This window comes from Impatiens glandulifera, chromosome 8 (genome assembly GCF_907164915.1).
Source record: "Impatiens glandulifera chromosome 8, dImpGla2.1, whole genome shotgun sequence".
NCBI lineage: Eukaryota > Viridiplantae > Streptophyta > Magnoliopsida > Ericales > Balsaminaceae > Impatiens > Impatiens glandulifera.
This window is the reverse complement of record NC_061869.1, coordinates 11790900-11853679: the sequence shown is the minus strand read 5'-3', so window position 1 is coordinate 11853679 and position 62780 is coordinate 11790900. Positions and strand designations below refer to the sequence as shown.

At 28.8% G+C, this 62780-nt stretch overlaps 4 protein-coding genes across 7 annotated transcripts; 3 read left to right on the top strand and 1 right to left on the bottom strand.

Moving 5' to 3' along the window:
• Positions 1–13175: 13175 nt before the first annotated feature.
• Positions 13176–15215, top strand: LOC124912256 (myosin-binding protein 7-like). Its single transcript, XM_047452823.1, has 4 exons — positions 13176–13334; positions 13501–14746; positions 14822–14868; positions 14950–15215. The coding sequence occupies exons 2-4, from the start codon at positions 13514–13516 to the stop codon at positions 15053–15055; spliced, it is 1386 nt and encodes a 461-aa protein (XP_047308779.1). The 5' UTR covers positions 13176–13334; positions 13501–13513; the 3' UTR covers positions 15056–15215.
• Positions 15216–17934: 2719 nt separating this feature from the next.
• On the top strand, positions 17935–22340 carry LOC124913424 (calcium-dependent protein kinase 20-like). 2 transcript variants are annotated; one of them, XM_047454006.1, is made up of 9 exons: positions 17935–18850; positions 19990–20133; positions 20232–20384; positions 20675–20790; positions 21276–21443; positions 21509–21733; positions 21807–21904; positions 21978–22054; positions 22139–22340. In XM_047454006.1, the coding sequence occupies exons 1-8, from the start codon at positions 18190–18192 to the stop codon at positions 22045–22047; spliced, it is 1635 nt and encodes a 544-aa protein (XP_047309962.1). In that variant the 5' UTR covers positions 17935–18189; the 3' UTR covers positions 22048–22054; positions 22139–22340. The 2 variants fall into 2 exon arrangements, with proteins under 2 accessions (XP_047309962.1, XP_047309961.1); XM_047454005.1 differs by having other exon boundaries at positions 22133–22340.
• A 1491-nt stretch (positions 22341–23831) lies between these two features.
• LOC124913425 (sucrose-phosphatase 2-like) lies at positions 23832–29053 on the top strand. Of its 3 annotated transcripts, none has more exons than XM_047454007.1 (9): positions 23832–23966; positions 25033–25121; positions 25206–25505; positions 26384–26485; positions 26647–26841; positions 26932–27219; positions 28178–28364; positions 28578–28624; positions 28750–29053. In XM_047454007.1, the coding sequence occupies exons 2-9, from the start codon at positions 25062–25064 to the stop codon at positions 28843–28845; spliced, it is 1275 nt and encodes a 424-aa protein (XP_047309963.1). In that variant the 5' UTR covers positions 23832–23966; positions 25033–25061; the 3' UTR covers positions 28846–29053. The 3 variants fall into 3 exon arrangements, with proteins under 3 accessions (XP_047309963.1, XP_047309964.1, XP_047309965.1); XM_047454008.1 differs by lacking the exon at positions 23832–23966 and adding an exon at positions 23968–24001; XM_047454009.1 differs by lacking the exon at positions 23832–23966 and having other exon boundaries at positions 25195–25505.
• Positions 29054–32114: 3061 nt separating this feature from the next.
• LOC124912999 lies at positions 32115–32576 on the bottom strand. The gene has a single exon (XM_047453624.1). The coding sequence runs from the start codon at positions 32574–32576 to the stop codon at positions 32115–32117; it is 462 nt and encodes a 153-aa protein (XP_047309580.1).
• Between the last annotated feature and the right edge of the window lie 30204 nt (positions 32577–62780).

Genomic DNA, 62780 nt, shown 5'->3' with positions numbered 1-62780 from the left:
ATTTTTGAAAGAAAGCAAAATGTTAGTTGGCTTTGCTGTTTATTTCAGATTTAATTTAATTTAATATTGTTCGTAATTGTTATGAAAATAAACAAATTTGGGTAGAGACACTGTTCATTAGAGGCACGATAAATTTTTCGGATTATGATTGTGTTTTATTTGCTAAAAGTATATTGATTTTGTTATGAAAATAAGCAAATTTATGAACCGTTATTATAACTTTTCTTCTATATTTTAATCATTTTAAATTTAATATTTATATTAATAATTAATGATATATTTTAAAAAATATTTATACAATGATATATTTATTCTCTAATAATGAAGTTTTAATAATTAAATATATTTTTTAATAATTTAAATTTTGTAACTTTAGATTTGGAGATTTTTATTAAAATTGTAAAAAAAAAATGTTATTTTAATGTTGTAGAAAAAACATATTTTTAAAAACCTCAAAATAATAGTTGACTAAGGTTATTTCTTGAATATTCCAATGAGGTTTTGTTACATCAAGTTTGTTCTTGTTTTAGTTTTTTTTTCTACATTATCTATTACTGTCATTATACAAACTATCAATTCTATTAAAGTTCAAACTTAAAATGAAAAAAATGAGAATATTATATTTCTGAAATTATTAGACAATGTTCAACATCTTTTTTCAATTTAAAGTAAAACATCGTATAATAGTACACATTTCATCATTTTTAAGAGTAACGAATTTTTTTTATTAATAATAATAATAACAACAATAGCGTAGAATATTTTATTTCTGAATTTTTTTTTTTCGTAATTGTAAACTTGTGTCGTGTCATAATCTTTATACACTAATAAACATATTTTACATTTAATCAAATTAAACATAAATAACTAATTAAATTAAGATAGTTATTGTTGTAGAGAGAAAATTATGGTTATTATATTACTTATTTTTTATTTAATATTTATAATTACAATTATTATAAATAACTTATTCTTTTTTTAATAAGTATTTTAATTTTAAACTTAATAAAATATATTTCATTATACATATGAATTATATTATTTACAACTTATGTTATAATATTATAAAAATAATTAAATTATTGTAAACAAGTTATTGAATTTTTAAAATATAATAATTAAATAATTATATATTAATATTACTGGTGGCACATCATTTGGGAAATTTGAGGAAATGACCCCAAAATAGTGCCTAATAGCGGATGGTGCGGGCCCAAGATTTTTATAGCGCTGGTGACCCCCAAATTTTTTAATGACCATTTTACCCATGCGTCACGCACCCTCCAGGTGCGTGACGCACCCTGAACCCTATAAAGGCTTAATTTTTTTTCATTTTCGTTTCAGTTTCTCTCTCATCCAGCCCCTTTCTTCCCGTCTTCTCCGCCGTGAAACCCTAATGGTGGCGGAGAAGATTTTCTCTTCTTTCTCAGCGATGAAGAACGAATCGAAGAGGCACCGTCGACCATGGCACCATATTCAACGGCCTATAGCTTCGAACAACATCCAATGGAGACGAGTTTGCACAGCGCTGAGGATTTCGAACAAATTGACATTTCATTCGGCCATTCCACTATATTTTGTGTTTATTTCGTTATTGTTTGTTTCGTGTTTGTTTGTTCCTCATTGATTCGCTGATTTCTTTACTGATTCGTTGAATGCAGATTGATTGTTTGTTTGGTAGGATGCGTCACGTTGGATGCGTCAAGATGGATGCGTCAAGATGGATGCGTCAAGATGGATGCGTCAAGATGGATGCGTCAACATGGATGCGTCAACTCGGATGCGTCAAGATGGATGCGTCAACTCGGATGCGTCAAGTAGGATGCGTCAACTCGGATGCGTCAACTCGGATGCGTCAACTCGGATGCGTCAACTCCGATGCGTCAACTCGGATGCGTCAAGTAGGTGACGATGCGTCACATTTATTTTTATTTTATATAAAAACCCAAATAAGCCTCGACCACTATTCATGCTCTCTCTCTCTCTCTCGCACCCGACGACGCACCTGCCTCGACGACGCACCTGCCTCGACGTCTCTTCCTGCTCGTCTTCGTCTTCATCTTCTCGTTCATTCATTGACTTCTTGAGGTTAGTTTTAGTTATGTTTGTTTATGTTCATGTTAGGTTTTAGGGTTGGTTGCTTCTTGTTTGCAAATGGTTCATTCATGGTTAATGTTAGGGTTTAGGGTTGCTACATGCTTGCAAATGCTTCATGCATGTTTTATGTTATGTTTTTAGGGTTGCTTCTTGCTTTCAAAATGTTCATGCATGTTTTATGTTAGGGTTTTAGGGTAGGTTGCTTCCTGCTTTCAAACGGTTCATGCATCTTTTATGTTAGGAAGTAGGGTAGGATGCTTTTTGATTTCAAATGGTTCATGCACGGTTTATGGGTTGGCTTGCGTCAAACAGCTGCGTCAAGCAGCTGCGTCAAGCAGCTGCGTCAAGCAGCTGCGTCAAGCAGCTGCGTCAAGCAGCTGCTTGACGCATCTGACAGTTGTTTCTAGCTATTTTGACGGTTGCTTTTCTTCTCGTTTGTTTATATTTGTTGTGAAATGTTTTCTCAAACATTGTTGTTTTTCTTTTCCCTTTTGTAGATGGCAGACTTCACGGTTCATGATTTTCCTGGTAGGATTTCATTGAAATCTGTCCTAGCCTTGAAAAAAGTATCTGATAGGTTTGAAGCGCTGGGTCTTATGGAGAGGGCTCTAAATTCTCAATTTCAGTATTTATTGAGAGGAGTCCCAGACTTGTTGTTCTCAGGGACCATTTTACATCAGTTGCTGGTTCGGAAGGTGAAGGCCAATTTGAATAGGATGATTTTCAACTTCAATGGGGAGGAATATACCTTTGGTCTGAAAGAGTACGCATTGATTACAGGCCTCAACTTCGACAGATTGCCTGAATACAAAGATGAATGCCGAGGTTGTCCACCCTTGCTGATAAAATATTTCAAAAGGAATACGTCAATTCGAATGATGGATTTGGAATCTATATTCATGAAATGCACCGATAAGGAAGACGCATGGAAGATCGGGTTGATCTGCTTGATTAACCAGTACCTCTTCTCATATGACCCAAAACGCCTTTTAAATCTCAAAATCATCCATATGGTTGAAGATGTTGAAGACTTCCTCCGATTTCCATGGGGGAAGGTGTCCTTTAGATTCACCATGAGGGGTCTTGACCAGGACATGAAACACCACAGGTCCGTATATATGTCCAGGAAAGGGAGTGGAGTTACTAATTCCTTTGCTTATAACGTGTATGGGTTTGTACTAGCACTACAAGTGTGGAGCTATGAGATCATTCAAAACTTGGTCCCTAAATTCGCCACAAGGAAAGACGTTGATGGCCCTTTTCGCCCAAGGATACTGTTGTATCAATCGAAAAGGAAGAATACATTTCAGGAGATGCAATCTGCCTTTAACAGCGCTGTGTTTTCTAAGATGCAAGAGTCCTCTGAGGAGACGAGTTTGTACAGTGGAGAGGATTTTGAACACATTAACAATTCATACGATGATTTGTTTGAGGGAGTTACTGATGGGGGAAAAAAGAGAAAGGCTGATGAAGATGTTGCTGAAGATGATGATGATGAAGATGTTGATGAAGAACCTAATACTGTCCAACCTTCCAAGAGGAAGAGGAATGTTGAATATGATGATATATCCCCCCCCAGCAAAGCAGCCATCAAGCGTCGTAGCCTGCGTAACATGACTCCCCCATCCGCAACTTCAACACCTCCATCATCACCTCCACGTGAACCTGCACCGGCATCTCATGTTCAGATAAAGGATGCCGAAGTGATAAAGAAGGATGTCGAAGAGATAAAGAAAGATGTTGAAGAAATCAAGAGAGACATAAGAGACATCAAATTGAATCAACAACACTACTTTACGAGGATTGAAAAGATGATTCTCAGTTTAAGCAACCAGTTCGCCAGCCATGTCTCCAACCAGGTAATTCAGCTTTCTGTGTTTTACTACTTTATGTCTTTGACGCGGCTGCTTGACGCAGCTGCTTGCTTGACGCAGCTGCTTGCTTGACGCAGCTGCTTGACGCAGCTGCTTGACGCAGCTGCTTGACGCAGCTGCTTGACGCAGCTGCTTGACGCAGCTGCTTGACGCAGCTGCTTGACGCAGCTGCTTGACGCAGCTGCTTGACGCAGCTGCTTGACGCATCCTTAATTTAAATTCTTTTCACTTTTGTAGCAGGAGCAGAATGACATCGGTCTCAATGACAATCGTGACAATGCAGAGGAAGAAAAGCAGAATCATATTCGTGTTGAAGAAGAGGGAGAAAAGCAGATTGACGAAGAAGATGAGAATGCCATTGGTCTGAATGACATTCTCGATGAAGAAGAGGAGCAAAAGGAGAAAGAGAAGGTTAATAATGTTGAATTGGAGCAAGACAATGTTGAATTACCAGGGGAGAAAGAGGATGTTGAGGCTGTTCAACCAATGTCGAATGTTGAGGCTGTTGTCGAGAAAGAGGCCGTTGTCGAGAAAGAGGTCGTTGTTGAAGAAGGGGAGAAGAAAGAAGAAGGGGAGATTGAAGAAGAAGGGGAGAAGAAAGAAGAAGTGGAGAAGAAAGAAGAAGGGGAGATTGAAGAAGAAGGGGAGAAGAAAGAAGAAGTGGAGAAGAAAGAAGAAGGGGAGAAGAAAGAAGAAGTGGAGAAGAAAGTAGAAGGGGAGAAGAAAGAAGAAGGGGAGATTGAAGAAGAAGTGGAGAAGAAAGAAGAAGTGAAGAAAAAACCGATTCAAAAGACTTTTAAGAAGAAGGTTGGGAAGAAGAAAGACGAAAATGACGAAGATGAACTGGAAATAGTGAATACTCCTCCTCCTCTTCCTAAGAAAGTCATACTGGTCACGCGAAGGAATAGGAGGCCGAAGAATGATCCAGATTTCACCGACCCCAATCTGAAACAGCCCAAGTTGAAAGATCCTATCACCGTCAATCCACTTCTAAAATACGACGATCAACTTCTTCATCAATTGCAAACATGGCTTAAAGATCCAAAGACTGACAACAACAGAATTGAGCTCCATACTATAGAAGGTGATAAGGCATTATTTCGCAGAATGCTAAAAAGGTTCACCTGGCTGACTGATAAAGTAAGAAGAACTTGGGTATATCCAAAGACATATAAGAAGAACTTCTTTATTGGAGATTGTTGGCTCCACACCAGGTTCACTGCTGATTACGCTGCGTTTAACAAAAGTCGTATTGAGTTTGACATTGAAAACTTTTTCGAATACTTCTTCGGCGATGACAGCAACTATAGGAATAGTTGGAAAGTATGCGATGATATATATATTCCTTTGAACATCAAAGACGTCCACTGGGTACTTTGTGTTGTCCGTCTACAGCAATGGCGCGTAGACGTATATGACTGCGATCCTGGATGTTATGCTAATCTTGATGAGTTTGTGCTGCCGATGTGCCAAATGATTCCGGTTATATTTGACAAGGCATTGCCTCTTGAAGATAAACAACGATTTCCAATGCTCAACCCTGATTCCGTTTTGCCATACACTAGACGTCCAGAGTCCGAAGTTCCCAAAGCAACAAAGAGTGGAGATTGTGGTGTATTTGTACTTATGTATATTGAGTACTTGACTGCAGGTCTGAATCTATCAGAAGTGACCTCAACTGAGATGAAAGCTTGGAGAGAAAAGTGGGCAGTGAGGTTATTTCATGGTATTGTAGATCCATAGGTTATTTATGAAACTTTTGTTCTGTACTGATATCAAATTTTTGTAATGTTAATCTCAAACCTTTGTAATATAGTTGATTTAATGATATCAAATGTTGTTTATGATATATATGTTATTCTAATTAATTAAACCATGCACTAATGTAAACCATGCACTAATGTAAACCTTTGTAATTTTTGTAATGTTAATCTCAAACCTTTGTAATAGGTTCTGCACTAATGTAAACCATGTTTCGTCAAGCAGCTGCGTCAAGCAGTTTCGTCAAGCAGCTGCGTCAAGCAGCTGCGTCAAGCAGCTGCGTCAAGCAGCTGCGTCAAGCAGTTGCGTCAAGCAGCTGCGTCAAGCAGCGGCGTCTAGAAAAACACTTGGTACAAAAACCCTGTCCCTGTATTACATTCACCAGAAAACTACAAAAACACCATAAAACAACATTAACACCATTAACAATACAATACACTTTACTGAATCCTTGAATCTTGAATCCTTGATGCAAACACAACATTAACACCTCCACACAAGACATTTGGTAATAAGTCTACAAAAACAACATTAACACCACAACACAACACTAACAAGTTCATTCTAAGCTAATGGCTCGTAAGATTGAGATGATGGCTCGTAGAGCTGAGATGAGGGCTCGTACAGTTGAGATGATGATGGCTCATTCTGCTGAGATGATGAGGGCACATGCTGCTGAGATGATGAGGGCTCATGCTGCTGAGATGATGAGGGCTCATGCTGCTGAGATGATGCTCTTGCTCTTGCGGTAGACGGTGCAGGCATCACTGCTTTGCATGTTGCTCTATTATGTCCTAGACCTGCACATGAACTGCATCGTCTCGGGACCTTACGGACCTCACCTTGGGATGTCCTACGTTTAGTTTGTGGCCGACCTTTCTTAACCTTCACAGGTGGTTTTAGACACACGCGTTGTTTGATAATATCGGGAAGATCCCAATTCTCTTCATCACCAACCGGATAACATGTCTCCGCATATGCATTCAACCAAGATACAGTTGTATAATACCTATGAGAAGGATAATAAAACAATTAAAAATAGGTTAAATAAATAAGTTCAAAACGATTAAATACCTTGAGCATAAGTCGTAAGGAACCACATTCCTGTGACGGGCAGCAGCCAGTGCATGTGTACAAGGAAGACCGGAGACTTCAAATACCCTACAAGTGCAGTCCTTGTCCTTCAAATTGACTTTATAATGTGCCTCATTATCATGCACATACAACTCAAATCGGTTAAGGGATGATACGGTATAGAATCTTGCTTTCTCAAAACCATCACATAATAACTTTTCATACGTTGGAGATAAAAATTCTTGGTGGTTGGACGCTTTTTCTCTTCTATCATTAAACCACCCTTGTAATGTTGTTCTTAAAAACTCAAGCATTGCTGAAATTGGATACTTTCTGGCTTCCCTGCACTGACTATTCAAACTCTCTGCATAATTGCTTGTGAGTTGATTGTATCGTTTACCGGGGAAATATGCTCTACTCCATCTTTGAAACCCAATCTCTTCCAAATAGGCAGCAATCCTATGATCTTTAACCCTGATCTTGTCAAAAAACCGATTAAATTGGGGGATAGTGTACGCACGAGAAGCCAAATCAAACTCGACATGGCAATTATCAGTTTTGAATTTGGCATTAATATTCATCTTTATGTGATATGTGCACGCACCGTGGTCTGCTTCTGGAAAAACAGCACACAAGGCATTGGCTATACTTGGGTGTCTATCGGATACGAAGACGAGATCATCAACTAATCCAATTGCTTCTCTAAGTTTTTGCATGAAATAAGTCCACGAGTTATTATTCTCTGAATCAACAACGCCGAATGCAACAGGATACAGTTGCTCATTGGCATCCAATGCAACAGCCACCAATAGTTGACCTCCCACCTTGTGCTTGAGAAAACTTGCATCAACACACAATACGGGACGACAGAAGGCTTTGAAACCCCTAATTGAGAGGCCTAGAGACATGAACATATATTTGAAATGCCCGTGCTCGTCTGTCTGAATATCTGTTATGGTACCCGGATTATTCTTCTCCAACATGTATAGGTATGAAGGCAATTTTCCATAGGAATCCTCTACCGTTCCTCGCACCGCCGTTAAAGCCGTTTCCCTTGCCCTCCAAGCCTTATTATAAGTCAAAAACATCCCATAATCTGACTGCATGTCTTCAATTATTTTTTTAGGCAAGTGGTTATGGTGATGATCCATGTACTTACCCTTCATGCACTGCCCAATAACCCATGCCGGTGTTTGCATTTTTTTTTCCGGCCTCGTCAAAACTGAGCATGAGTGTTGTCGATTGAATTTCCGAATCTCAAACATCTCGGAAAACTTACCTTTCACAGCACGTAAGCTCCACTTGCATGTCTCATCCATACATTTCACATACCAAAGATGTTTTCGAGACTTTTTCACTTTGAATTCAAAATGATAAGTCATCGCATATTTATATAGCGTCAGTTGAAGTTCTTTTTTAGTATCAAATAACGTACCGACTTCCAATACGGTTTCACTAGTTAACGCCAATGCAAATGAAGGGTCTGTCGGTGATACGTCTGTAGGGTCTGTCGATGGTGTGCCCATTGACGCTCTTGCACTAGATGGTGTACCCATTGCTCTTGCACTAGATGGTGTACCCATTGGTGTAGGTATTGACCGGTGCGGCGTGCGTGCAACTACTGATGCAGGACTAGTAGTAGCTTGGAAATCACTAACCCGTTCATAATTAAAGTCAATAACGCGTTCATGATTAATCAGTTCATGATGAGCTCGTTCATCTTCTTCTCCTCCTCCTTCATTATCACTTTCAAATAAAATCTGTTGAGAAACAACTCGAGAAACAACGCCGGGTATACTTTTTTGAGTAATGATTGGTAGTGTAGTATCTTGACTTGGGTACTTCTCTACTAATGAGACACAAAGTGGTGACGAAGATGACGAACTTCGACCCGATATCAACCGTGATAAATACATGCCCACATCTTTATCTCCCTCAATAACAACAGGGGGAAGTTTTGCAGAAGGATCATACATGACTTTAATCACTAAATCATATGCAGACTTTTGCACGTTAATCGTCTCATAGATTGTATCAACTAATTGAGCAAATGTAGTACATTGAGGTATATCCATGGTTTTGCATGATTGTGCAGAGAAAGACCTGGTACCATTGGCTGCAATTTGCCACTCTCCATTGTACACAACAAATACGTCAGCAAATACTTCAGCTGCAATTGAAAAAATTATAGTATCAATCGAGAGACACCGTAATAATGAAATCAAGTAATAGTTATAAAGGGTCTGGGGTGCGTTACGCATCTGCGTTACGCAACTACGTGACGCAACTGCGTTACGCAACTACGTGACGCAACTGCGTTACGCACCCGGTTTCCGCCGCGACGGTGGCATTCCACCTACTCATTCACTAATCACTACACCCTAACCTAACAAACAAAGCAATCCAAGAGATAAATGAAGAAGGAGAAGAATACCTGTAGCAGCAGAAAGAGACATGGTGAAGGAAGAGAGGATTCCGCCGTCGTCTTCGTCGATCGGTGGTTCGGTTTTTTAGAGAGAAGGAGGAGAAGGGAAGTGAAGAGGGAGAAGAAGAAAGAAAGAATGAAAAGAACTGATCTTTTTTTTCTTATATAGTAAGGGCATTGTGGACTTTTCACAATGCCCTCAGGTGCGTCACGCAACGGGAGGGTGCGTGACGCAACGGGGGTATTTTCGGCAGAAAAATGTTTGGGGGTCACCAGCGCTATAAAAATCTTGGGCCCGCACCATCGGCTATTAGGCCCTATTTTGGGGTCATTTCCTCAAATTTCCCCATCATTTTCATTTCCATCATTCTCACTTCCAAAAGATCAACTGTTACGTGTAAAATTCAATTTTAAGAATGCAAAACTCCCTTCAAATTTTGCAATACTTGTGAAAAATGTTTAACAATTATAGGTATATTCAATATACTTTTAGGAAAATGAGTTCAAGTTTTGTTTTATATACTGTGTCCATTTCAAATAAAAAAAAAGTATTATATTCAATTTCGGTGTTTGGTGATGGTGTTTTAATTGCTAAATTGGATAATTGTTATGAAAATAAGAAAGCTAAATTAGATAATTGTTATGAAAATAAGAAAATTTATGAGAGTTATTATATATATATATATATATATAGCACTTTTTATATTTTTTAATAATATTTATATTAATTATTTTATATTAATAATTAATAATATATATTTTATAATATTTATACAATAATATATTTATTCTCTAACAATGAAATTTTAATAATTAAATATATTTTTTTATAAATTAAATTTTCTAATTTTAGATTTTAAGATTTGTATTAAAATTGTAAAACAAGTTATTTTAATATTGTAGAAAAATAGTTTTGTTAAGTAATAGTTGATGTAAGGTTATTTATTTTCATTTTATTTAAAAGAAATAAACGGAAAAGTATAATTAGGTAAGATACACCGTGCTTAATTAAATCCACTTTTCAAAAAGTAAACATTGAAACATATTTCCTTCCTTACAACTTAAGAGATCATTAATGGTGAGGAGAAAAAACAACCAACAAATCTCTATATAAGAGTGATTTGTTTTTTTAAATTTAAGATAATTAAATTTACGAAATTGGCTGAACACAATTACTTTTCTCAAAAAAAATTTAAGATGCTATTACAAATCTTATTTATTTTTTGTAATTATTTTATAATAAAACACGATATGTACACCGTTCAAATTAGACTTATTCGTGTCGTGACTTTATTTTTATTTTTCCAATTTTACATTATGGTTATAAACTAATAAATTAATTTAATCAAATATAATATACATATAACCAAATTAATCATAAATAACTAATTAAATTAAGATAGTTATTGGTGAACAGTGAAGATTAGAGTGATTACATTTGTTATTTTATTGAATATTTATATATGCCATTATTATTATAATAATTTATTATTTTTTGTAAAAAGTATTTTAATTTTAAACTTAATCAAATATATTTCAGTATTGGCATAACTCCCAAGTCTCAATATTTGAAGAAAAAAAGCAACAACTTGCATCTTCTTAATAAAATATGATTTAGATATGTTTAGGCATAAAAATTTCTTTAGAGTCACCGTAATTTTTTGATGATTGGTATGATTGTGTTTTAATTGATAAAAATATATAAATATGTTTAGGTAATTATTATGAAAATAAGCAAATTTATGAACAGTTGTTATAACAGTTTTTTTTATATTTTAATAATTTAAACTTTAATACTTATATTAATAATTAATAATATTTCTTTAAAAATATTAATAAAATAATATATTTATTCTCTAATAATTAAATATAATTTTTATAAATTAAATTTTGTAATTTTATATTTGGAGATTTTTATTAAAATTATAAAAAAAAAATTAATATTATAGAAAAATAACTTTGTTAAAAGTAATAGATGAGTTAAAGCTATTTCTTTTTATTTTATTTTAAGAAAAATTAAGCGAAAAATAATAACTAGATAGGTTAAAAATATATTTTCTCCTTAAGTAGGTTTGGAGAGATTATTAATTTATCTACTAAAGAAGAGGTGAATCATTTGTGGTTTGAGAAGAATAGTCCACAAATCTTTATTTATATAAGAGTATCTTATTTATTTTTAATAAATACATAATTATTTTAATGTGATCATCTCCTTCAACGGAGTTTGACTTTCTGCTTCTCAGCTCAATTTCGCGAAGAGATAATTCACAATTTTTTTTTTGTTAAACATTTCAATCGCATATAATAGATTGCTAAAATTCAAAATAACAAAAAAATGAGATACTATCTTTATGAAGTTTACTGGACTGCATTTCTCAACATCCTTTTCAAGCTTAAAATAAAACAACCTCCATTTCATATATAAGAGTACACATTTTATCATTTATTAGACATCGATCAATAACAACAAAAATAATGTAGAATCTGTTATTACTGAACTTGTTTATTTTTTGTAATTGTTTGATAATAAAACACAACACGAGCACGGTTCAAGTTAGACTAACTCGTGTTGTGTAGCCGAATTGTCTAACTCTACGGGATGGTTATAGACCAATAAACAAATTTAATCGAACATAATATTGCACATCTAATCAAATTAAACCTTATAACTAATTAAATTAAGATAATTATTAATGTAGAGAGAATATTATGGTTACTGCATTAATTTTATTTTTACTGATTAGATACAATTATATTATTTATAAGTTATGTTATATTATTAATAAAAGCAATTAAATTAAGGTAAATGTGTTAGTTGAGTTTCTAAAAATTTAATTACTTTGAATAAGAATATAATATTAATGATTAAATAAGAGATTAGAGAGATTGAGTTTTTTTTTTAAATTATTAAGATAATTATTTAAGGGGTTAAATTATTATTTTTCAATAATTGTTTTTTTTCACATAATAATTTAACTTTGACAACACATATTTCTCTTAGGCCTTTCTAATTATGCTCATAACAAAAATTAGTTAAATTATTAGAATGAGAATAATGAGTTTTAATTGATTCTAGAGGTTACTTCAATTATACTTATAAATAAATGATGTATATATTTGAAAATAACTCTTCAAATATTAATTGCAAATTAGATGAACCATAATTAGAGTTAGCCAAACAAAGAGAAAATACTAAATAATTTAGTATGAAGTTAAGGAAACTCAAAGAAGAGAAAATAGATTATCATCTTAATCCTTGTTTGGTAAAGGTTATTTAAATAACATATAATCTAAAAATATAATATCACTCTTCATTTTTTTTATCAAATTATTTAATTAATTACTTAAAATATTAAAATATTATTTATTTTAAATAATTATTTTTTATTTTATCATTATATATTAATACTTTCTAAATTCTTTTATCAAAAATATATATTCATCTAACAATCATTATCAATCAATTAAATAACCAGGTTACTTAAATAACTTAAATTCTAACAATTCTTGTCACAATAAATACCAAAATAATTATACTTTAAATGATGGAATCTTGTCTAAATTACAAAAATTAAAATACTTCTTGCTATGAAAAATATTTCGTACAATGGTAGAAAGAAAATAAATAAATAAAAGATAAGAACGATGATAAAGATAAATTAATTAGAATATAATATTCTAATTTATAGAAAATTATGAAAGATTAAAAAAAATAAAGAATTGAGATAGATAAAAGTTAAAACAATCTTAGTATCCTGATTTTGATATTGAGTTATTTGAACAATGAAATGATTATTTTTAATATTTTTTATTTGGTATAAAATTATTTAAATAAAGAAAAATCATTCTTAATAATCCGCATCAAATTAGACCTAAGTTTAGTGGTTGATAGTACCAAGGCAAAGTGATAACAGAAACCGAGAAAAGGACATGTAAGAGAAGAATGAATGAATAAAGGAAATGGTCAAGTCATAAATCTCTGATAAATCTCATCTTCATTGAAGATCAAGAGAAGACGCTTCCAAAAATAGGATTCTCTCTCTGCATTCTCGTCGTTTAGCAGGAGAAGAAGGAAGAGAGGTCCGCCTGCAATCTTTCATCAGGTAATATCTCTCCTTCATGAATCAATCAATGAATCAATCAAGAATGCCTTGATAATTAATACAGATTGTTCGAGCAATCAATGTATTGATTGATATGTGTACAATAGAAGGAGACCTTTCAATTTAGGATGATGATGATGATGTATTGATGTCGATTCAATATTAGGTTAGGGTTACAGATGGATTCAGAACGTTTACCTCCACGTCCTGCGTCTTCTACAGTTAGATGTTACGACGGTGGCGGTAATGGTGGTGGAGGTGTAGCTGATGGTAGTTGTTCTTTATTAATGCATAGATCTTATTCAGGAACCTGGCTTCGATCAGTAGAACGAAAACACTACGAATTTAACGAAGGAAACGATGCTACTATTTCGATTGGGGATCTCACATTTCAGAATGTCCCTCGCATTGAAATTGAAAATGAATGCATTGCATTACGCGATATGATTACAACTCAACAACAATCCATGCGAAACCTTTCTGTTGAATTGGAAGCAGAACGAAACGCTTCATCATCCGCAGCAAACGAAGCAATGTCGATGATTCTCAGGCTACAGAGGGAGAAAGCAGAGGTTATGATGGAAAATCGTCAATTCAAACGTTATGCTGATGAAAAGATTGCTCATGATCAGCAAAAGATTTCTGCTATAGAGGAATTGCTTTACAAGAAAGATCAGGCTATTCAATCTTTAAGCAATGAGGTGCAGTTTTACAAACATAGAATGTTGAGTTACGGACTTATTGAATCTGAATCAGATGGAGATTCTGTTCCTCCTCAATTCGAATTCCCTCCTATTTACGATTATCCACCTCTCAAATGCAATAAAGTTAATCAACATCACGTTTATCCAGAGATTGATTACGATATACTCGATTTGGAATACAGGATTAATCAATTGGAAAAGAGTCCAAGAACAATTCATCCAGATGGATCTCCTAGAAACCCTAGGCATTTCAGAAGAATCTCGACAGGTAGTCCAAGTTCAGTTATCGCTTCTTCCGAATCTCCAAGGTTAATGACTCACATGAGAAAGATGGAGAATGCATCAGATCTTGGAGACGACTTCACTAGCGATAGGATTTATACTATTGACAATGGATATTCGGAAACAAAGCATGTTCATAATAATGATAATGATAACGATTTCGATGATGAGTGTACGAATACTAGTATCGATGATCAAGAGATCAAGAAACTTTACATGAGACTTTATGCTCTTGAGGCTGATAGAGAATCAATGAGGCAAGCAATCATTTCTATGAGAGCTGATGATGAACAATTTGTATTATTGAAGGAGATTGCTGAAAATCTCTATAAAGACAAGTTACCTGTTACAAGGAATATGATCATTCCTGTAAAGAAGAAACAATCTCTTCTTAAGAGATTTTCCTTCATCTCCATATTCTTCAAGGTAAATCAATTAACCTCAATTACTATCAAAATCGATTTTCATACTTTTCTAGTTCTAATTTATTCTATTTTATAGTGGATTTTTTCGTTCATATTCGGGAGAAAGCTAGAACTTCGCTGCAAGTGAGTAATTGTTTGCATTTCAATGTTTGTTGCGATATTAGTTTTTTGTTATAACGATTATTGTGAAACTTTCGTTTCTAGGTACTTTTTTGGAATATCGGCTAGTAGTGTGGGACTATTGATGCTTCTTGAGAAGGGTTGTCGGGTTGGACGACGAAGATATTTACCGTCGAATACGAATCCTTGAAGATTATTTCATTCATTTTTGTGTCGAATTGGATATTTTTTAGTTCATTGTTAATACTCTAGATTGATTCATTTGTTTTGTAAAAGAAATTAGAGTATTTTTTAAAAGGATATATATAGTTTGTTTTGGTTATTCTGCCAGAGATAGAGCAAGACTTTCTTAAAAAAATTTAAATGATTCAAATTATATTTTGTGGTTGTATTTTACTTTTTGTTAACAGATTGTAGGTGATGACTTAAAATGAAACGTGCTTGATGTTTATTTTTTTAATAAAAAGAATTAAAGTATGGATAAAATAAAGTACATACTAATTCTTTTTTCTTTTTTTTGGTATGGTCAGCAATTAAAAACGAGGTAAGAGAATTAAATCACTATTTGTTCGGTTATAGAAGTATACATCCTTCAGTTGATAAAGAAGACAAATTGTACAATTCTTCGAGAATATGTTACGTTTTAAATTGTCTTAAATTACTGACAATTTCACTAAAACTTTGCTGATAACAATATTAAAATCGTTGAATTCTCTCTAATTCTAAATTGACTTTAAATTACCGACATTTTCAAATAACTCTGTCGATGATCATATTTGAAGACTTGTGTACCAAATTCAGGATTATTATCTATATCTCCCAATTTAAGGGCGATAAATATTATTATATTATTAATAATGAGGTAGTAAGTAATAAAACTTAATCTTTTATTCTTGGTTTATATATTAGATGTGAATTGTATTATTACACATTTTTAATGAAACATATTAGTGTATGTTTTCAAACTTACAAATCTTGAATATGTCGTGATTGAACAAGTTGTACTAATGACTTGGACAAGAATAATGAAATTTAACAATTTTGTAAAATCATTTGAAGAATTTTTTTTTTTTTTTTTACGAAACTTATCAAAAAAGATATAATACAAATAAGCTTTAGACTAATAAAACTATAAGCATGTATTCCGTGTATTTGCACGAGTAATAATTTAAAAAACTGTGAAAAAAATATTATGGTAAAATTTTTATGGGCGGGTAAACCCACAATCCGACCCAAGTATCCATTTACTCTCACATATATCCAAATTAACCACAGCTCTCGACCCGACAATCCGAACACTTTAAAAATTAAACATCATTATATATACATAGATTAGTTAGTTAAAAAATTGAACTTATATTGTTAAAATGTCACGCGTTTATCAAATTTTGGGTTGAATTTAAAAAATAAAGTGTTATTAGCCTAGTTGGTTAAAAGATTGTACTTGTTTTGTTAGGTTGCAAACTCGAACCATACCTATAACATTTTTAATTTTATTTTTAACCGTTTTAAGTTTATGGGCGAGTCAACCCATAATCCGACCCAAGTATCCTTTTACTCTCACATATATCCAAATTAACCACAGCTCTCGACCCGGCAATCCGGACACTTTAAAAATTAAGCATCATTATATATACTAGCATTTAGCCCGTGCATTTGCACGAGTAATAATATAAAAAACCGCGAAAAAAATTACGGATAACATTTTTAATTTTATTTTTAACCGTTTTAAGTTTATGGGTGGGTCAACACATAATCCGACCCAAGTATCCATTTACTCAACATCATTATATATTAGTTAATTAAAAAGTTGAACTTATATTAATATTAAAACGTCCCGCGTTTATCAAATTTGGTGTTGAATTTAAAATATAAAGTCTTTGTAGTCTAGTTGGTTAAAGAGTTGTACTTGTTTTGTTAGGTTGCAAGTTTGAAACATACCTCTAGCATTTTTAATTTTATTTTTAACCGTTTTAAATTTAAGAACGGGTCAACCCACAATCCGACCCAAGTATCCAAATTAACCACAGCTCTCGACCCGGCAATCCGGACACTTTAAAAATTAAGCATCATTATATATATATAGATTAGTTAGTTAAAAAGTTGAACTTACATTAATGTTAAAACGTCCCGCGTTTATCAAATTTGGTGTTGAATTTAAAATATAAAGTCTTTGTAGCCTAGTTGGTTAAAGAGTTGTATTTGTTTTGTTAGGTTGCAAGTTCGAAACATACCTCTAGCATTTTTAATTTTATTTTTAACCGTTTTAAATTTAAAAACGGGTCAACCCACAATCCGACCCAAGTATCCAAATTAACCACAGCTCTCGACCCGGCAATCCGGACACTTTAAAAATTAAGCATCATTATATATATATATAGATATATATATATATATATAGATTTTAATTTTATTTTTAACCGTTTTAAATTTATGAGCGGGTCAACCCACAATCCGACCCAAGTATCCATTTACTCTCACATATATCCAAATTAACCACAGCTCTCGACCCGGCAATCCGGACACTTTAAAAATTAAGTATCATTATATATATATATATAGATTAATTAGTTAAAAAGTTGAACTTATATTGTTAAAATGTCACGCGTTTATCAAATTTTGGGTTGAATTTAAAATATAAAGTGTTATTAGTCTAGTTGGTTAAAAGTTGTACTTGTTTTTGTTAGGTTGCAAGTTCGAACCATACCTATAACATTTTTATTTTTATTTTTAACCGTTTTAAGTTTATGGGCGGGTAAACCCACAATCCGACCCAAGTATCCATTTACTCTCACATATATCTAAATTAACCACAGCTTTCGACCCGACAATCCAAACACTTTAAAAATTAAGCATATTTGTGTTGCCCATCTTTTATTCTAAGTTTTTGATATTTTCTTTGTATAAGGCTAATTTAATAATACTTTTGAAACAAAAATAATAAATTAATAATAGTGCTAAGGGTAGGCCCCACTAGCAATAACAGAAATAACCGTCATCGTGTTTAATTTCCAATCACTCTCTTCTCTCTCTCTCCATCCAATCTGAGTTATCTAATACACTATCTATGGCTTCTGTGAGTCGACTCGTCTACTCGGTCATAATCACCTCTCTCATTTCTGCAACAACTTTTCTCTCTCCTTGATCTCTTTCTCCCAATCAAACCAAAGCGAATTTTCCTCCCCATCTTTTCTCATTCCATCTTCATTTTGAATCATTTCATTATTACCTGAGTTAGGGTTTGTACATGTCTGTAACTCTGAGCTACGATTCTCTACGAGATTCGATTCATTTATGAAATCCATACAGAAGATTGCTTAGTATATGATGGGGAACTCACAACCCCGTATAGGTGGTGGTAAGAATAATGGGTTCTTGGAATCAGTTACAGCTGCAATCTGGAAAACTCAGCCTCAAGATGCGCCTTGTCCTAATGAATCCAATATGAAGCGAGTACCAAGCATGGGACTAAAAATCGAATCCGTTCTACAGAGGAAAACGGAAAATATGAAGGAACTTTATACATTAGGAAGAAAACTTGGACAAGGTCAATTCGGGACGACATTTCTTTGTGTTGAGAAAGCTAGTGGTAATGAATGTGCTTGTAAGACAATATCTAAACGAAAGCTAACTACAGAAGAGGATGTGGAAGATGTTAGAAGGGAGATTCAAATAATGCATCATTTGGCTGGTCATTCAAATATTATATCGATTGTAGGTGCTTATGAAGACGCGGTTTCTGTTAATCTTGTTATGGAGCTATGTGCTGGTGGAGAACTTTTCGATAGGATTATACAGAGAGGACATTATACGGAGAGGAAGGCGTCTGAGTTAGCTAAGATAATTGTTGGTGTTGTTGAGACTTGTCACTCTTTAGGGGTTATACACAGGGATTTGAAGCCTGAGAACTTTCTTTTTGTTAATCAACAAGAGGAGTCTCCACTTAAAACCATTGATTTTGGACTCTCAATATTTTTTAGACCAGGTACCTACCTACCTATACACTTCAAATTTCTAGTTTTCTAGATTTTTGATCATGTTTAAGATGAAAAACATGTAGATTTTCATCAGGGTACTTTGAATTGGTACCATATAATGGTTTCTTCTTTGGTTTCTACTGCATTTGATGAGGTCCTTGAGGCTTGGGGACTCGAGCTTCATCTTCAATAGTTTTGCTTAGACATGTAATGATGTAATGCTAACTTAGTTCATAACAGCATTGAGCCGTGTTATGATTTTTCATTTTGATCATCGTACAAAAAATCTACATTTGTTATGTGTTTCAAAAATCACAATCACATATAAATAATTTAGATAATTTGATTATTTGGAACTAGTATTTTGTCTTAATCTATGTTATAATCATTATCTCATTTGGAAAATCGTCAAAATTAGAATTGAAAGTGATTTTTTATTTTCGTTTGATATAAGATTGTTTTTTAGTTCATAATCTAAATTAGATTATTGATTCTAGATTATATAGTGTGATGGTTGATGCTTCATTTGGTATAGATTTAGATCATGATTCAAATTATAGTATATTTTTGTTTCAATTTGGTATAGATTTGTGTTATCATGATGAAGCAATTTTTTAGTTTATTGTAATTTTTGACAAACATAACAGCTATAATTCTTTTCAGATCATGATCTAACATGAAAAAAAATTGATACCAAAACATCAATCTATATCATGGTTTCTATACCAAATGAAACCGCTGTAATCTCGATTTGATGTAAAAATTATGTATCATAATCCAAAAAATTATCTTATAAGAAACGGAAAAAAAATCACTTTCATCCACACCTTAACAATTTTCCAGTGAGACCGTGATTGTGACAAAATAATAGTTTTCTACTATGTTCTTACTTAGTAGACTGTGGCAACAATAACTTATTCTTCAATATGTATAATTTTACTTCATGAGCATCTAATGTTTCTATTTGGCTGGGGTTATGCTGGCAGAAAGGACACTTCTATGATCCCTTACACGGCTTGTTTCTTTATGCCTGATCTAAATGACATTGACATATTATTCCCTGGTTGTCCGGTTTCAAAATTTGTTCAACTCTCTATTAAGCTCATTTCAAAATGTTATTCAGAGCTAAGATTTCATTATAATACAGGTGAAACCTACAAGGATGTGGTTGGAAGCCCTTACTATGTGGCTCCGGAAGTTCTTCTCAAAAACTATGGTCAGGAATGTGATGTTTGGAGTGCCGGAGTTATGATTTATATCTTATTGAGTGGGGTCCCCCCATTTTGGGACGGTAAGTATTCAAGCTTCTTCTTTTTCATCATTCCCCTATTATGTTCTAGATGATGTATTTCTGTTTGTGGAATTTGAGGAGGTATATTCTTTGAACAGAAACGGAGCAAGGAATTTTTGAGCAGGTTATAAAAGGTGAACTTGACTTCGTATCAGATCCTTGGCCTAGTATATCTGATGGTGCCAAAGATCTAGTTAGAAAAATGCTTGTGAGAGACCCCAAAAAGAGATTGACTGCCCACGAAGTTCTTTGTGAGTATGCTGCATATTTATTATGAGAAATGTTTTGAGATTCTGATCAGACTATTGATTTAGTGTTGTTTGTTAATGTTGTTTTATTCTATTAATCATGGTGCCAAGCAATTAGTCTCTGAAGGAAACATGATGAATTGCATAGGATGATTCCTAAACCTTGCTGATGATGATAAAGTGTACTTTTGTTTTTCCAAGTGCTTCAAACCAAGAACTACTTCCAGTTGACAACTTAAGATTTTGAGCTAAGTTTTCTTTCAAATTCATTAACAATGGTTATTTATTTCCAGGCCACCCTTGGATTCAGGTTGATGGGTTAGCTCCTGACAAACCTCTAGATTCAGCAGTATTATCTCGCCTGAAGCAATTCTCTGCCATGAACAAACTGAAGAAGATAGCCATCAGAGTACGAACTTTCAATCATCTATTTATATGGTGATAGCCAAAAACAATTCATGTATTATTCACCAAAGTCTTGACTCAATACATGAAAAGTGACATTCAATAGAGTTATTGCGAATAATACAAACAATGTCTAGACAAAAACGCTGTTTATTGAATAACTTAACAATGAAGCCATGCTGAATAGGTAAAAGAATAGGACGAATATAATGGCCACTTTTTTATATCAGATATCTGATCTGGATGTGGATCAAGATGAGATTACAGGAAACATGACTTAGATCAGACACAAATTTAGAAAATTATTGGTGGTTTCTCATCTGAATCCGGACTTAGAAACAGATTGTTTCAAATAGGACATATAAAGAGTTGCAAAATAGCATCATACTAAGAATCAAAAAAGTGCTTCCTTTCCAATACATTAATTAGAACATGCATGTACTTGTGGTTTACATAAACTAATTATCTATTTTGTTTATCTGGGGGCAGGTTATTGCTGAGAGTCTGTCTGAGGAGGAAATTGCAGGATTAAGACAGATGTTCAAGATGATAGATTCAGATAACAGTGGACAAATTTCGCTTGAAGAATTGAAAAAAGGATTAGAGAGAGTTGGGGCCAATATTAAGGATTCAGAAATCCACAATCTAATGGAAGCGGTAATAATTTCAACTGGATTCAACTATTTTTATCAAGAAATAACATGCTTCATTGACATTTGCAGGCTGATGTTGATAACAGTGGCACTATAGACTATGGAGAATTCATTGCTGCAATGATTCATCTGAACAAGATTGAGAGGGAAGATCATTTATTTGCAGCATTTTCATACTTTGATAAAGATGGAAGTGGATACATCACACAAGATGAACTCCAACAGGCCTGCGATCAATATGGTCTCAAAGATATTCGCATCGAAGATATTATCCATGAAGTTGATCAGGACAATGTAAATAAACCAATTTGCATTCTTCTAGAACTCTTTTTATTTCCAAAAAAGAATTACCCGGTTCCTTTTTCAGGATGGTCGGATTGATTATAACGAATTCGTCGCCATGATGCAAGACTCTAGTTTTGGCATGATGAAGCCTTCACATGAAAAAGACATTACAGAATTGAGGTAAGAAAATTACATAGACAAAAGTTTTGATTCATAACACTGATAAATGATAAACTTTAATTCTAATTCTTAGCCTTGATGATGATGATGATGAAAAATTCACTGATGAGACTTTAGGATCAATGAAGAAGAAAGAAACATGAGTTTTAGGTAAGCTTTTCAAGCATACAACAAAAAGACTGACATTTTTTTCTAACAAAATCATCAATTTCTCTATTTTTGGCCAAGTTCTAGTCAAATTCGCTCGCGATCGGAAGATCAAACTGGAAGAGACGGAATAAGTGGTTCGACACATTTTGGCGATTGCATGTTTACTTATCTAGTTAAAATATTAGAATGTTCTTAAGCTATTTTCTTTGTAAAATGGTACTATTTTTTCTTAACATACAATTTGTGAATGAAATTTTGTGATAATATTTACATATTATTTTCTTTTGTTATCAGCTTAAAAACAACAAAATTCTCTTTTACATAGATTTTTTTAAAAAACTTTTTACATATTCTTATTTATTTTGAGATCATTATATTTTTTTTTAGAGAGATGAGTACAAGATTATTTGAGAGAAATTCTTATTTTTTGAATTGATATTATCAAGATTGAAACAAGTAGTTCAATAACAATATGTTTTTTTCTTGAAATAAATATTACTATTGTGATTAATTGAAAATTGTTTGTTAAAATTTATTAATTAAATATTTTAATGATGTTATTATATGTGACCAACTTGAACAAATAGTTTACTATAATGAAGTAATAAAACACAACAAATATGAGAAAAATATATATATTTCCATCTAAGTTTATTTTTTTTATCACTTGCATTTCTAAACTTATTCATCACTATGATTTATGTCTTCACAATCATGAAGTAATCATCTCTAATTTCTAACAGTGCACCTTTAAATCAATTTTCTTGGGGCATAACCAATTTTGCATATTTCACCCCTAGTGATTTGTTAACTTCTCATGCTACACTCTTTTCATTTATTAGGATTAAAACTTGCATATTCTTTTTTGTAAATTTTCTAATAAGGGAGAGATCAGGCACTAGAATTAAGTTTGAAAAAAGATTGTATTCTAATTTTTTTTTTTGATAAACATAAAAAAGAAAATTACAAAAATTAATGAGTAAGGATATAAGGGAGAAATTTAGTGTTATTATTGATATGGTAGCCTTTGATACAACTTGAAATATAATAGGAGAGAATTTTTTTATTTTTTACGTCCACCCACACTCACTTATTATGACATCATTCTTAACATTATTTATGTTACTAAATTTTTAGTTTATGTTATTAAACAAAATTAATATGTAGCTCGAAAAAGTATGTATATAAAAATGATCATACTAAAACATTAGAAACTAATATAAATCTTATTATTTTTTTAGGTTGAGAGATTTAGATCCATATATGCTATTTTGATGTTATAATTATTTAAAAAAATTAATTATTTATTGTAAAATATTATTTGAATATAAAAAAATAAACACATCTTAAGAGATAAAAAAAAATATATCATAAATTATAAAAACACTTTAATAATAGTATAAAAGCTTTTTAAAAAAAAATCAAAACATTTTTTTTTATATATATATAAAAGACTATGACAAGGAATAAGGTTAGAGTTAAAGTTAGGATTATGGTTAAAGTTAGAGCTAGGCTATGACTAGAAATAATGTTGGGTGGATTGAATTTTTTTTTTGTTTGTTTTTTTAGCCTACAATTTCTATTGGGATTTTGTATGAATTCGTTTGTTAATTATACGAGTTAAGAGGGTAAATCTATTATTATTCTTGGTTTAGTCGTAAAAGTTAACTTGGGAGCACATTTTGAATAGCTTTACAAGTTCAACAGTCTAAGTCGAAATAAGGAGGTTTGGCCAAAATAAAAGAGAAAAAAATAGACACGATGTTGTCATATCTGCAAAATATAGTACTAACTTATTCTCTGCGTTTGGTGGAGCTTTCAGTTCTCGAAAAAGCGCCAAAGAATTTGGATCCAGTACTCCATTATCTCTCTATCTCTTTCACTTTCTCTCTCGCTTGAACAATCTTTGAAGGTATTCGCTTCTCTCTCTCCATTGTAGTGTTACAGGTACTCAATTTTATACGTGTCTATATTATTGTAGAGATGCACGCAAATAATCGGTGTTTTGTGGTTCTGTTTATCTTTTTTTTGGACGAATATTGGTCAGTTTAATTTCAGTTTCCTTTCGATTTTTGTCAAGTTTAAGAGATCGTTCCGTGATGCTTGCGCTCTGTCTGAATCGCGATTGTGGACTGAAACACGAATTGCTCTTCAGTCGGAACTGTACAGCAACATGCAGAATGATAAAACCTATCGGAAAAACCTTGAACGAACTGATAGTACTTTTGCGATTGCGCTAAGGATCGCAATTTAACTTTTACGCATTTGTCAGCGCACAGAGAATTCTTATAAATCTCAGATTTAAAAATTGATAGAGAAGCGAAACCTGATTCTCGAATGTAGGAGTTGCGATGATCGGATTCGTACTTCTGTTCTCTTTAGGTTCTTGATTCCTTTCCCGATTCAACTAGAAGTTGTACAGTCTGTCTGTGTCTGACTTTGGCTGTTTCATTTCACGATTCAGCCGGAAGTTGTGTATCTCGCTTGATGACTTTTGATTGTGGTGTTGCACACTGATCTTGTTGCGTTTTTGTTTTAGTTTCAGGCGGTTGTCTCTTTGTTTTGATCTATATTTTACCAGAGATTGGATTCTGGTGGTGGTTCTTCAAACTAGGTTTTCAATTGATCGTGTAAAAAGAAGTTTTAACCAAATGATCATGTTAGCAAAAAGATTGCATTGCTTGAATGAAATTATTTGTTGTATGATTGAGGAGAAAATGGGCTTTAAACAGCCAAATTTGTTATGAGGCTGTAAGCAACTCTTTACAGAAGAACGTAATGCGGTGGAAAAGGCGCAATCACTTTTGTTGAGAATTTTAGTTTTGTAGACAAGTTTTGTGGTGGCATGCCTTTCTATATGAGATGCTTGACTTTTTTAGCTGATCTTGATTGGAAAAGTTTTAGGAGGAATAGATTTATTATACTCTACAGTTGTATATATATTTTGGCTGATTTATTTGTTCTTTCTTTGGGGTAAGGTTTTTGGAAGGTGACAATTACAATCGCAATGGATCGTCTGGAAGGTCCTGCTCGTCTCATGATAGTTTCAGATCTTGACCATACCATGGTCAGTGTTGCTATCTAGTCTATCTTGATTTTTGTACTGCTGTTAATTGACTCTGATGATTGAACTTGTCAAGGTACTTTGTAGGTGGATCATCATGATCCTGAGAACCTTTCTCTGCTCAGATTTAATGCTTTATGGGAAGCACATTACCGTCATGATTCACTACTAGTATTCTCAACTGGGAGATCACCCACGCTTTACAAGGAGTTGAGAATTGAGAAACCCATGCTGACACCAGATATCACTATATTGTCTGTTGGAACTGAAATTACCTATGGTAATGCAATGGTGCCTGATGAAGGATGGGTTGAATATCTAAGTCAGAAATGGGACAAGAACATAGTGAAAGAAGAAACAAGCAAGTTCTCTGAACTCACTCTTCAGGTAACATGTCTTGGAAATAAAGTAATAGGGTGCATTGATAAAACTAATAATTAAGTAATGAATGTATATACTGAATTTGAAGTGTTGAATGAGTTAAGTCACTTAAAAATAAATGTTGAATGAAATATCTAAAATTTAAGTTAATAGACAAGCTGATTTGATAAAATGTGGAACTAATGTCAGCAAAGTAGTTAAACACCTATTTTACCCTCATAATGACGTAATTTGATTAATTTACGGCTATTTGTACTATGGACGCTCTGACTAGATTATCGAGTTAAATCATAGCTTATCAAATTCAATTCAATTTTCTACTTGTTTTAGTTTAATTTGAGTTGAATATAAATAATTAAGGGATTTAAATTACATTTATAAAATGAATTTAATTCAAATAAGCACTTAATCCGTCTTAGTATGAGCTTCATATGTGTCAGATATGTCAACTATTGGTGGCCTGCATCTAGTGAGGAGAAAAATGCACCAACCACAAGGACTTTGTAGCCTTTTTTAAAATCTCATTAAAACAAATAACCCAACCACTTTATGGGTTTATGTGCAATCAGTTATTTGCCTATGCAATTGCTTATTCGTTGTTGACATTTTTTCATCTGTATTATAGAAGAATGATTTAGGTGATGTTATGTTATAACATTATATCAGTATTAGATGATAATACTAGTAGCTGAGGTTTCTAGCATTGGGTTTCAAATACGATCTATTATCGTCATATTTCAACCACAAAATGTTCAATTTTTGCCACAGTGAACTAGAGTTTGTGAAGCACTTGTTCAATTCCTTTGAGTTACACGTAATATTGTATACAGAATATTTTTATATGGTATTTTGTCTTGCTGAAACATTTTTAGTAAATAATGCAGTCTGAAACAGAGCAGCGACCACACAAGGTTAGCTTCCACATTCAGAAAGACAAAGCTCAGGGAGTAATGAAATCTCTTGCTGAGCGTCTGGAACAACGAGGGGTAAGAAAAGATCTTCTGAATTTATGTATCACCTATTAAATAAAATTAACAGTTCTTCATTAGGAAAATAACTTCTTCCTCTAAACCATCAAGGTATCATTTTAATTTAACAAACTTTTGTTCTGCTTTTTCCTTTCTTCTGATGCAACTGTTTTCTTCAGTTGGATGTTAAAATAATATACAGTGGAGGGGTAGATTTGGATATCTTGCCGCAAGGAGCTGGTAAAGGGCAAGCCCTTGCTTATCTGCTTAAAAAAATGAAGGCAGAAGGAAAATTACCTACCAACACACTTGCCTGTGGAGACTCTGGAAATGATGCTGAATTATTCAGCATCCCTGACGTATATGGTGTCATGGTTTGTTTTCTCCTTTTACTCATTATGTGCCTTTTCTTTGTAATTCTTATGATCCAAACAGTTTTTTCACTTTGTAATCTCCTTTGGCAGGTAAGTAATGCCCAAGAAGAATTACTTCAGTGGCACGCTGCAAATGCAAAGGATAATCCTAAGGTAATTCATGCAACTGAGAGGTGTGCATCCGGTATTATACAAGCTATTGGACACTTTAACCTTGGTTTGAACGTGTCTCCAAGAGATGTTAAGGACTTAAAATCTACACTTCAAATTTCCGACCCTCGTCATGAAGTGGTGAAATTTTTCCTGTCCCTTGAGAAATGGAGGCGTGCTGAAACAGAACGCTCTGATCCATTTTTGTCGGAGCTCAAAGCAAGTTGTGTATGTTGTTCTGATCCCTTTGGTCTTCAATTTTAATTTTGTCTGCTGATGTTGGTGTTTATAACTAGGGGCTTGTTCTATGTAGGGTTTAAAAAGAAAATAATAATCTAAATTTTTGGAAATACTTTGTTTGATGAAAAAATGTACTATTTGAGTTAAATGACTCAAATTTTCTTTGTATTTAATATTTTAAAATGTTCTAAAAGATAAATTAAGGGTATCTTAGTACTTTAGTTGATGATGGTTTGATTTATAAACTAATTGTTAATGTGACAAGGTGTTATTTGCATTTCCAAATAACCCTTCATCAAACAAGGCCTAAATTTGTTTGATTTCTTATCAAATCCTATTTCAGAGATTAGGAACGTGTCTTAAGTTTTTATTTATTTTTGGGTGATTTGTATTAAAGGGTGGGATTGATATGCAGAGTGCATACATTAAGTTTATTCTTATGTGGAAGGGCTTTATTTTTTATTCTTCTGTGAAGCAATGGCAAAATGATGTCATAATAGAACCAGATATGTATCTACCATCAAAGTGTGTCTATTCTTTTGCTATAATGTACTATTAACCAAATTCAAATTGGTTATGATCAAATTATTTTTTGGATCGTGATCCAGATTATAGTGTAATTTTGTTGTTACATTTGTTATAAAAATTATTTTATAGATCATGATCCAAACAACTTTGGTTTCATTTGATAGAGTTTTCTTTTTCTGGATCATAATAACTTCTTATATCATGATACTAACTATTTTCTAGACATAACAATGTAGATTTTTCCGAATCATGATCAACATGAACAAATGATATAGCAAAATAGATTGATGACAGACTATTGTAGTAGTATCTTGGATTGCAAAGCATCACATTCTGTCTTCTCCAGTGGATTATTTGTTATTTCTCATCCATGTTCCTTATAAAATGTTGTATTAAAGCTTTTCTTTTATTCCTGCAGCTTCCATCATATACCTTTGTCCATCCATCTGGAGTTGTGAAAAATCTTCTCGAGTTGCCAGACACTTTGCAAAGTTGTTATGGAGATAAACAAGGGAAATCATATCGGGTATGGGTTGACCAAATTTCATCAGCGCAGATTGCTTCGAGCTCTTGGCTGGTGAATTTTACTAAGTGGGAGCTGATAGGTGAGCATACTTATCTATCCATATCATTGCTGTTTACTTCCTAATCTCGATTACTTGTTTTAACTTCTGAAACAGTTTCCCCATTTGGAAATATTTATTGTTTATTTATTTAGGAATTTGTTTTTGTATTTGGAAAACATAAACAATAAGTGTTTCCAAATGTGAATGTCTTGAGGCTCATTACTCATGTTGTTACTCCCATAATCTTTGTAGATGAGAAGCGAAGGGGTTGCGTTTCCACTGTTTTACTGAATTTAAAGGTACGGTTGAGATCAATCTATATGAAAGTTGACCTATATTTCACTTCGATATTTGATCATAAATCCAATTTGTAGTTTGAAATGATCCAAGTAAATAGGTTTTGGCATTTGTTTTTCGTGATTAGGAACCAAAATCTTCGGAAGGGTTTGTTTGGCTGCACATTCATCAGACTTGGGTGGGCGAAGTAGAAGCAAAGGATCACACAGATTGGGTATGCTAAAATCTGCTAGAATTGGCATCTTTTATTTAATTTTATTAAAGTGTTGAGAATAAATGCAGGAACACAATATAGTTGTGTCATACTCTCATTTTATATGCCATAATTCCAAAAATGATTACCTTGTGTATTTTGGGAGGTTTTTTCATCCTTTTCTTATAATATTGTTGTAATCACATGAACTTTGTGACTAGAAGATTAATGACCTTAATTTTTTTAACACTATCTTATTGTTCATGATTCTATTTTGTTCATTTTTTTTGACATTCCTTCTTAAACTCTTTCTTTTACAAACTTTATATCAAAAATCATATTCAAAATCTAAGTGATTTTTTTTTATTATCAATTCTGACAAAAGCAATTTTTCATGTCATCACACTGTTGTAATCAATTTAATGAGGGTGAAAGTACTATTTCTTTCTAACATGAACACCATCTTATTGTTCATGATTCTATTTTGTTCAAAGTTTTTTTTTTTTTTTTTTTTACATTCCTTCTTAAACTCTAATTCTTTTACAAATTATTATCTAACAAATAATCTTTCAAAATCTAAACAAATTCTCATCAATCTTGGTAAAAGTAAATCTCTGCCTGAATTCAGTAGACAAATGAAAAAAAAAACTATGAGTTTCGTACTAGTTTATGCACACAATCTTTTCATTTCATCACATTGAATAATGAGGTTACAATTTCTTTTTAATTTTTAACACCATCTTAGTTTTCAAAATATAAATTGTTTAAAATTTTACATCTCTTTTTAAACTCCAATTCTTTTACAAACTCTTATTTCAAAAGTCATCTTTCAAAATTTGAGTAAATCCTCATCAATTTTAGCAATGTTATATAATTTTCCTCTTAATTTTTTTACCATCCATTCTTGTTGAACCTGTTAGTTATGTTTGAATGAATGAAATTGTAATGGAATTTACATTGTAATTCTAATTTAATGAGAATTGAAATTGAATTATAATTTAATTTTTATGATTAGAAAAATTTTAAAATTGTAATTCAATATATATTAATAATTTTAATATATATTATTTATTTCATTAAAATATTAGTTTGATACAACCAATTAGTATAGTTTAAGTGTTATGAATTTTTTTTAAGTTTCGATTTTTATTAAAAAATTATCGGTTTAAATAAAAAATATATATATTTATATCCGTTAAAAATGTTAACTTACTAAATTAAAAAAATAAAAATTTATCAATTAAAAACTTTAATAGTATTTTAAATGATAAAATAATAAATTATTTTGTTTGAAAAAACATATAAAATAAAATTTGAAATTACATTTTCAAAATAAAAATAGTGGAACGAAGAATTATAAAATTACACTCGATTGAATTTCATTATAATTATAATTATAATTCTTAATATTAAAGGACTTATAACTTAAAAATAAGAATTGCATTACCTAATTCTAATTTCGATACCAATTCTAAGATAAATCCACTTTTAAAGTAATTCTTAAAAAGTATTTTATAAGAGACAAAATATTGTTTCAAATTTAATTTTCACTAAGAACTCCGATACATTAAACGAAAGTATTAAAAAAAAAAGAATTCCTAATTGTATCATCATGTCCCCACTTCTCATTCCAAACAATGGGATTATATTCCTTATAAAACTTATTAAACACTTTCAAAATTAGGATTTCTTAAAGAATATACACTAGTGATATAGTTTTATCATTTAAAAAGAAGAGTATTAAACACTCAAATTTGTTTTTCTTTATTTGATAAAAATAAATTATTTGTTTTAAATAATTACATATTTATAATTGTCCTTTAAAAAAATTAATTAAATATTTTAAAATAATCAATCAAAGATATTTTAATGAATTATGCAAATAATTGAAGTATAATAAGACAACAATGATTCAAAACAATATAAGAAAAGTTGAAAGATTTGTCCAATCCTACCTATCGCAATCGATATTGCTTCAACTTTTATATACGAGACAATACATTAAATATTGGATCTATTTTAAAATATCTTTTTTAGGAGAAATTATTAATAAAATTTAAAATTTGTATTTGATTAATATTTATCTTCAAATCTTATCTAATTGAATTACATTTAATATTTAATATTTAATAAAAAAAATTATTTTAAAAAAATTGTTTAAAAAAAATAATTAATATATATTAAAATGGTAAGAATGATCTAAGCAACCTATTAGGTAAGAATGACAATGAGGTGGATAAAAGAGGAATTTATTTACCAAACCCAGCCCTACTATTTTTTGAGACATATTTTTTATTACCATTCCCGCGTAGCATGTTGTACCATATTCTCACATTTTTAATATTATATATATTAAAAAAATTACATTATTATTAAAAAAAATAAATTTAAAATTCATAAATATAAAAAAATAGTAATGTTATATATATAAAAGTGTTTATTAATTTTCACAACAAAATTAAAGAGAAATAAGCATTAAAAAAAAATACCATTCAGTCTCATTTTTTGTCAACTAAGTCTAACAAAGATAAAATAACCCTTATTGGATTATTATAATTGACATTACTCTTTCAACTTATAATTTCTTATCCAACATGAAAACACTAATTTCTAACCCAACATCAAAACACACCTCAACATGAAAAAATAATGTGAGGGTCATATATTTTTTGGTTTGGGTCAAAATTAGGTTGACCGGTTTAACCTAATTAATAAATATGTCAAAATTGGATCGACCTTAAATGACTTAAAGTAGACCCGCAAACCTGTTTTTATATTTTTTTTTTTGTTAAGTTTTGTATTAATTTTTTTTTTTGTTAAGTTTTGTGTAAGATTTTCAATAGGCGGATTTTTAGTTTATTTTTGTGTTGATCTGAAATAAAAATGTGGTATTAATTATATTGGGTTAACTCAGGTTGAATTCGAGTTAAGTCAGATCAATCGAGTTAATTAGGTTGGGTTGTCAATTACAAATAAATATGTTTGACCCGAATATTAAACCGGTCATATTATGGTTATTATTGCTGAACTTGCTAACTTGACAACCCGAATTCACCGAACCGAACCAAACTCAACCTAAATTGCCATTCCCATTCTTCCGCACACAGGTCTTCCAGAATTTCAATTAGATTTGAAAGGGATTAGTGTTAAAAACATCTTAATTAGAAAAATGTCTCTATTTAATAAATGAAATTAGTTTAAGGTTTGATTCTCCAAATTTGAACACACAAAAAAGGAGTCTAAAAGAATATAAGAAGGAAGAAAATTACAACAAATGTTATCATCATCTTCTTCGAATCTCAACAATTCCTCTGAGATGGACTTCTCCAAAATCCAGCACCATAAAACTGATTCCACATTTCATCTTCCAATTCAACAATATCTTTGTCCGACTCAAACGATTTCATCGGTTCGCCATCCACAAATCCGATCTCGAAATCAATACAGCCGTCACTATAATACCTTCCTAACGTCGGAGTCCCTCCTCCATCTTTCAATAACCGTTTCCGTCTCTTCGTATTCATCGTTTTCCGGCAAATACCTGCAGGGATCTTGTAAACCGTCATCACCACAACGTCTAATATAGTGCATGGAACGCAACACCATACCGCCGTACATTCTGCCGCCGTAGTTCCAGCAACCTCCGATAATCGCTTCCCGACGGCGACATTTCTGAACGAACGAGATTTCGTCATCATCTTCGTCGGCGCTTGACGACGCATGTTAAATGACTGGTGACCGTGCCGGAGGAGGATCGACATTGAAACGGTTATCTTCTTTTTTTTCTTTTTCTCTTTCTCTCTAGAAGGTTAAATAAAACCTAAATCCGAGTTCTAGAGAAGAGGAATAGTCATTGTGATTCACTCTGTTGTAAAATCTGAAGATCCAATTCCTCAAAGGAGGTAATGGATCGGATTTGTGGCGAAACCAGTGCTAGAGATGGATCAAAAAAGAAATGGAGGTTGAAGATTCTTCCCCCATTGCCGGTGATGATGAGAAATTCACCGAACAAAATAATGATTCCAGCCTACAGAGAGAAGAAGGAGGTTTGAATCGTATCATATGAATCGGTAGCAACTAAAAGGATGAGCGATCCGTCCGAAATGGCCGGAGAACCAGAGATTACTTTTTGAATTCGCGCCTTCCTTTTATTCTTGTGGTCCATACAAAATGTGGAAAGCGACTCAACAGAATCCACGGCAGGTTAGAAATAGAGAAAAAGAGAGATTTTTTATTTTATTTTTTCATTTTGAGATAAATTCATTTTTAAACAATAGTCATATTTGACCTTTTAAGTTAATAAATGATTTTAACTTGATTAAGTTTTGTTTTAAGAAATACAAACATTATCCGTTAATATTTTCTCAGCTGCCTTAACATCTGAGATGCATGCGATCATAGTCACCGCCGCTTCAATAAAGTCACTTTTCTTTCGATTTGGCTACAGGCCACGGTTTCAATGTGAGCTTAAAAATAAAATGTCATTGTCAGGACTGAAATTAATTACCACTATAATACTACTACTTGGTACTACATAAACCTATCATGTTCTTTCTATCTTAATAATTCAGAGTTAGTTGGTGCACAAGCCCATACTGCCCCAGTTTGGTTCCGCCACTGTTCTCTCATAATTGACGACAATCAAAATATCTATCTCTCAATTAACATAGATTTTGTTTCGAATTAATGAATTTGTTTTTGCAGGTATTATTTCACTTTGTTTTAGATGCTATTTTGGTTGTTTTAGGTCATCCTTGTATTTGACAAATCTTTCCTAATTTTGATCTATAATGGAAATGAGTTGCTTTCTTTGTCTCGAGCAAATGGCTGAAAATTGTCTCGTATAATTGAATTATTTTGTTTTAATTCAATACTGGTGAAAGATGTTTTGATCTGAAAATATTTTTGATATTTGTCACTGAAAATTTAGCTGAAAATAAATACATTTAATTTTTAAGTTGTTTTTTAAACGGGAAGTAAATTGCAATTTTTTTTATAATTCAAAGTGTCCTTATCCCATCTTATATTATAAAGTTATATGATTTTAATTAATAACTTAAAATATTTAGTCCAAAAAATAATTTAATAAATAATTAATGGCAAAGGCCATAAAAATATTGAAGGGTCAGTACATATTTTAAGTTATCTTGGTTTGGTTAATTAAATAATTCATTATGTTTTTACTTATTCCTCACTATTTAAATTATTAAAATATATTTTCTTGAAATAATTTTGTTTCAGTACAGTGAAAATTGATCTAAACTATAATAATATATTTATAACTATATTCTATATAGTGTACGTGGACTATCTTTCTAGATTAAAAATAATAGCGTCTAGATTGTTTTTTTTCGAATTTTTAATTGATTTATGAATTGGTCAACAAATTTCTATAAATAAGACATGTTTCCTGAATTAATGTTTCTTAAGTTATTTGGAAGTATATAAAAATAGGTTTCTCTAACTGATCATAAGTTATAACAAGATTTTGAACTTTAAAAGGAAAAAAAAGCTTCTAAATCAATAAAAAGAATTGACAAAAAATAATATATTTTTACTTGAGTTACTTAATTAGTAAATTATAATTAAATTAATATTGAAAATTAATAATTTAAAGATAGAGATATGGGTGATTCAAAAAACAATATCAAGGTTTTGAAACTATTGAAGTCATCAACCCCGTTCTTTTGATTTTTTTTTTTTAATAATGCTGTCAAATAAAATGAAGTCCAAAATATTTTAATAATTTATTTAAATATTTTGTCATAACTTTTATTACAGTCAAGATACATTTTATTTTAACATTAAAAAAGGAAAAACAAAATTGATTTCTAACCAATATATAATGGTGTTATTTCAAACTAATTTGATATATATTCAAATTCTCAACTAACTTATTTGCTTAATAATATTCAAAATAACTTAATTACTATTAAACTCACTTCTCCTATTTTTTTAATTTATATTTTATATTTTTATTAATATTATATCTTATTATTAAATATATCTAAATTTAATTACTTAAAAAATTATTATTTTCATATATTATATTATATTATAAAATAATATAATAAATTTTAACAGCATTTACTATTTTTATTAATATTTATCTAATATATAATTAACTTAAAATATTTTAATAACTTATTTTTGTTCATTATTTTTCAAACTAATATAATTTAGTATTCAAACTTTGTTATTTTATTTATAAAATTTTATTAATTTATAACTTATTATTAAATATATTTTAAATTTAATCACGTATATTTTTATATATATATTTACATAATTAAATTATTATTTTTATATAATATAATAATCATTATAAATTTAATTATAATTAATTTCTGTTTTCATATTTTAATATTTGTAAAATTTTAAATATATAATTTAAATTTTTAAATGTTATATTAATTATATTCATATTATAAATAAATTTGTGGAAAATAAATAAAAAATAAAAGTTTTAAAATAAACTTATTTAAATTAAATAGATAACTAATATATACCATAAAATAAAATAATTATAATAATTTTATTCATTATTAAGTTTGTAACATTTTGAATCTCCGATTTATATTTTTAAATAATAAATCTTGAGGCTACAAAAATATTTTTTAAAATCATATATTAATAGTGTTAATGGTACGAAAAAGTTAAAATTATTTTTGAAGAATAATCTGATCAGATTCTAAAATAAATGTTTTGTTGCAAGTAAAATAGTAATTTATAATCTATTATTAAAAATGTTATTTTATTTTATATGTATTAATAAAATAAATAGACAAAATAATGTAATATATATATATATATATATTAATTTTAATTTATTGGTTTTAAAGAAGGAAATCAATAAATAAATAAATAAATAAATATTGCTAAATTTAGCAGAATGAAAGATTCAATTTATGACCACTTTAAATAACTTTCCAAAAGAGAAGTTCCATAAACACATTGAATATGACAACCTCTAAGACAACAATTCAACATTTTTAATTTTTCTAAGTTTTGTTTTTCCAAAATTTCCATTTTTGTTGTTGTTTGAATGTTAATTAGGTGTAGGGATGCAAATGGTGTTTTGACCGGTCTTTCATTAGTTGCTGGTATAGGCTTCGATGAAGTCTCCATGTACAGCGGAAATCATTTTTTTTTGGAAAACGGTTAAAATCATTTCATTAAAATCCCAAAAGTGGGAGGGTCAATAATCAAAGTTAGACAAAACTTAACTATAAGTAAATGATGACAATCAAACTTAAAAAAAATGATTAGTAGTAAACAAAAATACAAACAAAGATTACAAACAAAGATTATAAACTATATCAAATCCTAATTATCCCAATCAGGAATTTTATTTCCATACCAACCTGTTGTATCAACAAATTGTCTTCCTCTTTCCATTTTTCTTCCTCTTCCCATTCCTCTTGCAATGAAAGAGGGATGAACTAAAGAGTTTGATGAATACTGCATATTCTCATTTTGATTTCTTTCTTTGTGTGAACCCGTTCTGATTTGTTAGAAAGAATTATTTTACAGGATTTTCGGGCTCTACACCTTGTTGTTCTCAACTTGAATTTCTAGATCAGTCTTAGAATTCTTATCTTTGCTTCCTTCAACTTCATCTATGGTATCATCTGCAACAACCTTGGTAACATCTACTTCAGCTTGATTATTCTAAGTATCCTCCTATATGGTTTCATGTATTACAGCTTGACTTGTTTGACAATCAACTTCTTTCATCTTCTTCATTCTCTATTTCATTGCTACCTTTATTCTTTTTTTCAACAGAAACCCTCTTAATATATTTTCTTTAATTTCATTACTTTCTTCATTTTCAGAGTCCTCATTGGTTTCTGCTTCTTTTTCTTCCTCCACATTTTTCTCTTTACTTTTAGTCTCCTATGTTTTTTTTTTCCTGATTTTTTGCTTCTTGGCCTTTCAGTATCTTCTTCTCATCTTCCATAGCTTGAGCACATTACGTACTGGCATGTTGGAAAGTATTGCAGAATGCATACCTGTCCAATATCCATTCATAAGTGATTTCTATGACATTAGATTTTCCTTTCTTGTCGACCAATGTCATATTATTCGGTAATGTGCTACAAGGATTCACCTCTATGCTAATTCTAGAAAAGGATAAATGCTCTCCTCCTTCTGTTATTGGGTCCATGTATAATGGTTTTCCCAATAACCCTGCAAAATGACTAATGACTTCTACTTTGTACATGTGTGCATGGATATTCCAAAGCTTGAACCGTATTTGTGTTGTCTCTTTAGGTTTACTTAACAAATTCAAATCTTCAGACCATCTTTCCAACTTCATACAGTTGGATCCAATATATGTATGCCCATGTTCCAGAATTTCATCTAGATTCGACCCATTCTTGAATTGAAGAAAGTAGAGATCATGAATGTTTATAGAGATCTTCTCCAGCCCATTTCCTTTCACTGTTTCATTAAAGCTTCTTTAGTGATTGAGAATGTTATTATGTTTTTTCCAATATAATTTCCTACCACCACATTTTCCCATTCCTTTATGCATTTTTCTTCTACTTCATTGAGAAGTTTAAATTCAAAAGGAGAATTAAGTACTTCCACTTTTGTTTTAACATCCCCCAATTTTTTTTCCCTTTGTAGGCATGGTCTTCAGCTTCTTTCCTGCATTTTTATTCCATACCTCATTTACTTTCCAAGTATAGTTTCTCATAATAGTATAGGTCTTCAATTTATGGGCCTTCATCAGCTCCCTCATTATAGCCACTGACCAATTTACTATCTCTTCATATTCTTCCTTCTTCATCAAATTCCAGTCCTAAAGATAATGAATATTGAGTTGAATTGTTATATGCTTGACTTTCTCCTTAATAAGAACAATCTCTCCTTTTTTAGAATGCATTAGAAGCTTGATGATTTGGTTTTTGAGGCCAAACAGATTGACTCTTTCATTGTAACCAACCTTCCAGACTCCTTCATTTTTTCCTTGCTTTCCTACATTATTTTCTTCAGAAGCCTTCTTCCCATGCTTTCCTACATTATTTTCTTCAGCATTTTCCTCAACATTTGATTTTCCTTTGATTTTGTCATGTTTTTCTTGAATGACTTCTTCAGCAATCTCCTTGAGACCTTCCATAACAAATTCTTTGACTTCCTTAGCTTCATTACTCTTCTTTTTCCCCATAGTTGAAGAAGAGAACAAATAATAAAGTAGAGTAAATGTAGAAATAAGGCAATTCAGAAACCCTAAAGATTTAACGACAAAATCGTTTCAAAAGACAACCTCTGAGAACATCAAAGATTAGAAAATACACCAACGCTCGCAATCAGAAAATAAGCATCCAAAAAAGTTACCAACGAAATTCTGAGAGATTTAGGGTTATCGGCACTTACTTTGCGAATCGTGTCATTCGTGTCGTCGATTGTGTTGTGCCAACCGTGCTGATAGTGTTGTCGATTGTGATGAACGAAGTCAAAAGGTGGAGAAACGACAAAATTTCATCTTTGAAAAATCAAAGATGGAAACTTTGTTCTTATTTGGATCGTCGTCATAAGGAAGACGACAAACTAGGCGAAACAAAGTTGTTTCAGGTGAAAAATTGAACATGGGACGCTCCGTTCGCGTTTTGTCCGCGTTCTGTTGGCGTTCGGTTGTTCCGTTACGTCTAGGCTAATGACATTGAGGCATCTTTTTACTAATCCAGTGTTGCGCGAAATTTCCTTTCTTTCGTTGCAACGGGCTACGCGATTGGTTTCTAGGCGTAATTGGTTGATAATCCAACGCTCATCCGAGGGTTGTGAAGTTTATGCACTAATCTTTTTGGATTTCAGTTGTAGCGGATTCCGACCCCTTTTCAGCCAATGAGCTTGTTTGAAATTGATTTTTTCAATCTCTTTTTGTTCTATTTTCTACATATAAAATATACAAAATATTTTTAATAAATATGACATTTATTTTGCCAATTTTTTTATATTATTGGGGTTTAATAAATAATTTTTTTGGGATAAAATAGATACAATATTTATCTTAAATTATTTATTTTAATTTTCCTTTATTTTTTTTTAAATTAATTTGAGATAAAATGAGTATAACATCTTTTTCAAAATTATTATTTTTTTTACCATAATTTTAATTAATTGAGAAATAATTTTTACAATAATTAATTCAATTAATTAATTAATTAATTATATTTTGACCTTAATTCTAATTATTTTGATTTTAGTTATTCAAAATAATTTATTTAGATTTTATAAATTAGGTATATAAAATTTTAGTACTTACAATTATATAAATAGTAAATATTTAGAGATTATGTTTAAATATTATATTTTAATAAATTATTTGGAATTTTAATTAGAGAGTAATGTGAAAATATTTTTAAAATTTAATATATTTTTATATAGTATAAAATAATTAATATAAATAAAATTATTGATTTATATATAAAATTATTGATTAAAAAAAGTCAAATAAATAAGAAAAAAATTTTAAATAATAAGTGTAACTAATAAATATGAAGTAAAGTAAAAATTAAATATTTTAATTAATATAAGTAAATTAATATATAAGTGAACAAATAATCAAACAAATTAATTTAAGATGGAGCACCTAACCATTTGCATTTAAACTATTCTTACTTTGAACATTATATACTAATTACCATTTTTTCCATCCCCTTAATCCCTCGCACCCACATATATACTACCTAATTTGATTATTCAAGGAATCCCTAGCACCACCTTAATTGTCATTTTAATCCTTATATTAGACCATTCTTTTAATCCTTCATATCCCTTTAATTTCTCACACTCACATATATCACAATCATTGTCATTTTAATCTATAATGATATTTCATTAATCCCACAAATTCACACCCACATGTACTCCGCACCAACTAAGACTAGAACTCTTGTCTCATGATTGAAATGTAAACACTTTTAACCAATGTAGCACTGTGCTACAGTTGATTTTAATTTATAATTATATATATATATATATATATTGTATATAAAATTATAAAGAAGAGATAAATATCTAAGAAAATTAATTTATTTTTATTTAAATATATCATAAATTAATTTTTAAATAGGCTGTTATATATATAATATATAATTATAAAATAATTAATACAAATAAAATTATTAATTTTATAATTTTTTTTATAAAAATGAGACAAATAATCAAACAAATTAATTTATTTTTATTTAAATATATTCTGAATTAATTTTTATATAGGTTGTTATATATATATATATTTATATATTTAATATATATATATATATATATATATATATATAAATATATATATATATATATATATAAATATGAGAAATGATTAGGTGAGGGAATTTGGTGAGAGAATGACTTGGCATAATCTTATTCGTTGAAAAAATCAAATAATTTCTCTCTTTTATCTCTTTCCTCCCACTTTTACATTTTGGAACCAATGAATTCTCTCACCAAATTCACTCTCACCAAATTCCCTCTCTCTATCACTCTTCTATTATATTAAAAATTATTTGATGAAATAATATATTAGATTATATGTTTAAGAAAAAAAATGGTAGTTATATATATATATATATATATATATATAATTTATAAAAAAATATTTATATTAAATTAGTTAAGAAAAAAAAATATTTATATAAAAAGAAATATAATATATATATAAATTAGTTGAAAGACTTGGCTTCCTATAGTTATAGTTGGTGAAGAGAATATATATATATATATATATATATATATATATATAAATATATATATATATATATATATATATATATATATATAAATACAAAAATAAATAAACAAATGAGGTATATTTAATTTTTTTATTTTATATAAAATATTATATATATATATATAATTATTAGAAGGAAGAATATTTATATATATTTATATTAAAGAGATTTAATAATTTCATATTATAAATTTTATTTGTATAAAATAAAATTATAAATAAATTAAAAACATTATAGTAATTTAATAAATTAAAAATTAAACAACAAATATATTTTTTTATTCAACAATATTATATGTTGATCTAAATCAACTTTATTCAAATTATATAAATTATTTTTGAGATTTTCAATAAATAACTGTATTGAGATTTTGAGAATAATAAATAAAATAATCTAAATATTAACTAATAAAATTATAAAAATTATAAAATTATATAAAAGTTATAAAGCACATTTATTTAATTGCATAAAGATTCTGGCAATATTAAATGTTGGGAGATTTTGAATATAATAAATAAAATGATCTAAATATCAACTAATAAAGTTACCAGAGATATTTAAAAGTAAATAAAATTATCAAATACATTGGGTCTATTTTTTTTTAATTATTTCATCTCAAAAATATTTCAGATTTTGAAAATATTATAAAATAATTTCTATAATTTGAATAAAGTTATAAGAATTTGGAATAACAAATAATCTATCAAGTATACTGGGTCTATTTAAAATATCTTTTATTATTCATATAAATTTGTATAAAAAAATTAAAAATAGTTTAAAAAAATTATTGTATTTTTATATGAATTAAATAAAAAGAAATTAATACATTTTATATGATCAAAATCAAATGTTAGAAAAATAGTGATAATAGTTAATTTTATAGAATTTTTTTCTTAGACTCAATTGTCAAATGGGAGAGTTTCAAAGTACATCTAATCAACTAAATGAATCAAATAATAACCCAAACTAGAATATTTCATATGTGAGAAACTTGGTATGATCTCAATATATATGGCTTACAATACTATTAATAATAAAAACTTGAAAACCCCTAACTTACTGAGACCACACTGGAAATGATTGCAAAGCAGGGATTGCTGCGAAACATGTATTGGGAAAAAATTGTCAATTACTTTTTCATTCGTGACTTTTATTTTTGATTGATCTCCCTTTCTCGTTCAGCCCCAAGCAAGAGAAATAGAGACTATTCATATTATACTAGAATTTGTTTTGCAAGTGTAAATTTAAGTATAAGCATTTGAAAAATAATTAGTTATGAATGGCACCACTTCTATATTAACTTTCTCACATGTATCAACTTCATTTTTGAATCAAACATCAATTTTGACCAAGTTCAAAAAAGTACCAACCATGAATAAAATATATTAGTTACAAAATAATCATTCTTTACAAAAAAGTGCGTTTTCATTTTTAGCATTTGGGATTTCAAAGTCATGGTATATCCGGTTTATCTATAGGAAAATTTTGAATTTTAAAAAATTGATTTTGATACATTGGTACTCCATTTAAAAATTTATCTAAATTCGATAACTTCAAACATATTATCAACATTTTTACAAATTTATTTCTAAATTTATCAAAATAGTTTTAGTAAGAGAATTTTTATTCCATCTTAATAAATCCAAACCAAACAAGAACTTTTTGTCCAAAAAATCAATATAAAAAACTTTCAACCTTCCCTGTCATTTCAATATAAGTCCAATTAATTTTCATCGTATATATATGATACAAATAATTGGTATAAAAATAAGCCGAAAAAGGGTTACAAGGGAGTAATATGATTCTCCTTCGATAGACCACCACCACCACCAAAATTATCGAGGGTTTGACAAGAGAGTGATGTGATTCTCCTAACTTTTCTCTTCAGTATCATCAAAATTATCTTCTCCTTCTTTACACTTCCCTTATTTCTGTTTCATGAGTTGGCAACTGTAGCAAAAAAATAAAATAGCAAACTTAGATCTTAAATAACAAGTGGACATTCCTAGTAGTATATACTGTAAACAAAGTTTAATTACCTGATTGACTTTTCCATTTTTATGGTCATTTGCTGTTAGAGGTAGATTTACTATTTCTTCGCTGTAATAGACCTACACTATTATCAAAGAAGAGTCTCAAAAACACATACAAGATAATATAAAGTAAAATACAAAATAATCATGAGACATTAAAATTACCTCTTGAATATTAGATTGATATGCTATATCAGCATAAATGTCCTCGGTGTACAGGTTTTTTTATGATCCACGATTTCTAGTAGTTGACCAATGACATAAGCTTTTGATCCCATATTTCTTCTTCCCTTTGAGGTAATATTCATCTCCTGAAAATGTGAAACGAAATGAAGAATAATCTATCTTAAACATCTCACACTCCCTTAGAATTCTATTTTTTCACTAGAATGACACATCCCATACCTAATCTATTTCATCATATGTTTTTGACTCAACAATCTGAAAGTTTCTGAAAAAGATCGCTAATCGAACCAAAATGAACAAAGGACAAATCAAACATAAAATATATTAAAGTAATTATGTTACCATTCACCAATCTAACCATATGATTCAAAATTGCACTCCTCAAATAAACATTTAGATTTCAACTCAATAAACAAAGCAATATTGAAAATGAAGAAAATTTACTATGTTTTACATAATTGGTGGGAAAATTAAGAACACTTACAGCTAGAAGTTGATTCACTCTTTTTCGAACGAGAGTCTTTGTGAAACTCAATGATTCCGTTGCGTCAATGTCAACATCCATCAAAGACATAGACGGCTGAAAAATCTAAAAAAGAAAGAAGAGAAATTAGATAATACAATTGACAAAGATAAACAGATCAATAATACATAAAATGAATCTAACCCTGCGATTCATCGATCTCGAAGTCAATCTCTTTGTATCTCTTCCTACTTTCTTTGCGGCGGAGATATCGTTTCTATTGAAATTAGGGTATGGAAAAAATAGAAACCTTCTACATTATATATACTTAGAAACAGATGTGTAATCCCGTCACTACATAGTCTAACTGAGACGTCTAATTAAACGACGTCACATTAAATAAACTAATAATTAATTTATTAATTATATATATAATACTTTTCAAAAAAAAAATTTAATCTGGCTTATTTTATTATAGTACTCTAATAAATAAAACTTTAAAATAAAAAAAATCATAAACAAAAGATGAAAATTAGAAAATAAAATTGATATAGATAAATATATATATATATATATATATATATATATATATATATATATATATATATATATCAATTATAACTATGTGATCAATCTCTTATCTCTTTACATTATATATACTTTAGGAACACATATGTAGTCCTGTAACCGACTATTTGAGAGACGTCTTTAACTATCCACTCAAAAAAACACAAAAATAGAAACCAATAATTAATATACCAATTATATATATATATATATATATATATATATATATATATATATATATATATATATATATATAACATTAAATTAGTCTGACTTATTTTTATTATAGAACTCTAACTAATTAATTTTAAAAATAAAAAAAATTATTTGTATTTTAATAACAAGTTAGCCTTAAATGAATGAGCTGAAAATATACAAAAATGTTTATAAGTTTAAATAACTTATTAAACAATAAAAACTTGGCAATTTTTTTTTATATATTTCTTTAATAAGAATTACTTAAATCGACATAAAAAAATTCAAAACTTTATAAAAACAAAAACATAATTTTGAATGTTACATTTAATTTAAATTAATAAATTAATTCTCCACTTTTCAAATTTTATAATTATTTGAAAAATTAATCCATGTTCCCTTGATGTGTTTTTCATAAATCATTATAGCAAATCAAATTATTTACTAAAGTATAAAAATATTTGAAAATATCAATTGCTGAAACTTATCATCATATATAGTTATCACTTAAATTTGTCATTAGATAGTCTTATATAGTAATAATTATCTCTATCAAATCTTTGATATATAGCCTACAGAGATGCAACATGAATTTGTTGGATGCGTCTGATTATTTTTCTCTATTCTCCTGATCTATATAGATATTTGCAGAATGATGAATGATTTAACTCAAATGCATTATTGAGATATTTTCTATGCAACCCAGAAGATATGATTTGTCTTAGGCTTATCACTTATTCACCAGTGAGTCCCTTCCTAATTAGTATTAATTAGAATGGGTAATTTTGATAAAATTTTGCATTTGGTGAATACACAAAATATGTTCATCCTCTTCAATCCTAAGCTGAAATTTAGTAGAGTATTCGATTCTAATAACAAAGAATTTATTGGAAACCTGCTCATGTACTTGTCAAACACACCTTCTTCGTTTGTTTTATTTCTCGACCATCATTTGCAACTCTAGGAACTTCAATAGAACAATTATGAACGATATGACCATACTTTTCAACTCTAAGAAAATATATATAAATGCTACATCTTACTTTGTATAAAATTTGATAATTTTTTTTGAATTATGGAGAGCTAGCATGACACCCCACAACCATGAGTCTTTGTTTTTCTTTAAAACGTGTATGAAACTTGATACTATGTGATAACTTTTCTCTAAATAAGGGCTAGTCTTCCCCTAGACATTATGTAATTAGGGGATATTCCTCCCCTAGACATTATGATGATAAAAATTCCAAGTTAGCCCAAAATTTCTGTAACTGTCAATGTGTTCCTATGAGAAAAATCTAATCTTATTTTTCCTTCACTAAAATCATCTTTAAATTTTTAGACATTTATTTTCATGTAAATGTGGCGATGAAAAAACTCCAATACTTAACTTAGATAATTAAGACCAGATTTCCAAATTTAAGAACATTGGGACAGATGTAGATTTCTATTATAGAATTTAACTTATGTTATATTTGAACTTTGCTGGATACGATTGATTTAATTACAAATTTTACAAATTTTGTATTATTGAAGGGATGAAGTAACAATATTTGTTCCTAGAATATCTAGTTCTCCAATAAGTGAACATGTATTGGTGGAAATGTCCATTCTTGTTTTAGTAAACCAACTTTACATTTAAAAGCATTTACTTTCATTTAGACGTGACTACGGAAACATTCCAAAAAATGTAATTAAGACTATATTTTCAGTGAAAGGACATTAGGAAAAAGGTAGATTTCTATTTAAGAATTGAATATAGGTTATATTTGAACTTTGCTGGATGCAATTGATTTAACTACTAATTTTACAATTTTTTTATTATTGAAAGGCATGAATAATTTTTAACTTCATTTGCTCCTAGAACATCTGGTTCTCCTATTAGTGAGCATGTAGTTTTTAGGCATTTATTTCAATGTAAACGTGGCTACGGAAACCCTAAGATTTGAGTTAGGTAATTAAGGCCAAATTTTCAAATGGAAGGACAAAGGTCTAGGAAACCTCAAATGATTAGGTAACCATTCATAAATGATTGAGTACATTTCGGGCTGACAGGTTGGAAAGTATTGTAGAATGCATACCTATCCGGTATCCATTCATAAGTGATTTCCATACATTAGATTTTCCTTTCTGTCGACCAATGTCATATTATTCGGTAATGTGCTACGAGGGTTCACCTCTATGCTAATTCTAGCAAAGGATAAATGCTCTCCTCCTTCTGTTATTGAGTCCATGTATAATGGTTTTCCCAATAACCCTGCAAAATGACTAATGACTTCTGCTTTGTACATGTGTGCAGGGATATTTCAAAGTTTGAACCATATCTGTGATGTCTCCTTAGGTTTACTTAACAGATTTAAATCTTCAGACCATCTTTCCAACTTTATACAGTTGGATCCAATATATGTATGCCCATGTTCCAGAATTTCATCCAGATTCGACCCATTCTTGAATTGAAGAAAGTAGAGATCATGAATATTTGCAGAGATCTTCTCTAGCCCATTTCCTTCCACTGTTTCATTAAAGCTTCTTTAGTGATTGAGAATGATATTCTATTTCTCCAATATAATTTCCTACCACCACATTTTCCCATTCATTTATGCATTTTTCTTCTACTTCATTGAGAAGTTTAAATTCAAAAGAAGAATTAAGTACCTCCACTTTTGTTTTAACATCCCCTAAGAAAATTTTCCATTTGTAGGCATGGTCTTCAGCTTCCTTTCCTGCATTTTTATTCCATACCTCATTTACTTTCCAGGTATAGTTTCTCATAATAGTACAGGTCTTCGATTTAGGGGCCTTCATCAACTCCCTCATTATAGCCACTGACCAGTTTACTATCTCTTCATATTCTTCTTTCTTCATCAAATTTCAGTCCTATAGATAATGAATATTGAGTTGAATTGTTATATGCTTGACTTTCTCCTTATTAAGAACAATCTCTCCTTTTTTTAGAATGCATCAGAAACTTGGTGATTTGGTTTTTGAGGCCAAACAGATTGGCTCTTTCATTGTAACCAACCTTCCAGACTCCTTCATTATTTCCTTGCTTTCCTACATTATTTTCTTCAGAAGCCTTCTTCCCCTGCTTTCCTGCATTATTTTCTTCAGCATTTTCCACAACATTTGATTTTCCTTTACTTTTGTTATGTTTTTCTTGTATGACTTCTTCAACAATCTCCTTGAGACCTTCCATAACAAACTCTTTGACTTTCTTATCTTTATTACTCTTCTTTTTCCCCATTGTTGAAGAAGAGAACAAATAATAAAGTAGAGTAAATGTAGAAATAAGGCAATTTAGAAACCCTAAAGATTTAACGACAAAATCGTTTCAAAAGACAACCTTTGAGAACATCAAAGATTAGAGAACACACCAACGCTCGCAATCAGGAAATAAGCATCCAAAAAAGTTACCAACGAAATTCTGAGAGATTTAGGGTTATCGGCACTTACTTTGCGAATCGTGTCATTCGTGCCGTTGATTGTGTTGTGCCAACTGTGCTGATAGTGTCGTCGATTGTGATGAACGGAGTCAAAAGGTGGAGAAACGACAAAATTTCAACTTTGAAAAATCAAAGATGGAAACTTTGTTCTTATTTGGACCGTCGTCACAAGGAAGAAGACAAACTAGGCGAAACAACGTTGTTTCAGGTGAAAAATTGAACATGGGACGCTCCGTTTGCGTTTTGTCCGCGTTCTGTTGACGTTCGGTTGTTCCGTTGCGTCTAGGCTAACGACGTTGAGGCATCTGTTTACTAATCCAGTGTTGCGCGAAATTTCCTTCCTTTCGTTGCAACGGGCTACGCGGTTGGTTTCTAGGCGTAATTGGTTGATAATTCAACGCTCATCTGAGGGTTGAGAAGTTTCTGCACTGATCTTTTCGGATTTCAGTTGTAGCGGATTCCGACCCCTTTTCAGCCAATGAGCTTGTTTGAAATTGATTTTTTCAATCTCTTTTTGTTCTATTTTCTACATATAAATTATACAAAATATTTTTAATAAATATGACATTTATTTTGTCAATTTGTTTTTTTATATTATTGGGGTTTAATAAATAATTTATTTGGGATAAAATAGATACAATATTTATCTTAAATTATTTATTTTAATTTCCCTTTATTTTTTTAAAATTAATTTGAGATAAAATGAGTATTAACATCTATCTCAAAATTATTTTATTTATTTTTCTTTACCATAATTTTAATTAATTGGAAAATAATTTTAAGAATAATTAATCCAATTAATTAATCAAACAAATTAATTTAAGATGGAGCACCTAACCACTTGCACTTAAGTTATTCTTACTTTGAACATTATATACTAATTACCATTTTTTCCATCCCTTGCACCCACATATATACTACCTAATTTGATTATTCAAAGAATCCCTAGCACCACCCTAATTGTCATTTTAATCCATTCTTTTAATTCTTCGTACCCCTTTAATTCCTCACACTCACAAATATCACAATCATGGTCATTTTAATCTATAATGATATTTCATTAATCCCACAAATTCACACCCACATATACTCCACACCAATTAAGGCTAGAACTCTTGTCTCAGGATTGAAATGTAAACACTTTTAACCCATGTAGCACTTAGTTGATTTTAATTTATAATTATATATATATATATATATATTTTGTATATAAAATCATAAAAAAAGATAAATATTTAAGAAAATCAATTTATTTTTATTTAAATATATCATAAATTAATTTTTAAATAGGCTGTTATATATATAATATATAATTATAAAATAATTAATACAAATAAAATTATTAATTTTATAATTTATTTTATAAAAATGAGACAAATAATCAAACAAATTAATTTATTTTTATTTAAATATATCCTGAATTAATTTTTATATGTGTTGTTATATATATATTTATATATTTAATATATATATATATATATATTATATTAAGAAATAAATGAGATGAGTTAATATCATATATATATATAAATATTTTAAAAATTATTTGATGAAATAATATATTATATTATATGTTTAAGAGAAAAAATGGTAGTTATATATATATATATATATAATTTATAAAAAAAATATTTATATTAAAATATTAGTTAAGAAAAAAAATATTTATATAAAAAGAAATATAATATATATATAAATTAGTTGAGAGAAATTAATTATATTTCTTGGCTTCCTATAGTTATAGTTGGTGAAGAGTATATATATATATATATATATATATATATATATATATAAATAAAAGTATATATATATATATATATAAATAAAAGTATATATATATATATATATAAATAAAAGTATATATATATATATATATATAAAAAAGTATATATATATATATATATATAAATAAATATATATATAAATAAATAAATAAATAAATAAAATGAGGTATATTTAATTTTTTTATTTTATATAAAATATTATATATATATATAATTATTAGAAGGAAGAATATATATATATATATATATATATATATATATATTTATATTAAAGAGATTTAATAATTTCATATTATAAATTATATTTGTATAAAATAAAATTTTAAATAAATTTAAAACATGATAATAATTTAATAAATTAAAAATTAAACAACAAATATATTTTTTTATTCAACAATATTATATGTTGATCTAAATCAACTTTATTCAAATTATATAAATTATTTTTGAGATTTTCAATAAATAACTGTATTGAGATTTTGAGAATAATAAATTAAATAATCTAAATATTAACTAATAAAGTTATAAAAATTATAAAATTATATAAAAGTTATAAAGTACATTTATTTAATTGCATAAAGATTCTGGCAATATTAAATGTTGGGAGATTTTGAATATAATAAATAAAATGATATAAATATCAACTAATAAAGTTACAAGAAATATTTAAAAGTAAATAAAATTATCAAATACATCGAGTCTATTTTTTTTTTAATTATTTCATCTCAAAAATATTTCAGATTTTGAAAATATTATAAAATAATTTCTATAATTTGAATAAAGTTATAAGAATTTGGAATAAGAAATAATCTATCAAGTATACTGGGTCTATTTAAAATATATTTTATTATTCATATAAATTTGTATAAAGAAAATAAAAAAAAAAAAAATAATTGTATTTTTTTATGAATTAAATAAAAAGAAATCAATACATTTTATATTATCCAAATCAAATGTTAGAAAAATAGTGATAATAGTTAATTTTATAGAAGTTTTTTTCTTAGACTCAATTGTCAAATGGGAGAGTTTCAAATTACATCTAATCAACTAAATGAATCAAATAATAACCCAAACTAGAATATTTCATATGTGAGAAACTTGGTATGATCTCAATATATATGGCTTACAATATTATTAATAAAAAAAAACTTGAAAACCCCTAACTTACTGAAGTGGACTTGAGAGACTACACTGGAAATGATTGCAAAGCAGGGATGGCTGCCAAACATGTATTGGGAAGAAATTGTCAATTACTTTTTATTCATGACTTTTATTTTTGATTGATCTCCCTTTCTCGTTCAGCCCGTAGCAAAAGAGATAGACACTATTCATATTATACTATAATTTGTTTTGCAAATGTAAATTTAAGTACAAGCATTTGAAAAATAATTAGTTATGAATGTACAACTTCTATATTAACTTTCTCACATATATCAACTTCATTTTGAATGAAACATCAATTTTGATGAAGTTCAAAAAAGTACCAACCATGAATAAAATATATTAGTTACAAAATAATCATTCTTCACAAAAAGTGCGCTTTCATTTTTAGCATTTGGGATTTCAAAGCCATGGTATATACGTTTTTATCCATAGAAAAATTTTGAATTTTAAAAAATTGATTTTGATACATCGGTACTCCATTTAAACATTTATCTAAATTCGATCACTTCAAACATATTATCAACATTTCTTACAAAATCATTTCTAAATTTATCAAAATAGTTTTCATAAGAGAATTTTTATTCCATCTTAATAAATCCAAACCAAACAAAAAAATTTGTTCCAAAAATCAATATAAAAAACTTTCAACCTTCTCCATCATTTCAATATAAGTCCAATTAATTTTCATCATATATATATGATACAAATAATTGGTATAAAAATAAGCCGAAAAGGGGTTACAAGGGAGTAATGTGATTCTCTTTCGATAGACCACCACCACCAAAATTATCGAGGGTTGACAAGAGAGTGATGTGATTCTCCTTCCTTTGCTCTTCAGTATCATCAAAATTATCTTTTCCTTCTTTACACTTCCCTTATTTCTGTTTCATGAGTTGGCTACTGTAGCAAAAATAAAATAAAATAGCAAACTTAGATCTTAAATAACAAGTGGACATTCCTAGTAGTATATATTGTAAACAAAGTTTAATTACCTGATTGACTTTTCCATTTTTATGGTCATTTGCTGTTAGAGGTAGATTTACTATTTCTTCGCTGTAATAGACCTACATTATTATCAAAGAAGTCTCAAAATCACATACAAGATAATATAAAGTAAAATACCAAATAACCATGAGACATTAAAATTACCTCTTGAATATTAGAACGATATGCTTTATCAACATAAATGTCCTCGGTCTACATGTCCTTTTATGATCCACGATTTCCAGTGGTTGACCAATGACATAGGCTTTTGATCCCACATTTCTTCTTCCCTTTTAGGTAATACTCATCTCCTAAAAATGTGAAACAAATTGAAAAATAATCTATCTTAAACATCTCACACTCCCTTAGAATCCTATTTTTTCACTAGAATGGCACATCCCATACCTAATCTATTTCATCATATATTTTTGAATCAACAATCTGAAAGTTTTTGAAAAAGATCACTAATCGAACCAAATTGAATAAAGGACAATTCAAACATAAAATATATTAAAATAATTATGTTATCATTCACCAATCTAACCATATGATTCAAAATTGAACTCCTCAAATAAACATTTAGATTTCAACTCAATAAACAAAGCAATATTGAAAAAGAAGAAAATTTACTATGTTTTACATAATTGGTGGGAAAATTAAGAACAGTTACAGCTAGAAGTTGATTCACTCTTTTTCGAACGTGAGTCTTTGTGAAACTCAATGATTCCGTTGCGTCAATGTCAACATCCATCCAAGACATAGACGGCTGAAAAATCTAAAAAAGAAAGAAGAGAAATTAGATAATATAATTGACAAAGATAAACAGATCAATGATACATAAAATGAATCTAACCCTGCGATTCATCGGTCTCGAAGTCAATTGTTTGTATCTCTTCCTACTTTCTTTGCGACGGAGATATTGTTTCTAATGAAATTAGGGTATGGAGAAAAAAGAAACCTTCTACATTATATATACTATAGAAACAGATGTGTAATCCTATCACATATAGTCTAACTGAGATGTCTAATTAAACGACATCACATTAAAGAAACTAATAATTAATTTATTAATTATATATATAATACTTTTCAAAAAAAATAATTAATCTGGCTTATTTTATTATAGTACTCTAATAAATAAAATTTTAAAATAAAAAATCTTAAACAAAAGAGGAAAAGTTTAGAGAATAAAATTCACATAGATAAACATATATATATATAGATATATCAATTATAACTATGCGTTTAATTGAGCTTGTAGTCAATCTCTTATATCTTATTCCTACTCTCTGATGCTGTGATAAATTTTCGCTTAAAATTAGGTCATAAGAAATGAAGAACCTTCTACATTATATATACTTTAGGAACACATATGTGTTCTGTAACCGACTATTTGAGACGTTTTTAACTATCCACTCAAAAAAACACAAAATAGAAACCATTAATTAATATACCAATTATATATATATATATATATATATATATATATATATATATATATATATATATATATATATATATATATATATATATATATATATATATATATATATATAACATTAAATTAGTCTGACTTATTTTTATTATAGAGCTCTAACAAATTAATTTTAAAAATGAAAAAAATTATTTGTATTTTAATAACAAGTTTGCCTTGAACGAACTGAAATGTATACAAAATGTTTATAAGTTAAAATAACTGATTAAACAATAAAACTCGGCAATTTTTTTTTATATTTTTTTAATAAGAATAACTTAAATCGACATAAAAAAATTCAAAACTTTATAACAACAAAAACATAATTTTGAAATGTTATACTTAATTTAAATTAATAAATTAATTCTCCACTTTTCAAATTTTCTAATTATTTGAAAAATTAATCAATGTTCCCTTTATGTGTTTTTCATAAATTATTATAGCAAATCAAATTATTTACTAAAGTATAAAATTATTTGAAAATATCAATTGATGAAACTTATCATAATAAGAGAGATTATTTATTATTTTGTTTTATTTGAGGCTCTAAGTTGGTTACTATTAACAAATGATGATTGAACTTTAATTTTGCCAAATTAGTAAAAAAGCATTTAATAACGACAACTTTTAACGATGGTAACGTGTTGCTGTTGCTTCTAGTTAGACTAAATCTTGAAGGTATTAATTAACCAATAAAAAATGGTTAAATAAATATGTATAACAACTAGTTTATTATCATTGGCCAAATTCTTGAACATCTAATATTTATATTTTAAATTAAACTTAATAAAATGAAACATTACACTCTCGTTAACGTTCGAAAAAAGGGCAATGTTAGCAGCGATAGCTTCTGAGCATACACATCGATACCAACCTGTTGTATCAACAACTTGTCTTCTTCTTCCCCTTCCTCTTTCAATCAATGAAAGAGGGATGAACTGAAGAGTTTGATGAATATTGTATATTCTCATTTGAATTTCTTTCTTTATATTAACCCGTTCTGATTTGATAGAAAGAATTATTTTTTAGGATTTTCGGGCTCTTCATCTTATTGTTTTCAACTTGAATTTGTAGATCATTCTCAGGATTCTTGTATGTGCTTCCTTCAACTTCATATATGGTATCCTCTGCAACAGCCTTGGTAACATCTACTTCAGCTTGATTATTCTGAGTATCCTCCTCTATGCTTTCATGTATTACAGCTTAACTTGTTTGAGAATCAACTCCTTTCATCTTCTTCATTCTCTGTTTCATTGCTACCTTTATTCTTTTCTTCAACAGAAACCCCCTTAATATATTTTCTTCAATTTCATTGCTTACTTAATTTTCAGAGTCCTCATTGATTTTTGCTTCTTTCTCTTCCTCCACATTTTGCTCTTTTCTTTTAGACTCCCCAGTTTTTTTCCCTAATTTTTTACTTCCTGACCTTTCAGTATCTTCTTCTCATCTTTCATAGCTTGAGCACATTTCATGCTGGCATGTTGGAAAGTATTGCAGAATGCATACCTGTCCGGTATCCATTCATAAGTGATTTCCATGACATTAGATTTTCCTTTCGACCAATGTCATATTTTTCGGTAATGTGCTACGAGGATTCACCTCTATGCTAATTCTAGCAAAGGATAAATGCTCTCCTCCTTCTATTATTAGGTCCATGTATAATAGTTTTCCCAATAACCCTGCAAAATGACTAATGGCTTCTGCTTTGTACATGTGTGCAGGGATATTTCAAAGCTTGAACCATATATGTGCTGTCTCCTAAGGTTTACTTAACAGATTCAAATCTTCAGACCATCTTTCCAACTTTATACAGTTGGATCCAATATATGTATGCCCATGTTCTAGAATTTCATTCAGATTCAACCCATTCTTGAATTGAATAAACTAAAGATCATGAATATTTGCAGAGATCTTCTCCAACCCATTTCCTTCCATTGTTTCATTAAAGCTTCTTTAGTGATTGAGAATGATATTCTGTTTTCTCCAATATAATTCCATACCACCACATTTTCCCATTCCTTTATGCATTTTCTTCTACTTCATTGAGAAGTTTAAATTCAAAAGGAGAATTAAGTACCTCCACTTTTGTTTTAACATCCCCCAAGAAGATTTTCTCTTTGTAGACATGGTCTTCAGATTCCTTTCCTGCATTTTTATTCTATACCTCATTTACTTTCCAGGTATAGTTTCTCATAATAGTATATGTCTTCGATTTAGGGGCCTTCATTAGCTCCCTCATTATAGCCACTGACCAATTTGCTATTTCTTCATATTCTTCATTCTTCAGCAAATTCCAGTCCTAAAGATAATGAATATTGAGTTGAATTGTTATATGCTGGACTTTCTCCTTATTAAGAACAATCTCTCCTTTTTCAGAATGCATCAAAAGCTTGGTGATTTGGTTTTTGAGGCCAAACATATTGACTATTTCATTGTAACCAACCTTTCAGACTCCTTCATTCTTTCCTTGTTTTCCTACATTATTTTCTTCAGAAGCCTTCTTCCTCTGATTTCCTGCATTATTTTCCTCAGCATTTTCCACAACATTTGATTTTCCTTTGCTTTTGTCATGTTTTTCTTGAATGATTTCTTCAGCAATCTCCTTGAGACCTTCCATAACAAACTCTTTGACTTCATTAGCTTTATTACTATTCTTTTTCCCCATTGTTGAAGAAAAGAACAAATAATAAAACAGAGTAAATGCAGAAATAAGGCAATTCAGAAACCCTAAAGATTTAACGACAAAATCGTTTCAAAAGACAACCTCCGAGAACACCATAGATTAGAGAACACACCAACGCTCGCAATCAGGAAATAAGTATCCATAAAAGCTACCAACGAAATTCTGAGAGATTTAGGGTTATCGGCACTTACTTTGTGAATCGTGTCATTCGTGCCATCGATTGTGTTGTGTCAACCATGCTGATAGTGTCGTCGATTGTGATGAACGAAGTCAAAAGGTGGAGAAACGACAAAATTTCATCTTTGAAAAATCAAAGACGAAAACTTTGTTCTTATTTGGATCGTCGTCACAAGGAAGAAGACAAACTAGGCTAAACAACGTTGTTTTAGGTGAAAAATTGAACATGGGACGCTCCGTTTGCGCTTTGTCCGCGTTTTGTTGGCGTTCGGTTGTTCCGTTACGTCTAGGCTAACGACGTTGAGGCATCTGTTTACTAATCCAATGTTGCACGAAATCGCCTTTCTTTCGTTGCAACGGGCTACGCAGTTGATTTCTAGGCTTAATTGGTTGATAATCCAACGCTCATCCAAGGGTTGTGAGGTATCTACACTAATCTTTTCGGATTTCAGTTGTAGCGGATTCCGACCCCTTTTTAGCCAATAAGCTTGTTTGAAATTGATTTTTTTCAATCCCTTTTTGTTCTATTTTCTACATATAAAATATACAAAATATTTTTAATAAATATGACATTTATTTTTCCAATTTAATTTTTTTTATATTATTGGGGTTTAATAAATAATTTATTTGGGATAAAATAGATACAATATTTATCCTAAATTATTTATTTTAATTCTCCTTTATTTGTGTTTTAAATTAATTTGAGATAAAATGAGTATAATATCTATCTCAAAATTATTTTATTTATTTTTCTTTACCATAATTTTAATTAATTGGGAAATAATTTTGACAATAATTAATCCAATTAATTAATTAATTAATTATGTTTTGACCTTAATTTTAATTATTTTAATTTTAGTTATTCAAAATAATTTATTTAGATTTTATAGATTATGTATATAAAATTTTAGTGCTTACAATTATATAAATAGTAAATATTTAGAGATAATGTTTAAATATTATATTTTAATAAATTATTTGAAATTTTAATTAGAGAGTAAAGTGAAAATATTTTTAAAATTTAATATATTTTTATATAGTATAAAATAATTAATATAAATAAAATTATTGATTTATATATAAAATTATTGATTAAAAAAAGTCAAATAAATAAGAAAAAAATTTATATAATAAGTGTAACTAATAAATATGAAGTAAAGTAAAAATTAAATATTTTAATTGTAAATAGAAGAATATAAGTAAATTAATATATAAGTGAACAAATAATCAATCAAATTAATTTAAGATGGAGCACCTAACCAATTGCATTTAAGTTATTCTTAAGTGGAACATTATATACCAATTACCATTTTTTCCATTCCCTTAATCCCTCGCACCCACATATATACTACCTAATTGTGATTATTCAAGGAATCCCTAGACCATTCTTTTAATCCTTCATATCCACATATCTCACTACTCTTACTTTCAACATTATGCACTAACCAACATTCTCTTCATTTCTTTAATTCCTCGCACTCACATATATCACAATCATTGTCATTTTAATCTACAATGATATTTCATTAATCCCATAAATTCACACCCACATATACTCTGCACTCTTATCTCATAGTTGAAATATAAACACTTTTAACCAATGTAGCACTGATAGTTGATTTTAATTTATAATTATATATATATATATATATATATATATATATATATATTATATAAAATTATAAAGGATAGATAAATATTCAAAAAAATTAATTTATTTTTATTTAAATATATCACAAATTAATTTTTAAATAGGCTGTTATATATATATTTAATATATAATTATAAAATAATTAATACAAATAAAATTATTATTTTTATAATATTTTTTTATAAAAATGAGACAAATAATTAAAAAAATTAATTTATTTTTATTTAAATATATCCAGAATTATTTTTTATATAGGTTGTTATATACATATATATATATATATATTTAATATATATATATATATATATATTTAATATATATATATATATATTATATTAAGAAATAAATGATATGAGTTAATATTATATATATAAATATTTTTAAAATTATTTGATGAAATAATATATTATATTATATGTTTAAGAGAAAAAATGGTATATATATAATTTAAAAGAAACTATTTATATTAAATTAGTTAAGAATTTTTTTTTTTATATAAAGTGCAATATAATATATATATATATATATATATATATATATATATATGTATATAAATTAGTTGAGAGAAATTAATTATATTTATTGGCTTTCTATAGTTATAGTTGGTGAAGAGAATATATATATATATATATATATATATAAATAAATGAGGTATATTTACTTTTTTTTATTTTATATAAAACATTATATATATATATATATATATATATATAAATTAGAAGGAAGAATATTTATGTATATACATATATATTTATATTAAAGAGATTTAATAATTTCATATAATAAAATTTTATTATTTTATTTGTATAAAATTTAAATTATAAATAAATTAAAAACATTATAATAATTTAATAAATTAAAAATTAAACAACAAATATATTTTTTTATTCAACAATATTATATATGTTCATCTAAATAAACTTTATTCAAATTATATAAATTATTTTTGAGAATTTCAATAAATAACTGTATTGAGATTTTGAGAATAATAAATAAAATAATCTAAATATCAACTAATAAAGTTATAGAAATTATATAAAAGTTATAAAATACATTTATTTAATTGCATAAAGATTCTGGCAATAATAAATGTTGGGAGATTTTGAATATAATAAATAAAATGATATAAATATCAACTAATAAAGTTACAAGAAATATTTAAAAGTAAATAAAATTATCAAATACATTGGGTCTATTTTTTTTAATTTCAAAAATATTTCAGATTTTGAAAATATTATAAAATAATTTCTATAATTTGAATAAGGTTATAAGAATTTGGAATAACAAATAATCTATCAAGTATATTGGGTCTATTTAAAATATCTTTTATTATTTATATAAATTTGTATAAAGAAAATAAAATAAAAAAAAATTATTGTATTTTTATATGAATTAAATAAAAAGAAATTAATACATTTTATATGATCCAAATCAAATTTTAGAAAAATAGTGATAATAGTTAATTTTATAGAAATTTTTTCTTAGACTCAATTGTCAAATGAGAGAGGTTCAAACTACATCTAATCAATTAAATGAATCAAATAATAACCCAAACTAGAATATTTCATATGTGAGAAACTTGGTATGATCTCAATATATATGGCTTACAATACTATTAATAAAAAAAAAACTTGAAAACCCCTAACTTACTGAGACCACACTGAAAATGATTGCAAAGCAGGGATGGCTGCGAAACATGTATTGGAAAAAAATTGTGAATTACTTTTTCATTAGTGGCTTTTATTTTTGATTGATCTCCCTTTCTCGTTCAGCCCCAAAAGAAATAGAGACTATTCATATTATACTAGAATTTGGTTTTGCAAGTGTAAATTTAAGTAAAGCATCTGAAAAATAATTAGTTATGAATGGCACAACTTCTATATTAACTTTCTAACATGTATCAACTTCATTTTTGAATCAAACATCAATTTTGACCAAGTTCAAAAAAGTACCAAGCATGAATAAAATATATTAGTTACAAAATAATCCTTCTTCACAAAAAGTGCGCTTTCATTTTTAGCATTTGGGATTTCAAAGTCATGGTATATCCGTTTTTATCTATAGGAAAATTTTGAATTTTAAAAAATTGATTTTGATACATCGGTACTCCATTTAAAAATTTATCTAAATTCGATAACTTCAAACATATTATCAACATTTTTACAAATTTATTTCTAAATTTATCAAAATAGTATTAGTAAGAGAATTTTTATTCCATCTTAATAAATCCAAACCAAACAAGAACTTTTTGTCCCAAAAATCAATATAAAAAACTTTCAACCTTCTCCATCATTTCAATATAAGTCCAATTAATTTTCATCATATATATATGATACAAATAATTGGTATAAAAATAAGCCGAAAAGGGGTTACAATGGAGTAATGTGATTCTCCTTCGATAGACCACTACCACCAAAATTATCGAGGGTTGACAAGGGAGTGATGTGATTCTCCTTCCTTTCCTCTTCACTATCATCAAAATTATCTTCTCCTTCTTTACACTTCCCTTATTTCTGTTTCATGAATTGGTAACTGTAGCAAAAAAATAAAATAGCAAACTTATATCTTAAATAACAAGTGGACATTCCTAGTGGTATATATTGTAAACAAAGTTTAATTACCTGATTGACTTTTCCATTTTTATGGTCATTTGCTGTTAGAGGTAGATTTACTATTTCTTCGCTGTAATAGACCTACATTATTATCAAAGAAGAGTCTCAAAAACACATACAAGATAATATAAAGTAAAATACCAAATAACCATGAGACATTAAAATTACCTCTTGAATATTAGATTGATATGCTATATCAGCATAAATGTCCTCGGTGTACAGGTTCTTTTATGATCCACGATTTCTAGTGGTTGACCAATGACATAAGCTTTTGATCCCATGTTTCTTCTTCCCTTTGAGGTAATATTCATCTCCTGAAAATGTGAAACGAATTGAAGAATAATCTATCTTAAACATCTCACACTCCCTTAGAATTCTATTTTTTCACTAGAATGGCACATCCCATACCTAATCTATTTCATCATATATTTTTGACTCAACAATCTGAAAGTTTCTGAAAAAGATCAATAATCGAACCAAATTGAACAAAGGAAAAATCAAACATAAAATATATTAAAGTAATTATGTTACCATTCACCAATCTAACCATATGATTCAAAATTGCACTCCTCAATAAACATTTAGATTTCAACTCAATAAACAAAGCAATATTGAAAAAGAAGAAAATTTACTATGTTTTACATAATTGGTGGGAAAATTAAGAACACTTACAGCTAGAAGTTGATTCACTCTTTTTCGAACGAGAGTCTTTATGAAACTCAATGATTCCGTTGCATCAATGTCAACATCCATCCAAGACATAGACGGTTGAAAAATCTAAAAAAGAAAGAAGAGAAATTAGATAATATAATTGACGAAGATAAACAAATGAATAATACATAAAATGAATCTAACCCTGCGACTCATCGATCTCGAAGTCAATCTCTTCTACACTATATATACTATATAAACAGACGTGTAATCCCTTCACATATAGTCTAACTCAGACGTCTAATTGACGTCACATTAAAGAAACTAATAATTAATTGATCAATTATATATATTATACTTTTCAAAAAAAAATATTAATCTGACTTTTTTTTTATTATAGTACTCTAATAAATAAAATTTTAAATTAAAAAAATCTTAAACAAAAGAAGGAAGAAATTAGAGAATAAAATTGACATAGATAAACAAATATAGACTAATTATAACTACGCAATTAATTGAGCTTGTAGTCAATCTCTTATATCTTATTCCTACTTTCTCTATATGAGGCTGTGATAAATTTTTGCTTGAAATTAGGGCATAAAAAATGAAGAACCTTTTACATTATATATATTTTAGGAACACATATGTAGACGTCTTTAATTAACCACTGAAAAAAACACAAAATTAGAAACCAATAATTAATATACCAATTATATATATATATAACATTAAATTAGTCTGACTTATTTTTATTATAGAGCTCTAACTAATTAATTTTAAAAATGAAAAAAATTATTTGTATTTTAATAACAAGTTTGCCTTGAATGAGGTGAAATATACAAAATGTTTATATGTTAAAATAACTGATTAAACAATAAAAAATCAGCAGTTTTTTTATATATTTCTTTAATAAGAATAACTTAAATCGACAAAAAAAATTCAAAATTTTATAACAACAAAAACATAATTTTAAATGTTACACTTAATTTAAATTTATAAATTAATTCTGCACTTTTCAAATTTTATAATTATTTGAAAAATTAATCCATGTTCCCTTGATGTGTTTTTCATAAATTATTATAACAAATCAAATTATTTACTAAAGTATAAAATTATTTGAAAATATCAATTGCTGAAACTTATCATCATAAGGGAGAGATTATTTATTATTTTGTTTTATTCGAGGCTCTAAGTTGGTTACTGTTGCTTCTAGTTAGACTAAATCTTGAAGGTATTGATTAACCAATAAAAAATGTTTAAATAAATATGTATAACTGGTTTATTATCAGTGGCCAAATTCTTGAACATCTAATATTTATATTTTAAATTAAACTTAATAAAATAAAACATTACACTCTCGTTAACGCTCGAAAAAAGGGCAATGCTAGCAGCGATAGCTTCTGAGCTTATACACATCGATGACTTCATAAATCTCAGGTCATTTTAATGCGTCTATTGTCCATAATTACTTGAATATTGACGGATTCATATTTTTTAATTTTTGCTCAATTACTAACCTATGTTTTGTACTGAACATGTATTTTTAATATTTTTGCATTATCATCCCTATAGTTACTTCCTACATTTCAGTTTCTATTTGATTTAGTTACAACACAAACAAACAAATTAATTGATCTGTTCTGTATTCTTCTACAATCAATTTTTTCAGGTTTTTATTTCTTCTAAAAATTCAGTTGTCTCCTATAAGAAATACAATGTGTGGTTTATACTTAACTGATTTGAAGTATATACATTTTTTAAGCATTTATCTAGACTTCCAGGGAGAAGGAGAAATCGGAAATGAATCATGATAAAGGTGGCTATGCTGATGAATAAAATTGAGAATCATTCTTATGATATTTTATAGTTTTCAAGTTGTCATTTTATCTCCTTACTTTTTTTTTCTGTTGGAGTAATCAGTTAAATTTATCATTATATCGTCATATATATAGTAATAATTATCTCTATCAAATCTTTGATATATAGACTGAGAAGCAACATGAATTTCTTGGATGCGTCTCAGATGATGAATGATTTAGCTCAAAGGCATTATTGAGATATTTTCTATGCAACCTAGAAGATATGATTTATCTTAGGTTTATCACTTATTCACTAGTGAGTCCTTCCTAATTAGATTAGAATGAGTGATTTTGATAAAGTTTT

Excerpts from the sequence above, each read along its gene's own strand:
- LOC124912256 (XM_047452823.1), top strand. The coding sequence starts at position 13,514 with ATGGATTCAGAACGTTTACCTCCACGTCCTGCGTCTTCTACAGTTAGA. Across the intron at positions 14,747-14,821 it reads TCATCTCCATATTCTTCAAG|TGGATTTTTTCGTTCATATT; the intron begins GTAAATCAATTA and ends TCTATTTTATAG. Across the intron at positions 14,869-14,949 it reads AAGCTAGAACTTCGCTGCAA|GTACTTTTTTGGAATATCGG; the intron begins GTGAGTAATTGT and ends TTTCGTTTCTAG.
- LOC124913424 (XM_047454006.1), top strand. The coding sequence starts at position 18,190 with ATGATGGGGAACTCACAACCCCGTATAGGTGGTGGTAAGAATAATGGG. Across the intron at positions 20,385-20,674 it reads GACTGCCCACGAAGTTCTTT|GCCACCCTTGGATTCAGGTT; the intron begins GTGAGTATGCTG and ends ATTTATTTCCAG. Across the intron at positions 21,734-21,806 it reads ATGAAGTTGATCAGGACAAT|GATGGTCGGATTGATTATAA; the intron begins GTAAATAAACCA and ends TTCCTTTTTCAG.
- LOC124913425 (XM_047454007.1), top strand. The coding sequence starts at position 25,062 with ATGGATCGTCTGGAAGGTCCTGCTCGTCTCATGATAGTTTCAGATCTT. Across the intron at positions 28,365-28,577 it reads TACTAAGTGGGAGCTGATAG|ATGAGAAGCGAAGGGGTTGC; the intron begins GTGAGCATACTT and ends TAATCTTTGTAG. Across the intron at positions 28,625-28,749 it reads CTGTTTTACTGAATTTAAAG|GAACCAAAATCTTCGGAAGG; the intron begins GTACGGTTGAGA and ends TTTCGTGATTAG.
- LOC124912999 (XM_047453624.1), bottom strand. The coding sequence starts at position 32,576 with ATGTCGATCCTCCTCCGGCACGGTCACCAGTCATTTAACATGCGTCGT.